The sequence below is a fragment of the Phragmites australis genome, chromosome 11 (genome assembly GCF_958298935.1).
Source record: "Phragmites australis chromosome 11, lpPhrAust1.1, whole genome shotgun sequence".
NCBI lineage: Eukaryota > Viridiplantae > Streptophyta > Magnoliopsida > Poales > Poaceae > Phragmites > Phragmites australis.
Window position 1 is genome coordinate 6184420 of NC_084931.1, and position 72089 is coordinate 6256508.

General features: G+C 42.8%; 2 protein-coding genes across 7 annotated transcripts; one reads left to right on the forward strand and one right to left on the reverse strand.

Annotated features, from left to right (window-relative positions):
* Positions 1-23480: 23480 nt before the first annotated feature.
* Positions 23481-27487, forward strand: LOC133884248 (cytochrome P450 90D2-like). The gene is made up of 7 exons (XM_062323600.1): positions 23481-23902; positions 23991-24327; positions 25140-25289; positions 25368-25625; positions 26333-26422; positions 26501-26817; positions 27062-27487. Exons 1-7 carry the CDS (start codon positions 23646-23648, stop codon positions 27147-27149), a joined length of 1497 nt encoding a protein of 498 aa, XP_062179584.1. The 5' UTR covers positions 23481-23645; the 3' UTR covers positions 27150-27487.
* A 529-nt stretch (positions 27488-28016) lies between these two features.
* Positions 28017-38153, reverse strand: LOC133884246 (casein kinase 1-like protein HD16). 6 transcript variants are annotated; one of them, XM_062323595.1, is made up of 16 exons: positions 37651-38153; positions 35895-36029; positions 35741-35814; positions 35525-35594; positions 31370-31425; positions 31208-31279; positions 31018-31112; positions 30837-30903; positions 30601-30730; positions 30286-30504; positions 29985-30118; positions 29679-29916; positions 29429-29519; positions 28851-29008; positions 28465-28653; positions 28017-28384 (listed from the first exon to the last, which is right to left on the reverse strand). In XM_062323595.1, the coding sequence occupies exons 1-16, from the start codon at positions 37738-37740 to the stop codon at positions 28325-28327; spliced, it is 1878 nt and encodes a 625-aa protein (XP_062179579.1). In that variant the 5' UTR covers positions 37741-38153; the 3' UTR covers positions 28017-28324. The 6 variants fall into 6 exon arrangements, with proteins under 6 accessions (XP_062179579.1, XP_062179580.1, XP_062179582.1 ...); XM_062323596.1 differs by having other exon boundaries at positions 29985-30130; positions 35912-36029; positions 37651-38151; XM_062323598.1 differs by having other exon boundaries at positions 29742-29916; positions 37651-38151.
* Positions 38154-72089: the final 33936 nt, after the last annotated feature.

Below are 72089 nucleotides of genomic sequence, written 5' to 3' on the forward strand. Positions count from 1 at the left end.
ATCCAATTCTTCCATTGGTAATTGTTCTTCGTGCACTCGGAGGCACTTCTTCAACTGAGAAACATGAAAGACATCATGCACATCTGACAGTTGAAGCGATAACTCCAACTGATAAGCTACTTCTCCTCTTTTATTTAGTATCTTGAAAGATCCAATGAATCTTGGTGATAACTTTCCCTTGACCTTGAATCTTCGAAGACCTTTGATATGTGGAACTTTGAGATGGACATAATCTCCAACTTCAAAAGTCAATTCTCTATGTCTGTTATCAGCATAACTTTTCTGTCTCAACTGAGCAATCCTTAGATTCTCCTGAATTATCTAGACTTTCTCCGATCTCATTCCAGAATAGAGGTGTTCTACACTTCCTTCCGTACAATTCTTCAAACAGAGAAATTTGAAGACTTGCCTAATAATTGTTGTTGTATGAGAACTCTGCATACGGTGAACTCTTATCCCAACTTTTACCATACTTCAGAGCATAAGCGGAACTGAAATTCAGCTTCGTATCCATAGACTCATGTAGCTTCCGCCAAAACTTGGAAGTAAACTAAGTTCCTCTATCCGAGACAATCTTCTTCGGCACTCCGTGCAAACACACTATTCTTGACATATACAACTCTGCTAGTCTAGCTCCCCTATACGTAGTCTTAACCAGGATGAAGTGAAATACTTTCATCAATCGATCCACTATAACCCATATCGAATCGTATCCTCCTTGTGTACGGGGTAATCCAAAAATGAAATCCATACCGATTTCATCACATTTCCATTCAGGTACTTCCAAAGGTTGTAGCAATCCTGTTGGTCTCTAATGTTCTGTTTTGACCTTTTGGCAGGGATCACACAGAGCTACATACTCTGCAATATCTCTCTTCATTCCATACCACCAATAGCGATCCTTGAGATCCTCATACATCTTTGTACTTCTAGGGTGAATGGAATACATTGAATCATGATCTTCTCTCAAAATCAGTTCTTTAATGTCCTTCTGATTAGTCACAAACAACAAGGTGCCTTGACCGTCTTCTGTAAAGCCTGGTGCTTTATCATCCTTGATTAACTACCTATTTTCCTTAAGTTTCTCATCCTCAAGTTGACCCTTGCAAATATCTTGTTCTAACGTGCAATCAACTTCCATGGTGGTTGCCTCTATATCTGCCGCAAATACAAGATTAAGCTTCTCAAACTCTTCCCATAACTCAGATTGACTATCTCGAACCATCATCGAGTTACAATAACTCTTTCGACTCAAAGCATCAGCTACTACATTAGCTTTTCCCACGTGATAATGGGTTCCCACATCATAATCCTTGATTAACTCTAGCCATCAGCGCTGACATAGGTTTAGATCCAGTTGAGTGAATATATACTTCAAACTCTTATGATATGTATATATCTCACACTGTTTCCCAATGATATAGTGTCTCCAAATCTTCAATGCATGAACCACGACTGCTAACTCTAAATCATGAGTAGGATAATGTTCCTCATGATTTCTTAACTACCTTGATGCATAGGCCACAACTTGACCTTCTTGCATGAGAACACATCCAAGTCCTTGTCGAGAAGCATCACAGTAGATATTGAAGTTCTTGTTGATGTTTGGCAGAACTAGCACTAGGACTGTAGCCAATCTCTTCTTCAACTGTTTAAAACTTTCTTGACATATCGGGCTCCATTTGAAAACCGTGTTTCTCTATAGCAATGAGGTGAGAGGTTGAGCTATCTTTGAGAATCCTTCTATGAAGCGACTATAATATCCTACTAAACTAAGAAAACTCTGGATCTCTGACACATTTGTAGACGGTAACCAATTCAACACATCCTTCACCTTGCTTGGATGTACTACTACACCACTAGCTGTTATGATATGGCCAAGTAAAGTGACTTGATCTAATCAAAAAGCACACTTGTTAAGCTTGGCATACATCTCATGTTCTCTGAGAGTCTGCAACACTGTTCTCAAATGCTCTTCATGTTTTCCTTCACTCTTGGAAAAAAACCAAAATATCATGAATGAACACCACCATAAACTTATCCAAGTAATCCATAAACACCTTGTTCATAAGATTCATGAAGTAGGCTGGTGCATTGGTCAAATCAAAAGACATGACAATATCCATATCGAGTACTGAAGGTGGTCTTGGGTACATCTTATGATCGTATCTTCAACTGATAAAATCCAGACCTTAGATCAATCTTGGAGCACACATGTGCTCCTCTCATCTAATCAAACAAATCCTTAATCTGGGGTAATGAATACTTATTCTTAATGGTCACATCATTGAGTGCTCTATAATCTACACACATTCTTCGAGTATCATCCTTCTTAGCCATAAAAAGAACTAGGGCTCCCCAAGGTGACGTACTTGGTCTAATAAAATCTTTACCTAACTGCTCTTGAATTTGCTTCTTTAACTTAGCTAGGTCATTAGCAGACATTCTATATGGCCTTCTAGCTCTGAGGCTGTACCGAGTACCAATTCAATAACAAACTCAATATATCGATTTGGTGGCGTACCTGGCAATTCATCGGGGAAGATATCGGGAAACTCACAAACCACTCTGATCTGATCAATGGGTGTATCTTCAAGTAAATTAAGAGAACATTCTTCTACTGCTGGAATAGTAGCTACGAACTCATCTTTAGTTTTATCTCCATTGGTCAAGTGGACTGCTCTTCTAGCACACTCTATTATTCCATCAAACTTAGCTAACTAATCCATTCTAAGGATGGCATCTATGCCCTTAGATTCCAAGACTATAAGATTTACTGGAAAGTCTACCCCCCCCCCTCCTATTTTGAGACTCATTCTGTGACACATATATATTGTGCTTTCAGATCTCCTCCGGGGGAGCTAATAAGCATAGGTTGTTTCATCATGACCATAGGCAAATCATGTTTTGCAACATATTGAGTAGTTATGAAGGAATGTGAAGCTCTGGAATCAAATAAAATCGATGTGGGCTGAGATTGACAAGGAACATATCGTACACCACATCCTGACCATCTTGAGCTTCTTTTGCTATGACATGGTTGACCTTCCATTGGACAAAGTTCTACTGTCTACAGTTGTTCTGAACAGGGGTCTGATTTCCATTACGTGCTTAGGGTTGGAACTGAGTAGGCTTCGAGGTGTAGGTGTTGGCCTGATTTAGTTTCTTCTTAGGACATCGATTCACATAGTATCCTAGCTCTCTACAATAGAAACATCCTTTGCCTAAGGCTGGAGTGGTTAGGTTGTTCTTGACTTGAGGAGTGGTTGGTGGGGTTGAACGAGGTGTCTGATAATTGGAGCGCTGAACAAGTGTTTGGGTTTGGATCATGTACTGATTGTTGGAGCGAAACATAGGGCCTTGTCGAGGAGATTGAGTTGCCACGTGGGGACATGTGTTGCTTCTTTGTCCTTGAAATGAAATCCTCCCTTTTTTTCTCATCCAGCAGATGGTGCTTGTGTTCAACCACTAAAGCTTTGTTCATCATGGCTTGGAAATTGGCAAACTCATGAAGAAGTAGGGCATATTCTATAGCATCATTCAGACCTTTGAGAAAATGTTCCTGCTTCTTCTCATCTGTGTCCACTTTGCCTAGTGCATACCTAGACAGCTGAGTAGACTTTTTCACGTACTCCCTTATCCTTGCTTCAAGCTCATAAATTATTTCTTCTTCATACGAACATCTCCTAATGATACATGGTGAGTGCGGAAACTGGTTTTAAACTCCATCGAAATGATAGATGATGGTTTATTAGATGCGATACAATATGCTTTCCACTAGTCCAAAGCTTGACTAGAAAGTTGGTGCGAAGCATAGAGAACCATCTCTCTATCAGTGCACTATGCACTTGTAGCTTCCTTTCTATGTCTTTTAACCAATCATCTGCATCCATAGGGTCCACTACATGACTGAAAACTGGGGGTTGAGTTCTCTTGAATTCTCCAGGTCTTGATGGTTGGTGGGGTTGAGGAGAATGAATTAGTTGTTGCTGCTGTATCTGCACCATGGTTTGAGCTAAAGCTTACAAGATCTAAGTCTTCATAGCCATCTGTCGTTCTAGGGTCATTGGAGGAGGCAGGGGTGGATTCTGGTTGTTGTTGTCCTCCTCATTGGTACTAGTGCCCCTTCTTGTAATAACCATCTTGTTGGGGTTGAAAAGATAGGAGTAGATAAGCGAGACTGGAAAGGATTTAACTAAGGAAACCCAACTATATTATATTATATAGATATTAAAGATGCATTTATGGACAAGGTGCCAAAGTATTCCACCGCTCACATCGACACTCAAACAAAAGATCTAAATCACACACTTAGCACCATAACAATTCTCACACTATCATTATTATTCTTAACGCTTACATCGACGCTCAACCTAGACAGACGATTCTACTAAAAGACTCTACTACTGGGACTCCTCTCTAGTACGAGATCCTGAGAAGGAATCGATTGATCCTTCTTCTTCTATGGCAGGGGCATTGAGGTAGATTCTCTTGCATAGTGGTGAGTTGATAGACAAGGCTTCTTCTTCAGCTTCTTCAGGTTCTTCCTGGCTGAAACGATGCTCATCCATGAGAAGTGAAGTGACAAAAGTGAGGTGTTGACGAACATCTCTCAATTCTCATAGGGTGCAGTCCGGCTCATCCTCCAAGGCCATAGTGAGTGCCACTTGCTCGCATAGCTTGGGGCTTTCTCCAAATGGGCGCTTCATGAATGGTTCATCACTTCCACGAGTTCTCTGGGCATAGTATGCATAAGGAGAGTCGACCATCTTGCTGTTGTATTGATCTCGAACACGGGAGATGGTTTGACGTGCTGCATCTCAAACGCCAGCGGTGAAGGTTGCTCTTGGGGACATTGCTGAGTGAATGCCCACAACTCGACGAACATCCAGACCTTCATCTTGGCTTCTCTCGTAGTCATAGATAGTGACTTTGACCTTCCATACTACATATCCTTAGTATTGCTTCTTAACTCCCCTGTAGACTGGCTTCTGCGTATGTCCAAGTCCAAAAAGTATTCCTCACAATAAGCGAGGAAGGTGTCCAGCGCGAAGACCATCACTCTCATAGACGTTGGGAACGGGATCCATATTGCAGAAAGTGGGATCATCAATCTCCTTTTTGGTTGGAACATGTTAAAGAAAAGGTGAATGACCTCCAGTTGACTTGCGAGTAGTGAGCAGTTGGCGAACCATCTATAAAGTAGAAGATAGGATATAAGAACTAGTCTTAAAAATAGCAAGAGGCAAGTAAGATAACTAAGGAAAAGCTTCTATAGGTTCAAACGGACTAGGGAGAACCTTAGAGACGACCATTCTATCTAGGCTTGTTGTCCAACAGTTAGTATGGCTCTGATACCACCTCTGTCACACCCAGTTTAAACGAACAAAATCAAATGCAGCTTATGTATGCCCAGGATGTTAAACCCACATAAAGACGTCACAAGTGAAGTAGAAAAAGCAATACTTTAACTTATAACCGTTCAACTCTTACATAAAGACTTAAACTAAACAACTTTATTACTTAAACGATAGCAAACTAAACGATAGCAACAGGATGAAAGCATCGATGACTAAGCAACTCCACAGGCACCAACCGGAATACACGCTCCTAGAACACCAGGTAGCCGTCTTGGAAATCTTCGAAGTCTTCCACTATGGTATATTTGCATAAATACGAGTAAAGAAACAGTAATGTAATTGAAAAAGATTGAACAACTGTTAAGTGAATGTAACTCAAACGATCTAACAACTATCAACCGAGGTTAACCACCAAGTACTCCCTGTACTATAACCAAAACCATAACCACAACTAACTAATCATAACCATAACAACATAATCGTGCGAGGATCCAAGTCTCCCATAACCGTGGGTGCGGCTATTATAACAGCTTTACACTATGTAGAGGTTGTCCAACTTTCCCCATAAATCATGATTTCCATATTGCTGTGTTCATGAAACACTTAACATACACCAGTGATGTGCCGCTAGGAGATCACTACGAAGCATGGTCCATCAATTAGGCCCTGGTACCCCAACAAATAAGAGCTAGGTGCCTAATCAATATGCTAAGCCTTACCCATATCAGTCTCGTGGTTGGTACAGTATTTCTCGGGTTGTTGCTCCACAAATCGGTCCTTATATGTGACGTTTGGGCAAAAACTATCCAACAGGGATAACTAACAAAATCTAACACCCTTGCTTGGGACGTATCCACAAGCCCACCATATGAACCACCATTATCAAACCATCTCCTTGCCTAAGTCCTAGGGTTCCATGTTACTATAGCAAGTTTATCATAAACACTGCATATGTCCACTGATCCTGTAAATGACACTTCCCAAAATCCCGACAGCATGTGATGCGCGTTTTCCTGATCTTCCGAAGGTAATATGATAAGTCGATTAGTGGAGTTTCGACGTTGATGATCCAAAAGCTCCAATCAAAACAGATTAAGAACCCTCGCAACCACTACACCACTACAAGAATTTAGTAGTAATCCATCTAAGGAAACATGAACAGCAAGGAACGAGTTCACTTGGTGGTCTAATTATCGTGCACGTGCTGTTGTAATTGGACCTTGTATGATTTGAGGATTATTAGTGGTATCGATCGAATCCGAAGGAGCCATGGGTTCATCAGCATGGCTGAGCAAATCCACCCACGAGACTTATACATCTACCACTTAGGCTTCAAGGGATGTAAAGGAAAGACTAGGGCAAAGCCTAACATAGGTGACTACCCATTAGGTTAATAGACAATACATGTAATTTGTAAAATAAAATATTTAAAAACATAGGTACAAAATGATCAAGGATACTTGCCTTCTCCTTGCTGCTGCTCAGTGTACTCTAGCTCCTGATCTTAACATTCCTTAAATTGATCCAGGGTGTTGTTATCTAATCACACAATTACCGACAAAACACATAAACAAAGTACACTAATAAAAAGTTACACTAGAAAGATAAAGCTTTGAAAAACGAATCTAACGACACAAGAATCATCGAAAAAGGAGCTAAAATGACAAAGTTGCGCTAAAAACAAGTTTAGGGTTAATTCTGAAAAAAGGACCTATTGTGAATAAAATAGAAAGAATATGTGCCTTTTGTAAAAATAGAGGGACCATTTTGTAATTATAGAAAAGTTTTGGAACTACAATGCAAAAAGACATGGGCTTTTAGGTAAAAACAGAAATTTTAGGGGTCCATTTGCAAAATTACAAATTATCATAATTACTGGAATTGTTTTTATACTAAAAACCTTTAATTATTGTGCAAACGTTGACTGGGCTGTGGACTAGGCATGATTGGGCTGGTATGTCAGCAAAACAGATGACGTGGTGGCTGCAGTGGCTTGATGGTGTGGCAAGGCTACTGACTATGTTTAGGCTTGACACATGTCGACTTATAACTAGCTGTTGAAGGGGTATCTATTGGATCTTGTGACTGTATGCTTTAGATCTAACGGCTCAGAGGTGTTGATGGCGAAAGGGGCGGTGACAGACACTGCACGGTGGCGACCTCGCTGGACTCTTGCTGGGATCGGGTTCCGACAGGCTAGGCACTCTAGCGAGTGGCAGATCACGTAGAGGGGAGCTCGAGGAACTCACCTAGGGTGTCTGTAGGGGCGGTGGAGCACCGGAGTGGCTTGGCGTTAAGCGGCAGTGGCTTCGGGTGTCAGAGCTATGAAACGAGGGCTATTCGACATCAAAAAAGAGTCAACAAGTTGGGGAAAAGGGTCAACAGGTTCTAGGGAGGGCGTAGGGGTGACTATTTATATGTAGGGAGGCTCGAGGAGGTTGGGAGAGATGCAGCTTGGGTTTAGGTGGCGGCAGCTCAAATTAGAGTCGAAATCCTAGTTTAAACTTGGATTCGTTGGAGATACGGTTGGAAAGAGATAAAGGGGGTCACAGGACATGCTTCTAGATGATTTTCCCCTCCGATTTGGGCGCGGATTTGACAGTCAACGCAATTTGAGGTCGAGTCAAAATCCGACTCAGGGTAGAAGACGACTCTGATGGTGGGATCCATGGGTCAGCGGCTCAGAGCATAGGCGGAAAGGCGGAGGGCGCTTTCGGCTGTGGACTACAACGCTAGTTGGCTCGAGCGTGGCACTGGCTCGCTCGGCTATGGCACTCGAGCTAGCTGGGCCGAGGATGAGGCCTATGCAAAGAGGAGGGGAGGGAAGGGAGGAGTGGGCCGGTTCAGCTTGGCCAAAAGGAGAGGGATGGGCCGAGTAGAGTTCAGGCTTTTCCTTTTTATTTCCTTCCCTTTTCTATTTCTTTTCCCAACTAAAGCAAAACAACTCCAAATAAAAGCCAACAAATAAATACAAACAAAAACAAATAAAACCCTAAATGTCTATTCTCAGCATGAATGCATTTCAATCAAAATATAACCTATGTCAAACTGATTTTAGTTTAGAAAATAGGTTTTAGCCTATTCTATTTGTTCAAACCCTAATTAAATTCTAGAACATTTTTGGAAATTGTAAAATTTGAAAACCAGGGTGTTACAGATCCCTGAAAACTTGAGGGAATAATAGAGGTTTACTTTATAACATAGAGGACATACATTGTGGGAAACATATAAGGAGTGCCTCTACAATCTACTGGAAAAAGATGGCACACCATGGGTGAAGAACTCAACCTTGCCGGTCGGCAAGGATGGCTTGCTAGCTGGCAACCCGGCCAAATTCACTGGATCACCGCAATTTTTGTTCATGGTGAAGCTCTCTGTTGTCTCACCTTAATTCCGCCACAACCTTAGCCGAAAGCTCTTCCCCCTTTGCATGGGAATATGTTCTCTATTTATTGGTGTCCCAGGGGGGGTCTATCCTCAGTGGTGAAGAAACTTCCTCGAATCTTAACTTGCACTCTAAGGAATCCTTCCCATATATTGCGTTGTGCAGATCTTCCTTCAGGATGAAGGTTTACCTGAATTAGGCCTCTTGGGACCTATTGTTGGCAGTAAGATGTTGCTGACCAACAAAGGAGGTTCATGGGCCTAGCAAGGTCCAGGTTCTTCTGGCCATCTCTTGATCATATTATCTTCCACTTTTTTATGCTCATTTTTTATGGTTCCTTCACGACTTCTTCAAGTGTGTCATTTTGCTCATATTTCCTGTCATTCATCACAATCATGCAAAACACACAACATAGTCCAAAATGGGGTTAATGTTGGGTGCCAAGTGGCATAAATGATCATATATAATTAATATATTCACTAAATAGATAGCTAATATTGGTGCATAACCTGGGCCCAAAGAGCTCCGTGAAGATATAAGGTTGTATTGTTCATAACAAGTGATCATGTTGTTCAAAGTATGACTTATGTAGATTAGTTTGTTTTTTTGGTCGTGCTACAAAGTGGGGGTTTGATTTAGTACATTTATCTAGTATCTTTAGGCTAGTTACCTAGTAGGTGATGCAAAATAGGGCTAGCTGGCCCTAATAGACCATAGGAATAACTTAAGCCGAAGTAAATAGATGAATGAATTGAACTTGTACTATGATTTTAAATTTTATTATATTGGTTTGAGCTCAATATTTTAATGGATATATGTAGACGTCTTCACAAATTTCCATAGAATCCAAGATCATCAAAATCAGAGTTCGAAGCGAAAAGGTATGGCCAAAATACGATTATAGTTTCTGGGGCACCATACGATGCCAAAAGAAGATGTGTAGAGCTCATCATAATCATCACCATTGGCCTCCTCTTGGTCGATGGAGACATCGGAGTTGGGCTCCTCCAAGGAGACCTCCATGGCCTCCTCCTTCTCCTCCTCTGAAGACTAGTTGAAGGGCCAACTAATTGGCAACAATGGCGGCGTGGCCATAGAGGTGTGGTGGAGCTATGAAAGAGGGAGTGGCGATGATCAAAACTACTGGGGGAAGAGGAAGCGGCAGCCAAGATTGGGGTTTTTTGTGACAATGGGGGTGGGAATGGGGTTTCTTAGGAGAGAGAGCCAGCCGATGTGGATTTCTTGGGAGAGAGATACAAAGGGAGGGACATGAATAGCATTTATTTCTCATGGATGGGAAGCAAAATCGCGAGAGATAAATCTGGCTCCTCGTATCCACCACGACTCTAGAGAATTGCGTCCAAAATTGATAACTCTCATGAGTTCAAATTGGAAGCGCGGAAGATATTTACTATATCTCACGGTTCCAACCATATAGCTTGTTTCACCTAGCTATCAACTAGGCCTATGGAAGATCACTTTTTTCACACGGTTCCAAAGAACCTGTGTGGCACAATGAGTATCATATGGGTTTTTCTGTAGTAGTATATATTTTTAGGTGAAATTAGGTGGATACCATCGTAAAAGTGTTCATATTGGAAAATACCATCGGCTGTGAGGATGACATGTGGGCCTATCTACAGTTATTACATTTTATCATTGTTCCAGAGGCTTTCTAAAACTATTATCATTACTCCGAAAAAGGGCATTATTTATTGAAGAACAAAACAAATAATAAAATAAAATGTTAAGCTTCTGCAATCTTTAGTGTCAGCTTCAAAGACAAAGAAGTGTTTCCTGAAGATGATTCCATATCCAATTTCTGAGGCCACAAGATTTTGACATATCAAGCAGCATGATAGTTTCTGTACAATTGCTGTCTATATAAGGGCAAAGTAAATGAAGCAACTGAAGCGAAAATTTGATTGAGGAACAAGACAAAAAGATGTTAAGATTGTGCATTCTTTAGTACCAGATTTACAGATAAAGAGGTTTTTCCTGAAGGTGATCTATTTTACATCCAATTTCTGAGGCCATTAGGTTTTGACATATCAATCAACATGATTATTTCTGTGTATTTGTTGTCTGTATAAGGGCAAGGTAAATGTAGAAAGTGAAGTGAAAAAGAAGGCTTGGAGTGCACATGTTCAACCTAACAATATGATGTGCATATAATCTTGTCTTCATAGCAGTGCTATTGATTGATAGGCTTGTAACTTTTTAATTTCAATGATAAATGCAAGATGAAGTAATCTCGCTAGGGGTGGGCGTGGAGCGATCCGTAGATTCACGCTAGTCAAAATAACTAGTAGTTAATTAAGTTGAACTAGAGTAGATCTATGAATATTCACATATCGCTCCATGCACGTCCTTAAATCTGGCGAACCTTTCAATGTGTTTGGTTGGTGTCTTGGTGATGTGCAAGCAAGAGGTACCATAAGCTAGCTATTACCCCAAACTACACAATTAGCCAATGGGACCTAACATTATGAATGATGATAGAATTGGTTTTTTTGTAAGATGCACCCTGCTGGGCCTGTAGAACAATAGCAATGTAATAGATGGGACCATAAACAATTGAAGTTCATTGTGTTTTTAGATTCTTGGCTATTCCTATTCTCATTTTTAATTTGTTCTTTTTTGTCTGTATTGCTTGTGGATATGTGCACACTATGTTTACTGTCTCCCTGAAGTTAGCAATGCTTCATCGTATGGAATTGGGTATCAAATAGAAGTGTGCTTTTCTCCAGTTTCTTACCTCCGTCATTTGTAGAAGATAAAGACTGATGTACTTTTGCCTCTGTTACTGAAGAAGGGTTCCTACGAAGGCAATTAAAATCAATACGGAACCATATGGGAGACCCTATTTAATGGCCATTACAAGCTTAGGGCTAGTACAGTGGATGGCAAAAGTAACAGAACAGCAACGAAAGCTTTTCTCACAACCTGAATCTCCTTGTTCCCATTTTTAATATTTTTTCTTTGAAACCTTTTGAGGTCTTCTGGCAGTGGATGGCTGGATGCACTGGACAGCTACCCTGCTTATGAATTTACTCCTCAAGAGTATTTCGACCTCCTTATATATATATGATATAGAGAGAACATGTTGCCAATTTCGGACAAACTGATTTCCATAATAATTTTCTGTTAAAAAATTGATTTGTTCTATCACATGTTAACATGGCGGTCAAATATTATTGTTTTCTGACCTAGAAACTTCCTTAATACTTGGCTTCATTGAAAAGAGGGCAAAATAACCACAAGAAAAAACCTCAAATACCTTCCCTGATATGCAAATAATGGAGAGATGGAGTGAAAGATTCAGATTATTTTCTTGTTAACATTGCTCAACTCTTGTTATAGGAGAGTAAAATTAGTTTATATCTCAAGGATTATTTGAGATCTAAGTCATCATGTACTCTATATAAACAGTTTATGAGCCTCAGTACAAATCATCCATTGTAGTATATTCATCCTCTTACATGGTATCAAACCGACACCGTTCCTGAGCCGCCGCATCCACAGCTTCTGCCGCACCACCCATGGTAAATGATCCGCTATCCATGATCTCTCCCAGGGGCTGCACAATCTGTAGATTAGTGTTGTGTTGCTGGTCCATAGATTGGAAACCACTTAGAGCTTTTCCCTAGTCATCTTCAGATGAGGCTTTCTTTACCTTTTTCGATCATAAATCGGATTGCGTCGCCCTGCCAACCAATCGATGTTCCTCACCTCTGGACTTTATTGCCTTTGCTTTGACCTCTCGGGTGCCTCCTCTCTTGTAATGGTGTCGCAACTAGACGCGGCACAGTCGTCCACATGCCCCCTCCTATGTGGCCTTTCGAGCGACCTATCTACATGTCGTCATCTTGCTGGATCATTGCCGTTGTCCCATCATCCACGAGCACGAGTGGTCACGCCATCATCATAGGTGTCGCTGCCTCTCCAATCAATGACTCTACCCTCATATTGCTTGTCCTCATCACCATGCCAGTTATCACTCTAGCTTAGCGCCTTCCCTTGACACCTCCAGGCTATCACCACATCCCAATCGAGGCCGCCGCCACCCTAGTCGAGGTCCTCGGGCAGATCAACCTGACTTTGTGCACGAGTGTGCTCATGTTGGTGCTTTGGACCTACACTGTAACACCCCACTGAAGGGATCGGTGACGTCCTAAGAGGAGGATAAATTAAGACACTTAAAACTATTTCAGCTCCAAACAACACAAGATAAACCTATATCAATTTCTATCTAAATATGATCTAGGTTTATCTAGTGTGTCTACTCTACCGATCAAAATACTTGAAACCTATCTAAGAAGGTAAATTGCAAGTAAGTAAATGCGAAAACGTAAATAAGGTAGAGAGAGCAAACTCAGCACAAGGATTTTTTCCCGTAGTATGCACCCCTAGTCCACGTTGGAGCTCCACAAACGATATGCTCCCGGTCGGCACCCGGACACGGCCTTGAGCCACCGAGTCACAAAGACAAGGCCTCCATCCGGATGAGCCACCAAGCCACCAAGGTAAGCTCTCACCACTAGCCTCTCTTCTGGTTCCTCACCGCTGTGATTACTTCGAAGCTTGAGCCACAAAGGCAAGGGTCTCCACATTCCCGCACAATCGCCTTGCTGCAACTTCACACCAAGTCGGATAGTCAACAAGCTTGCCGGCGAGTCACCAAAACTCCAAGGTGCCAGCGTACCAAGAGGTACACTGTTGGATCACTCCTTGATCCACTCTCTAGGCAGTAATCACCTAGAAACTCACTCTCTAGGCTTATAAGCACTAATCACTAACTAATCTTGTGCATGATCGCATTGGATGATCACTTTAAGCACTTTGGTGGCTTGGATGTCTTCTCAAGTGTATATGAACTTCTCTGAACTCTAGCACCCTCAAATAACTGAGTGGAGGGGTATTTATAATCTCAAACTCGCGCACTAGCCATTAACCCAACGACTCTAAAAAGCTGTTAATACCAGATAATCTGGTGAGAACAGTACTACTAACACCAGATCATCCAGTGAGTATACTCTCACAAACTAGCCTTTAGAACCCCACTCAAGCCTCTGTGAACATCAGATGCTCCGGTGTATACTGCATCTTTATCACCGGACTTTCCGGTGAGTATACCTTAGTCATCCGGGCCAACATCTTCTCTGTGTAAATTGCTCCGGTGTATTCTCCGGTGCACATCACTTTATCACTGGATCATCCAGTGTGTTATCTTCAGCCAGCCAAGCCAATGCAACCCTCTCTGGAAAATATACTCCGGTGTACAAATCTTCAGAGCACCGGACCTTTCGGTGAGGTCACTACATTCTCCCCTTTGTCAACAATGTTCCGATGCATTCCTCCGGTGAGTTCAAATCAATCACCGGACTATCCGACGGGGTCTTCTTCTTCTTCGTCTTTGCACTGTTCATTGTCCGGTGTATTGTCCAGTGCACTTCTCTTCATCACCGGACCTTCCGGCGTGTTGACCTTCGATCTTCAATAGCTGCAACCTTCTCTAGTGGAAATGCTCCGATGTCTATCCTCCTCTAAGCACTGGATCATCCGGTGAGGTCAAATACCTCTAGACACAATATACCAGTGTGTTCATCCATGTGAACACTGGGTCATCCGGCGAAGTCATTTCTCCTAGGACTTTTTCCAATTCAACCAAACTTTGTTCCGGCTTCGGTGGCTTCTTCATGTATTGCATCCATGAGACCTACTAACATATATTCTTGATAAACATATTAGTCTCATTGACTATATTATCATTAATCACTAAAATCACAATCATGGCCTAATAGGGCTATTTTTGCTACAATCTTACCCTTTTGATGATTGATGACAACACAACCAAAGCAAGTGGCAAATAATAAATGATTCCAAATGTAAATATCATAAATGATCATAAAATCTTACCACATTGCTTGGATGCATGTTCTTACCACTTAGTCCCCTTTGTTGTGGCTCCCCCTTTCTCCATTGCCACTTTCTCTCTTGATTTGACCTAAGCAAGAGCTTATCCCCCTTTGTTAACCTTCATGTATCTTGCACTTGCTACAATCTCCCCTCATTGTTCATCTTGTATTTCTTACTTTGGTCATCAAACTTCTTTTCCTTTGTCAATAATCATCCAAAAAGGACTATATGCATATGTTGAACTTGAAGAGAAAAATATTAGAGCACATGGGAGAGAGCTTCACAAATCATGATCCAATTAAAAACTATACTAATTGTAATGATATCAATTGTAGGAATCTCACTATAAAAGAATGATACCAATTGAAAGTTGTGAAAGCACATGGATCATAATTCATGAAACTCACATAATATAGTCTAAACTCCCCCTATATGTGTGCATACATATGATGAGAAAGAAACATATGCACAACTAGACAATATGTCAAGATAGGAAGTTTAAGCTATATTATGCATGGAGGTAGCTTAAATGAATAAAGATTTGACAATGATACCAATTGAAGCATTTAAGCATTGCATACCTCTAGGGACATGTTGATTGCTAAATGAGACTACAAGAGATATAACTTGCAACACATATTAGTCTCGAAATCATAACCTATACGATATACTCTTCCTAAATGTGTGCATACAAGTGCTGAATACTTATGAAATATATACACTTGTTATTGATAACAATGGGAACTTATCTTATTGATTGGATCATGGCACATAAAAGATATCAAATGTAAAACTAGTGCCATAGAAGAAACATACCACTAATAAACCATGTAGGTTGCTCTTGGCTAAGAAAGAAATACAAGCAACATACCATATGAAAACCTACACTAGGCATTGCAATAAATTAAAATAAGCACATGCGATCCTAGATAAGGCAATTGAGCTAGAAGCAAAACAAAATTAATGAATAAGAATCTAGCTACACTTACCTCTTTTACTTTTGGATGGGGATTTGGATATGTGACGATCATAATCTTCATCAATGCGTCTATCTTGTACACTTGGCTTCTTTACTTGAATCTTCACTTCATCTTGTAAGCCAAGCCTCCAAATCCCCATAGCCGTCTCGAGCTTCAAGTTCTCTTTGGAACCCAAACCGATTGGGGCCCCTTCATGTCGGTGATGACTTCTTTTGGCACCCAAATGGGTTGGTTCCACCTCCGATCCTTCTTCCCAACCATGTGTGCAACCACCTTGCTATTTTTCTTCTTCTTGATCTTGTAATGGTTGCTCTTTATCTTGTTCTTGTAGTTGAGCTTGGTGTAGAGGTTGAAGATCTTGTTGGAGAGATTTGCCATCTTCTTCTTCTCCTTGGTCTCCTTCTTCACTTGTTTGTATTGGAAGGACTTGTGGCCTTCTTGATGGTATTTAAAGCATATCATGGTTGACCCCCTCCGCAAGCTTCTTCACCATGAAAGCACCGTTATCTTAAGGAGGTTGGACATGTCCTTTGCCCTTCAATCTCGTCAAGTTCTCCTTGAGCTTCTCCACTTCTTGCTTGAGCTTATCATTCTCTTGTGCAATAAGTTCATTAAATTATTCTCCAACAACATTCTCAATACAAATCTCATTGTAAAGGGATGAGCTAGATAAAGCATATAAATCATCATAAGAAGTGGAAGTATCTATCTTAGAATTGTAATTAAAAAGAGAGGTAGATTGCTTCCAAGGGACCTTAGTTTGAGATTCAATACACTCAAATTTAGCCTTAAGCTCTTCATGCTCTTTATTTAGAAAATTGAATTTGCATAATAATTATTCATAATTAGAAACAAAAGTAGCATAAATGTCATTAAGTGCATTGAATTTTTTAAGCTCTTTTGATTGTTTCTTAAGGGCTTATTATTGCTCATTGATCAAATGAAGGAGTTCATCATAGGAGGAAGAATTTTCATTGGATTCATCATCACTTACATCGATATCCATACCTTTGACCATCAGACAATTGTGAGATGGCTTGCGAGATGACTTATGTAATGATGATTTTGAGGAAGAGCTTCTCTTAGAGGAGTGGTTGGTGATACTCTCATCACTTGAGCTTGAATCTTCATCATCACTCACTCATCTTCCTATGCTTGCGAATGCTTTGGCTCTTCTTCTTGTCTCCCTCTTGTTCTTGGTCTTTTTCTTCTCCTTCTTAATATGATCAATTGTTTTGACCAAGTCCTTCATGCAGATTGGGTGATCAATCTTGGTATTGATCTTCTTGATATTGTTCTCCACTTGTGAGATGAGCTTGATGATTTCGGGATCCATCTCTTCATCGTTTGAAGTGTTTTGCTCATCCATAGCTCTCTTCATCTTCATCTTCATCATCTTCACTTGAGCTTAACTCTTGCTCTTGTCTCCTCATCCTTGCTTTCGTGTGTTGACATTGAGCTTGCTTGCTTGTGAGAGTAAGGTTCTTAGTGTCGGATGAGGAAGAAACTTCTACCCCCCATGTTCATTGTCATCTCATGGGCGGCGATATTGCCGAGCACTTGACTTGGAGTTATCTTCTTGATGTCACTGTTATCGTAGATGATGGAGATGATAAACTTGTACTTCAGAAGAAGAGCTTGAAGTATTCTTCTCATCACTTGATTATCTTCAATTGACGTCAAACCTAACCCATTGATCTCATTGACAAGAATATTCAAACGTGAGTACATATCATTAGCACTTTCACGGGGTAGTTGCTTGATACCATTAAGCTTAGTAACAAGCACATGATATTTCTCTTGCCCACATCATTTATGCTTTCATGTATTTCAATGAGACTATTCCAAATATTATGTGCATTGATGAGAGAATAAACATGATTGAATGCATCAACACATATAGATAATAAAATGATACTCTTTGCCAATATATCTAATTACCTCTCCTTGTTGGTGATGCGAGGTTTCATCCCTTCCTTGGTGACTCTCCAAACATCTAAGCTTCTAGCTTGCAAATAAAAAGATATTAGAATTTTTCAACGCGAGAAATTTGTGCCATCGAAAAATGAAGCACTATGAGAATCCATCCCAACCCCGGACGTCACAACTCTAGGATTTTAAGCCTATCAAGAGCACGAGGCTCTAATGCCAATTGAAGGGATCGGTGACATCCTAAGAGGGGGGTGAATTAGGACACTTAAAACTATTTCAGCTCCAAACAACACAAGATAAACCTATATCAATTTCTATCTAAATGTGCTTTAGGTTTATCTAGTGTGTCTACTCTACCAATCAAAGTGCTTGCAACCTATCTAAGAAGGTAAATTGCAAGTAAGTAAATACAGAAACATAAATAAGGTAGAGAGAGTAAACTCGGCACAAGGATTTTTTTTTCCTGTGGTATTGATGGTATGAAAGCTACCCCTAGTCCACGTTGAAGCTTCACAAACGATATGCTCCTGGTCGGCACCCGATCACTGCCTTTGAGCCATCAAGTCACAAAGACAAGGCTTCCATCCGGATGAGCCACCAATCCACCAAGGCAAGGTCTCACCATTAGTCTCTCTTCTGGTTCCTCACCGACGTGATCACTTTGGAGCTCGAGCCACAAAGGCAAGGATCTCCGCGTCTCCGCACAATCACCTTGTCTTTGCTCCACAACAAGTCAGAGGGTAAACAAGCTTACCAGCGAGTCACCAAGACTCCAAGGTGCCAGTGTACCAAGAGGTAACTGTTGGATCACTCCTTGATCCACTCTCTAGGCAGCAATCACCTAGCAACTCACTCTCTAGGCCCATAAGCACTAATCAGTCACTAATCGTGTGCTTAATCGCCTTGGATGATAACTTTAAGCACTTTGGTAGCTTGGATATCTTCTCAAGTGTACATGAACTTCTCTGGACTCCAGCACCCTCAAATGATTGAGTGGAGGGATATTTATAGCCTTAAACTCGCGTACTAGACGTTAACCCAACAACTCTAAAAAAGTTGTTAACACTAGATGATCATGTGAGAACAGTAGTACTAACACCGGATCATCCAGTGAGTACACTCTCACAAACTAGCTGTTGGAACCCCACTCAACCCTCTGTGAACACCGGATGCTCCGGTGTATACTCCATCTTTATCATCGAACTTTTCGGTAAGTATACCTTAGCCATCCAAGCCAACATCTTCTTTGTATAAATTGCTCTAGTGTATTCTCTGGTGCACATCACTTCATCACCGAACCATCCGGTGTGTTATCTTCAGCCAGCCGAGCCAATGCAACCCTCTCTGTAAAATATGCTCCGGTGTACAAATCTTCAGAGCATCGAACCTTCCGGTGAGGTCACTGCATTCTCCCCTTTGTCAACAATGCTCCGGTGCATTCCTTCGGTGAGTTCAAATCAATCACCGTACTATCCGGCTTCTTCTTCGTCGTCTTTGCACTGTTCATTGTTCGGTGTAGTATCCAGTGCACTTCTCTTTATCACCGGACCTTCCGGCGTGTTAACATTCGATCTTCAACAGCTGCAATATTCTCTGGTGGAAATGCTCCGGTGTGTATCCTTCTCTAAGCATCGAATCATCTGGTGAGGTCAAATGCCTCTGGACACAATGCACCGGTGTGTTCAATCATGTGAACACCAGACCATTCGGTGAAGTTATTTCTCTTGGGACTTTTTCCAATTCAACCAAACTTTGTCCCAGCTTCGGTAGCTTCTTCATGTATTGCATCCATGAGACCTACTAACATGTATTCTTGACAAACATGTTAGTCCCAATGACTATGTTGTCATTAATCACCAAAATCACAATCATGGTCTAATATGGCCATTTTTGCTACACCCACCTTCAAAATTCTCTTACAGCCTAGCCCACATGTAAGGTGGGCCCACATACGTATAGCACCTCTCTTATACCTTTGTCATCGCTTCGTGTAAAAGGAATAACACGGGAGTGCTATGTTTGGAGCGCGAAGGATTATAAGTTAGCCTAACCTATCTAAACTACCAATATAGTATTAAATCCACCACACCGAAACATTTGGGTCACACAAGCCGAAACTAGAAACATTAGTAGTCTGGGGTATTTCATCCCCCCTTCAGGGCTGACGCCCTCGTTAGCTTACTGCATAAGCAATAGAAAAATACACATGATCTCCCCTCAGTTCCACGACCATGCCATGTCCCCTTCATGGGCCGACACGCATGCACTCGTGCAGTGAGAATTAGCTTTGATACCATCTGTAACACACCGTCTCCAAACTTTCCTTACAGCCCAGCCCACCTATGGGGCAGGCTCGCATACGCATAGCATCTTTCTTATACTTTTGTCCTCGTTTCATGTAAAAGGGTTAACCCATAGGTGCTATGTTTGGAGAGTAAATGCGTATAAGCTGACCCTAACCTATCTTACCACACTGGAACACTTAGGCCGCATGGGCTAAAACTAGAAACATTAATGGGTCAGGGTATTACATACACCCTCCATAACTACGACCGCGGTCACCTTGCTATTGGCTATCTCGGCACTAAAAGGGCTATCATTTACTTGAGCAAACTCACCGGCTTGCAGTCCAGTCTAAGCATATGTGTTGCTCATGCTATGACTACGGGAGAATGTTATAATATATATAAGGATCCAAAATTATCTGACTATTATGGTAAGGTAGGATTAATTTTCATCTTATCTCTTAGATTTCTTGAAATTCAAGCCATTATATACTCTATATAAATAGCTCATAAAGCTCAATACAAATCATCTATTATACTATATTCATCCTCTTACACCTGTGATAGGAGAAGTATGTCACAAAGAGTTGAAAATAATAAAAAAGTTCCTAGTAACCAGTGCAAGATTCCCTGTTAACCTAGAGTCCCGGATAAGTTAGGTTATTGAATAGGAAGTAACCCCACTGTCCCACTAAGCAGGTGCATCTTAGCATCAAATGCTGGCTAATGCAAAAGCTGCAGTGACTAGTGATTTCATCATTTGGTGCCTCAGAATAGAATCATATCCAAAGCTCCTTTAGGTCTGCCAGACCTAACCATGGTTCTTTGACCACTCTGTCTAATCATATCCTTGATGCAAAGCAAGAACAGAACCATGCAAGCTGCAAGGAGCAAATAGGACACATCAGCCTCTGCCTTAGCCTGCGTGTAATCATACTGATAGCCCCTTAAACAAGTGATTCTATTAGTCGCTTTAATGGCATGGGCTTTTGGTTTGGGTATCTGGCTACATCATTGCTTGGAACCACCATACTGTGAATACACTATTAAGAGTGCATTTGACTTTAAAGCCATGTAGGGTTGGATCATTATCCCATCAACGGCGTTATAAAGGATTTGTTTGATAGAGCTATTTTTTATTTAAATTTTTTGAGAAAGTATTATACGAGGAAAGTGATTATGTAACAAAAATGGTTCTCTAGAATAAACTCTACAGAGAAAGCGATTTTATGGAAGAAGTGAATTAGGGAGAAATTAGTTTTTTAGCTCCCAACATTTAGTTTATTTTAAAAAATTATTCCCGCAGAATCGCTATAAAAGTTAAAAATTACAAACTAACATTTAACTGAACTCTCACTGATTTCACTCTGAAAGCTAGTATAAGAGCTCTGCCAAATAGACTCGGATATACAACATGTTTTTCTCTATTTGGCTTTTGCGTTGAACAAGAGAATGGAAGGATAATTGTGTGATGTATGCATGTTCTTATTGGGTGACTTGCCTTTGCATAGTGCTGGCATCTTTTTGTTGTTTGTTCCTGTGTTGCAAGTGCTGTTTCTATTCCAGTGGAAACTTCAGTGTCAAGATTTATTACAGGTGTATACAAGAGAGAATATGTATTATTTGCTTTTTTGAGCTTGAGGAAAGAAGGAATTTTTTGTTTGCTTATGACTACACCTACAGCATTCGCAACGTGGTTGTTGTTTTACTCGATAACATCCATTTCTAATCTAATGGTTGTGGTCTGATCTTAGTGTTCATAGCTTTTATGCGACATATGCAATTTTCTTATTAACTCTCATTAGTTTGTACTTTTTTCCAAAGGAAACTTGTAGTATCTGCACTTTCTTTTTCCTGTGGAGCACCCAAAGTTTATTAGGGATGCTTCTCATTAGTTTTCTTAGTGAATTCATTATCAGACAAATATTAGGATCATCATAGACTATTTACTTATATATGCAATGTCCTTATTAACTCCAAGATGAAGAATCTTTACATAAAAAGTCTAGATTTATTTTGGTGAGCTGTCACAGAATCGCTGCAGATATGGCATTATATTCCTCTTCCTTCGTCTGAACTGCACTGCACTGTATCATTTGTACTTGTGTGCAAGTGCAACGTACACCCATTTCGGAGTGCTTTGTCACGTGCGGTTAGATACACATCACACATCTCATTGGGTCAACCACGCGTGCGCCTAAAGCTTGAATACTTGGAATCCAACTAAAGGCCGTGCAAATTTCGCTTTCTACTCAAGTGACACCCAAATTAATTTTTATTTCTGAACTCATTAGGAGATATTTTGGTGCGCGCTCCCATCTATGGGGCCCGTATCTGGGGTGTATCTCGCCATAAGAGACCACAAAGGTGGTCAAAAAAATTCAGAAGAAATTTTTTAGATGCTCCATTTCCTGTTTTTCCATGTATCTTGGTAGATCGACTTGTGCTAAATTTGTCAGCATCTCTGGCAGAAGCAACCATCGTTGAGCGGATATTTTCTCGAGATTATGTCAGGAGCTTTGGCTTGCACTAAAAAGAAGGTGGCCATCTGGATTTGGGCCCAAGCAAGGTGAGGTGCTCGACACGACGCCTACCAACCAAACAAGGGTTCGGTCCCATGCTTGGTTCCTCCCACATTTTAAGTACTCCCTCCCGTTATAAAATTTAATTTTAACATCAATAAGTTTTAAAATATTTAGTTTCAAAATATAAAAATAATATGTATAGATTTATCTTTAAAATATTTTATAATATTATAAATTTATTAAATTAAATCAATATATTTTAGTTAAAAATAGTGATCAAAGTATGAATCCAAGACTACGTTATATAAAAACATAAAGTTTTTTTTTTTACTAAAGGAAGTAGCATTAATGATAGTGCTAGTGTGCTACAACACGGCTGTCAACTAATCATGGATTATGCGGCGCACACAATTTAATGGTTAACCTAGAACTCGTGGAAGGCATGATTGCAACCAAAAGAAAAGCTAGGTTCCATCTCCTTCTTGCTAGGACGGCCAAATTAAAACAAATGAATTGTGTTCATCTCTAACGACCCAATCATCACGTCATAGGATCAACATGGCTTCTAGCTAGACTAACTGCTAGAAACGATCGAAAACATGGTATTATATGTTTTCTTTATGACTTATAGAGTTGTAATAGAAAGTTTTCGAGTAGATCCGATGACATTGACACCAGACTCACACATTTGAGGACTAGATCATTCTAATTGTCATTTTTTCCTGAAACAGATTCTTCCCACGGTTTGAAAACATGGTATTATGTTAGTTCCCTTTACTTTCTCACCCCATGAATTTATTGATCATCCGAAATTCAAGTAGAATGTTCATATATTGCACCATACACTCGACTCTGTTTCTTCGTCATTGGATCTTTCAAGGGCTCAAACCCCCCTACTATGATAGCTCACTTAGGAACCCTTGAGCCCCTCCTTTTAAAATCTTGACGGGTAATTGAAGAGCTAAGTAGCATAGGTGGGCAGCGGCACGAAACGGCCAGCCTTCCTAAAATTTTGTGTTAGATCCGTCACTGCCTGTAAATAACTTTATTTAGACTAGTTGGCTCATTCATTTGAAACACTTTTCACTTACTTTAGCGATTTTTTTTCAAAAAAAAGAAGCACTTACTACAGCACTACATATACAGGAGTACAGGACGTGCCTCACGCTGGTGGTCACAAACTCAACCATCTCTCCTCTCAAATCGACACAGCCAGACGCCGCCGATCGATCGGATCCACGTCAAGCACCTAGCACGCGATGGGGCCGAGCGCCGGTTCTTGGTCGGCGTGTGTCGCCTCTGCCGCGGCGGCGCTGCTCGTCGCCGCCGTCATCGTTCGGCTCCTCTCCGCCGTGAGGTCATCAGGAGATAGGCGGCGGGCAACGGCGAGCGGTACGGCCGAAGCACGGTTCCCTGCCGGCTCGCTGGGGTGGCCGCTCCTCGGCGAGACGCCGGCGTTCATCTTCGCAGCGTACTCCCCCCGCCCGGAGTCGTTCGTCGAGAAGCGCCGCCTCCTGTGAGTAAGCCATAGCTAGCATGCAGTTAAAGCTCTCCATTTTTCTCGCACCATCATATACGGGAAGAATTGATTATGAATTTCTCAGGTATGGGAAGGTGTTCAAGTCACACCTGTGGGGGTCACCGGCGGTGGTGAGCTCGGACCCGGAGGTGAGCCGCGCTGTGCTGCAGGCCGACGCGTCGGCGTTCGTGCCGTGGTACCCGCGGTCTCTGATGGAGCTAATGGGGGAGTCTTCCATCCTGGTGCTCGGCGGCGGCCTCCAGCGCCGGGTGCACGGCCTCGCGGGGGCCTTCTTCAAGTCGCCGCAGCTCAAGGCGCAGGTCACCGCTGACATGCAGCGCCGCGTCGGCAGCGCCATGGACGCGTGGCGGCGCCGCGGCGGCAGCGGCGCGCCCGTGCGCGTGCAGGACGAGGCCAAATCGGTACGTGACGCGACACGATCGAGCAGCATCCCTCTAACAATTATTAGTGTCGTTCGAGTACTTGTGTCCATTCTGCATGCACGTAGATGTAGTTGCGTTTTCCTAGGTCGCTTGCACACGTGTGCTGTTCGTGCACACGTGCGCGCCCATGTCGCTATTATAGGGGAGGTCCCTGGAATAGACGGGCGCCGTGCGCGTGGATGTGAGGTCAGTGTTGATGCTTTTGGCAGTTTGGGGGTTAGCATTTGTCCATTTCTACATGGGCAATATTGCCAATTTCAAAGGTCACCAGCAAGTTGAAACCACGTCATCCTCACAGTACGTGTTGTTTTCTAATTTGTGCTTCTCTGTATCACTAAGCTATGTCATTCCGGGTTCAGTGACGTAGACCAAGATGAGGGGTTACAACTTACAAATTTAAGGTGCCCGGCTATATCACACATTTTGTCTTTGATTTACGCCATATCATGATCAAATGGGATAATTATTATCATAATGCCACGTGGAATCCTAACTATGAAAAGTCCCATATATAACGATTCTTGTCTGGAAGTCATGTGCTTCCAAGCCATGGTTTTGAGGTATGGTCCTATGCTATCATACGGCACTATCCTAGTATAACGATCCTCTCAGCACCAAAATTATCTTGCCTAACAATTTTAAGACCGCATCTTACAGACTTGGTTTTGTTTTCCCTTAAATTGGTTTATATTTGTTGATTGAGCTACTGCTATGAACGTACGATTGAAATGTTAGTTTGCTGTGCTGCTGATGACCCAGTTTTATAATTATCCTTGTCATGTGCTTCACAGATTGTGTTCGAAATTTTGGTGAGGGCGCTGATAGGGCTAGAAGCAGGCCAGGAAATGCAGTTCCTCAAGCAACAATTTCGAGAATTCATTACCGGTTTGATATCACTTCCAATTAAGCTTCCAGGGACTCAGCTCTACAGATCCCTCAAGGTAAATGCTAAATACCACCACTATCTTTTCCGCCTTTAATTTCTTAATGAACTGAAATGAGATTACTGATGTACCAAGGCTAAGAAAAGGATGACAAAATTGATACAAAAGATCATCCAAGAGAAGAGGAACAAGAGGAGCAGCATCGAAAGCGGGATGTGTCCGCGTGACTTGATCGACGTGCTGTTGAGCAACGGCAGCGACGAACTCACCGATGAGCTCATATCTGACAACATGATCGACTTCATGATCCCCGCGGAGGACTCCGTGCCGGTGCTTATCACGCTCGCCGTCAAGTACCTCAGCGAATGCCCCCTGGCGCTGCAACAGCTGGAGGTATATATCCATTCTCAATTCTGTCACAAACTCATAACATCTCTCTTCAGATAATTAAATACAACAGTCGTTGATCAATATTTAGGTCAGTAACTCCTGTTGTGTTGATCTTGGTAAATCTTATATATATCCAATATCTATTAAGCCAAGCCAAACTGTTGTTGCTTCTTAAGGATTTGCCTCATGGATTTGAGATATATAGTTGTTAACGTAGTACATCATGACTATAAGCTCCCACATAGAGATGGGCGAGGAGTGATACGTAGATCCATTTTAGTTCAACTCAATCAACTAAATAATTATTTGACTATATCAAAATGACTAGTTAATTAATTAAGTTATACTAATGTGGATCCACGGATATTCATAAGAGCTCCACGCCCATCCCTACTCTAGCCGTCCTCAACATATTATTAACCATGAGGCCCAACCATTTGTTGCCTTGCTAGCAAGCTTAATTATGAGGTGCTACCATGATTTTAATCAGTTAGCAAATTCTGATTTGCCGGCAAACCATGGCATTTGATGAAGATATGCCCACCTAAACACACTTAAGGCCTGTTTGGATAAGGAGACTTGAATTAACCGTAAAAAAATCTAAATCAGTTCTCCTGATCCACACGACCACACCCGGCTCCTTACGAGTACATTCATTTGAGACCTACATAGTTGATGTGAAAAAATTCATGATCGACGGTGACATGCAGGAGGAGAACATGGAGCTGAAGAGGCGGAAATCGGAGGCGGGAGAAGCCCTGAAATGGACAGACTACATGTCACTCACCTTCACGCAGCACGTAAGAACATACACATGTACTAGCATAACAGTTGCGGTTGAATGTGTGTGTATATATATATCGTCCATGGATATGCAGGTGATCACGGAGACGCTGCGGATGGGCAACATCATCAACGGGATCATGCGGAAGGCGGTGCGGGACGTGGAGGTGAGGGGCCACCTCATCCCCAAGGGCTGGCGCGTCCTTGTCTACTTCCGCGCCGTCCACCTCGACGCCGACGTCCACGACGATCCCCACGCCTTCAACCCCTGGAGATGGAAGGAGAGGACGGACCTGACCATGAGCAGCGGCGGCTTCACCCCCTTCGGCGGCGGACAGAGGCTGTGCCCGGGGCTGGACCTGGCCAGGCTCGAGGCGTCCATCTTTCTGCACCATCTCATCACCAGCTTCAGGTACATATATAATACCTATGGATGTATGCATGGACCAGTCTAAAGCTGGCCCTGTTGCAATACGTGAATTCAAGCATAGATGTTGCACGTGTGAACGAAACGTAGCTGTCCTAGGGCTGGTGCGCATCATATGAATTTTGCATGTTAGCATGTGATCGATGTACCTGTTCTGCGGCTCCGGTTCTTCTTCTTGCGTGTGCTGAATGTTGACACTCTCCAATCTATGTGCACGCGTGCGCTGCAGGTGGGTGGCTGAGGAGGACACCGTCGTCAACTTCCCCACGGTGCGGCTCAAGCGAGGGATGCCAATCGTCGTCACGCCCAGAACCTGAAACAACTTGCCCGGCTGGAAAGCCCCCATCGTTGTCGTCGCCGCCGCCTCATCCGTCCAGGAGTTTGATTGACTACAATAGTTTTATTTTTCAAAGCAGAAAAAGAAAATAATGTAACGCGATTAAAGAGAGGGGAGACATACATTTAAGGTAGGGGGACAAAATAGGTATAGCAAAGAAACCTTGGTGCCCAGTTGACTACTTACATGATTTTAGTGTTACACTTGCGGCTCCACGCCTGACGCCTCGCTATGTGACCAATCCGTTTGGACCAGGCAGTGAAGACTGAATAGTGGCGCCAGAATGCAAATGATAATGAACAGTAACAATGAGCAGTGGATGGATATGCGCGCAAGCCAGCAGTGCTCTTCTCTGTTCTTCAAGCATTTTGTGTTTTGAGGTCAGACTTATTTTCTGTTACGTGATTACTCGGGTTGCGTCACATCTCTTTTTGCCAGCTATATCGTCCCAGTTTCCCAGCACCATTCCTTCAAATTCATGGAGAAACCGACCTCTGAACGCTCTTCGGGTAACGTCACACAAAGTAAAAGAACACATGCTGGTCATGTAGGTACAGATCAGGTGAGCAAACAGACAAAAGCAGATCCCCTCACTCCGACCTTTACAAACAGAATTGCACATGAAAAGGGAGCTGGATTACATAACGAGTAAAGAATAACGTGATAGTAGTCGGCCGCATACACAGGAAGCTGAATTGCAGAAAAGTAACGACATAACAACACTAGAGTTATATGCATCTAACATGGAAATCACTGTCATAAGATCCATGCAATACAGATGCCCCCATTATGCCATTGCACGGTGAGTCCAAGCTCTTTCAACCGAACCCAGCCCAAGACATCTAACTGAGGTCTGAGAAGCCCAAACACTGAGCACCATGCATTGATGGGTAATCAAGTTTACAACTTACAACACATCGATTTTAACAATCTATGGACACACGGGTACAATAACTGAGCACAACATACATTTCTTACAACCACACTAGGGCAACTACCGACGGAAAAGAAGCAGGCTTGCGCATCTATCAGATTGGTTAACTATAGGTGACAAAATTAGAAATGTTACCACCCTTCAAAATTCTCCATCTAATCATAATCCAGCAGTCCATATAAATAAACTCTACAAAGAGCACCAGCCAAACAGAACGGACGTCATGACACCGTTCTTCCATAGCAAATGGAGGCTAAGTACATATTTTTCGCCCATTTCTCCTGCAAAGATATCAATCAGTAGGTGCAATTGGTGACTCCATCCAAATAGGTTAGAGAAAAGAGGAAGACTATCAAGTCACCTTCACATGCTGACTGGGGAAAGCAGATGTTCGGAGGGTTTCCTGTGTTTCATCAGCAGGCTTTCTTTTGGGGATGCTCAAGATAAATGCCGCCTGATCCCATGTAGCTGCTGTCGCAGTGATGCGATATCCATTATCCCAACGCCGATGGATACCCTCACTTGGATACAAGAAGTCAAGCTCCACAACCTACAACAGAAAATGTTCAAAATAAGCACCAAACTAGAACCATGTAGTTTTCAGCATGCTTTGTTGAACTCTCAATGTTCATTTCAAGATTCAGCAATGGCAAAGCATGTCGATGTGAGCCAATTTTTTTAGGCTAGTAGACCACTCGAACAGGAGGCCAATCTTAAAACATACAAGATGTGAGCATGTCAACATACCTGAGCAGTAAAGCCAGCATTCCGGGACATGACCACCGCCCACCGGCTTCCTGCAGTGGCCATAGCAGTAACATAGAAACCCTCCTTCCACTTTTTGTTTATCCACTTGAAGGGAAATGAGTCGCTTACTTTGTAGGATTGCTGGGCATATTGTGTTCCTGGAGAGCTCAAAGTCAGTTCCAATATACAGAACATATACAAGTGCAATAACACAAATTTACTGAACCTCCAACTTTGAAAGTTTGCAATTGCTGCTTAGCGAAAAACTTCAAATTTGCACATCCAGGCAAGATTAATCTAGTCCAGCATATCTCACTATACATAACCTAGTGAAAATGAAAAGTAGGGTTATTTAGGGACAATCTGTCAGGGTGCCCTATCACACCAATGTTACACAATTTCATTTTGTACACAGATTTATTCCTGTAAAACAAGTTGCAAACCATATCGAGTATCGGGTGAAGCTCTAAGGTTCCAGAGAAACTTGAGTACCAGGGCATACCAAAAAAAGCCCTGGTACTGTGCATGCAAGAGAGTATTGTTCATTTGTTCTTGAGCCCAGGCACCAATTGTATTACCTCTCGACATGACAACCAGTGAACTGCCATTGTTTGCACCTGCTAGCGCAGTGATATAGTAGTTTTTCTCCCACTGCTCCATTATCCATTCCTGAAAGCAACACACACAAAAATCAAAATTAATGGCAAAAAGTCAATTGCAAGTCAGCATAATATCGATACACTTAAGTCCTACAAGACTACAACACCAAGTGTGAAGGGTATGAGAATGCTAGAATACAAAAAGAAACGAGCCAGTATAATTGCTTACCTTGTAAAGAAAATATTGAGAAAGTTCATATACTTGAGAAGTAAAGCCAGTATAATTGCTTACCTTGTAAAGAAAATATTGAGAAAGTTCATATACTTGAGAAGTAAAGCCAGTGCCAGCATCCATTATCAAAGCCCACAGATTTGAACAAGAGGCAACGGAGCTTATAAACAAGCCATCCTCATTTCCTTTTGAAATGTGCTGTGCTAACCTACAATCTGCAACATTATAGTGATACCTGCAAATGAAACGTGATTAGAATGAAGTATTTTCTTTCCAACTAAAACATGCACATGCAATTCAGACCTCTGCTTCATAGGCCGCCTGGCATTGTAAACACTAATCCATTGGGTCGCAGGCATGCCCATCCTAATCTTCTTCTTAGGTTGCTCATCATCATCATCATCCTCCATCATAAGGCGGCCTCTCTTCTGACCGACCTGATATATAAGCTGGTAAAATATCAACAAATTAGTAAATAGTAGATTCCATACAAACTAAATACCACTCCCAAATAAGTGATGGCACCCAAGCACTTCCTACAAGCAATAGCTTGAAGCAATCTTAAGTTAACAAGAAGCAACATGGTTGGAAAGAAATATAGTACCTTCTGAGCACCATCAGTGTTGATTGGCCTTATGTCCGGATTTGGACCAACAATGCCATCAAAAAGAGAAATGCACTTTGCATAATTTGGTTCTTCGTCAAACTTTAAGTTCACAACATACTCAATAAATTGTCGGAAAGGTTGAGGGCAAAAGCAACACAAAGATTCTGGTGAAGTTGCCATCTTTTTCTTGCAAACAAGGAAACCTTTATTCTCCCCCTAAAATTAAATTGTAGAAAACTCTAGTAAGGAGAAAGAAAAAAAGAAAAGCACTGCAATAAGTAGAGAACATTTCAAGCTCCAAACAAACTTCACCTGATATCCTTGCCAAGGAAGGCGACCACGCAGAAGAAAAATAAGTGTGTAGGCGAGGGATTCAAGGTCATCCCTCCTGCTTCCAGTTCTTCCCAAGTGGGCATGCACACTAGCATAGCGAACAGTTCCCCTGTACAGTTAAACAAGTCAAGTATGACAACAAAATGTCAGTTTAGAAATATGAAAGGCTAAGGACATTACAAGTTAGGACCTAGTAAAGTATTTCTCTTGGAAACCTAAAAACATCGGGCCTCTGGTCATAGTCAACATGCTCTCCTGTACCAGTGTCTTTCCATCTAGTAGCTGTGTTGAAAAATCAATGTCAAGACAAATGAAACAACATATATATTTGTTGGTCCACTGAGCCCAATATGACACTAGAATGCTCCTCTGAAATGAAATATCAAATAAAATTACCTAAACCAAGGTCAACCAGAAAAAGTTTCTTCTCTTCCAGGGTGCCTGGAGGTCCAAGCAAAAAGTTTTCAGGTTTTACATCGCCATGGACATACCTATCATAAACAAGAGATTTTAGTTATGCTTTTAAACGCAGTATGCAAAATACTATTAGTCTCCTTTGGCAAGAGGTATGATAGATAGTAGATACCCTTTCGAATGCATCTTCTCCAGTATCGAAATCGCTTCTATAGCAATGCAAGCCACCATTTCAACAGACATACTGTAAAAGAAACAAATTGGAATCAATTAATAACTTGAGAAAACTAGAGGAGAACATTCAAGAATAAATGGAGCAGCATTGGATACTTACGAGTGGGAGTTATTATTCCAAACATCCCAGAGGCTTGGTCCCAACATATCCATAATCTGCATAGAAGTTATGTTGCATGAGAAACATATGCCATCAGCGAACAGGCTTTTTTAAGTAATAAAGTGCCAAGCCTTCAACTTTTCTCCATCTGTGATTAATAATATATCAAACAAGCTGAAAAATATGGAAATATATCAGCGATGAGATCAACTAAAAGTTAGCTTACACAACCAAATTTGATATGCTAATTATATATAAAATAAAGAGCCAAACTTGTACTGTTTTACACTTGTGCGAGTAAGAGTGGATAACTAGTCTTAGCGAACACAGCACTGGTGCACTGGTATGAGATACAACATGATAGAGAAGTTTACAAGACCACATATTTGCTATTACATATCGCAAGTTTGATAAGGAAACAAGTTTCTCCTAATTGCTTCCTACAAAGGCATTAACAATGCAATGCCCTTTATTTCATAGCTTTTGGAGTCAATATATGTAAAATGTCCATTCAATAGAGTCATACTTGTTCATTTTATTTTTTCTTGGTGGATAAAGTTAATGATCACAATGTATCAATACACCATTAAACCTTCACTACCCTTCAAAAAAATATGCAGGTATTTATATGTCGGATGAGTAGCTTATGATGTTTCATATTGTCCAGATGATTCAGGTGCGGACATGTGTTACTTCTAACTAGATCACCCCACATTACATAATTTAGCTCTTGTAATTCTGGAACATTTTAGAAAAAAATATATATTGCAAAAGAAATAATCAAGTTCCAGAAATTATTTTGGGTTATCAATATTACAGCACCACAGTTAGTAAAGCTGAGAACTGTGAAAATAATGTTTAAGCAGTTAATAGTTCTGTGAGTTCATGTCTTAGACAATTTGCCCATTTGTAAGCTAGTCAAATCCCATTTATCAGATCACTGACATATTGTCTTAGAAAATAAAAAATAATAGGTTGCTTGTCTGGCTTATGGAAAGACATAATGTGGCATGTGCAGAAATAAGAGTAATTCACTGTCTGTCCCAAATCTATATCTGGAAGTTCAGATGGGCCCAACAGAGTAGTAAGCGTGGCTACTAGCTGACAATCTTTGATATATTTGATCAGATTTCATATTTGTCTCTATACTTCAAGTTTTGTCCATCAGGTACCCTCTGCAACCTCCCTTGGTATGATGGTAAACTCCAACCAATGATATATGCTCCTGTGTATTGTTTTTCACTTGTTTGCATGGGATCTCTTGTTCTTGTTATATACTTACATTTTTTTTAGTAAGCGCTGGCTTGGATAATGGCAGGTTAATTCTAATGGTAATCAGAACCGGAAGTATCTCGAAATATGTTAAGACACATTGACACAGCCTATTTTGGACTCTGGGCAGTATATTACTTGTGTGTGGGTTCCCTCTGCCTGCTTATCATCTGGAATCTCCATTAATTCCATCACATCCCCATAAACCAAACATCCCAATTCAACAAGTGTACCAACTCATGATGTCAACATGCTTCGTAAGTGTGAACTAATGGGTATCATGGCACTCCAACTAGCCGCAGAAACCTCAGGGCGCCAGGACTCCTAGGTGATGATTAGAATAAGTTTTATATCAGCCTAATCAACACAGATAGCACACGTATGTCACATATAAAAAAAATAGGGAAAAGTGAATTGATATTGGCTACTAGTCCACTCAGTCGACTACGTTACTCAAGCCCAACAGCCTATCTAAGCACCACCTTCACACATCCTGTCCCTTGAATCCTAACACCACCAGGCAACCACTTCCAAGCCCTCCATTGTCTCCACAACTTCTGCTGTCTCATTCTCTCTACTACATCCCTCCCGTGCCTCCTCTCTCTCCACCTCATGGCGGCTTCTGCTGCCGCTGCTCCACCTCATCCTCAAGCTACAATCAGCAACGGCCGTAGCAATGGTGGGGCTATGGAAGTGGAAGGAGGCAATGGCACGCTTCAAACAGTAGTTGAAACAATGGCAGAGGCAACAGAAACCATCTCTGTTTGTTTCTTTTTCTCTATCTCAAACCAGTCAAGGTGAGGGTCCATGTCGTCCACCTCCGGCCGCTGGGACGCAAACTTGTCCTGTTATTAGGGCATAGGAGGGCAGAGCATGGTGCTTAGATGGGGTGTTAGGCCTGAGCATAGTTATTGAGACCGGACCGGAGATCGAACCGGCAAGGTCACTGGTTCGACGGTCCAACCACGGTTCACTGGTTGAACCACCGGTTCTATATAATATATATATATATATATATATATATATATATATATAATGTTATATTATTTTAACCCCAAAAATTACCATTATTTCTGTCATTAGTATCCATTTATACTGAAGTAATAAGAATCAGCAATCTTCCTAATCCCCAAATGCAGAAATACAAGGTCTAAAACGATCCCAAACATCACAAATTGTACAGATCATGCCTAGAGTGAATGGAAAAGTAAATCTGTTTGATCCTTCATAAAGAAAGCAAGCAGTGCTTACAGGACGAGTTCAAGAAATTTGAGAGGAAAATCAAGCAATCTAAAGAACTCAAAGTCTCAGATCTAAAAGGAGGATGAAAAGAAGATGCAAGAATAAAAAAACACAAGATCCATGAATACACAGTTTTTTGGACATTACAGAGCTACACTCCTTGATTGCTGGATGGATGGTGCAGTGCAGCAATCAAAGATGAAGCTACCGTTGTTGCGGAGACCCTCGCCGCGAAGCCATTGCAAGACCTGGCTGCAACCGAGACATGGACGGGTGGACCCCGTTTGATGACAAAAGCTAAAAAGAAGGCACGTAGAGGAATGGATGAAGCTCGACCATGGAGTCTCCCTAGATTTTGGTTGGAATCGTTGGGAGGCAAAATAGTACTATGAGAGCAAGAGATTCAGGGAGAGAGAGGCGGCAGCTGTAGGAAGACAGAGAGCTAGGGTGCAGGACATCAATTGCGCAGTGGCTGCTTGGACCGTGCCTGCCCAAGGCCCAAGCCCAGGCGTTGTGTCTTCTGTAAACAAGAAACGCTCGGTTCATTAAAAACCACCCGGTTTGCTAGTTTCCCTAAAAACCAACCGGTTCAAAACGGTTTTTAGCGGTCCGATTGCGCGAGCGGTCTTTAAAGTGAACCGAGCCGCTGTAATCTCTGGATCCGGTTTTTAATGGTCCAACTACCGCTTCGGTCCAGTCCTAATAACTATGGGCCTGAGTGACGTAGTGAGCTGACCGAGTAGAGAATTGGCCCATATTTCTTATACTTTCCCTTTTTTCTCTGATAAATGTTTTGGGTAGGCTAATGTAAGTCATCGTCTAATCATCGCCTAGGTGCATAGGCATCCCGGCCGCCAGACTTGATTGAATCAAATGTTAACTATTTGACAAAGTTGAGTTTTGTGTCCCTATTGAATTTCGAGTAACATCTAGGACCAACAGTGAGATTTACTCTGGAAAGTGAAGGGCTATTAACTTATTATTTAATTCACAGAGGTAATATATTTTATCCAATCAATAGTGAGTCTGAGAGTATGCAGCATGGCAGTGAAGCATATTCAGGGGCTACAGGCAGCACTAGGTGGTGTCAAGCAAAGAACTAAGTAATTGATTAGTTTCATTGAAAGAAAATGCTATTCTGTTTTTGAGCCATTGTGCTAAAGGGCAAAGTTTTTCTTTCTATAGGCCTACCAGTGCCCGAAAAGGAAAAAATATCACTAATTTTGCCTTTTGTATGCTTATGCCATGGACAGAGCAGTTTTCGTAAATGCTCTCATCAATGATGAGGTGCATACCTTCCATGGAGAAAAACAACGCATATTTTAAGTTTTTAACCGATCAAGACACCAACTCACTATGTTTCTAATGATTCGACTAGTGAAGATACCTTACCTACACCTACTAATGTCATTAATGCCAGTGCCAGTTTGAATGATAGTACAGATTTGGAAAACCGAGGCAGGAGCCAGCGGGTTTAATTGGATTAAACATAAATGAAAGGAAAATTTAAGCGAAAATGGCTTATACATCATAAAGGTGCTGAGTAAAAGAGGGAACATATTAAAGGGTTGGTTAGCAAGTGTGGGTGTGCATGCACTATATATAATAATATGACAGGGAAAAGATTGCATGCTTCATTACCATGATATAATACTCTCCCTGCTTCCCTTTGTAGTGTACTCTTGGCACACCATGAATTCCACTAAGAGTGCTGCAGGATGGATATGTTGCACAAACACAAAAAAAAAAATTAACATGTAAATTCCAGTCGCAATCATACCATAAACAGAAAAAAAAAGGCCAAAGAGAAAAGTGTAGAAATTAGCACAAGAAAAATAGGAAAACTTGGTCACTTACTTGTAAACTTGCCACTCATAAGGAGCGCCGTAATTGCAACCTTTGCTGGTTCGATGTTCAAATTTTATTGCAACCTAGTATGAAGAAAAGGATGAATACTGATGCAACTATGATAGTATCAACCTTTTAAATTACAAATAAATATCACACAGACCTCCAAAGCATTTGCACCTGGTGTCCTGTCACTAAGACTAGGAGAGGAAATACGGCGACCGACATGTACTTGCCCGAAGCCTCCCTTTCCAAGCTTTCTATCAAGCATGTAGGTAGGAGAATTGCCAATTTGAACCTGTTACAACCCACCGGAAAATGATATATGAGTCATACCACCAACAGTCCAACACATCATATATGGTTCCCAACTTTCCATGATACACTCCTACATCCTATCTTGCAAGCTGAACCAGTGTTATTGCTGCAAGGGCTCAAATAAGATGTATAGCAGCTACACGTAAGGAGTGAATAAAGATCAGTCAGTGGTTAATGCAGTTATAGGCCCTCTTACATGTAGACACAGAAAGATCTAACTCAATGTCATAAAAAAAAAATTCAGGTTCTTGCAATGATAAAATTTACCCCTTTTCCACATGTATCTTATGCCTATTAGGACTTAGTCACAACACAACAAATGAAGCAAACAGGGTATACCACACAAGTAAGCAACCAATTAGGGAAATCAAATGCAGAAGATTCAAAAAGAATGTCATAATCTTCAGCAGCTGGATCAAGAAACTCTCATCCCAAGTCAGGAGAAACACTATCAATTAATCCAATTTTTTGATCTCTAGGAACTCAGAATGGTCAGTACTGTTACTTTCTAAACTGTCATATAAGTAACAATTTTCAAAAAAAAAATATATGATAGAAGTCCTGTGCGACAGCCTTACAAAGCGGTCGTCCTAGTCAATTATTTCAATAACTTCCGAGAAGCATTGAGTGGAATGTGGATACAACAATTTCAAAATGTTATGCATCTATTTATGTGTTCCATCATATGACAAGCTAACATGTGTTCCTCAATGTCATTACATGAAATTTATCATTTCTAGGATGCTACAGATAACGCATGAGGTGTACAACACGTGAAACTTTGCAGCATGGAGGCATTCATGTGTTCCTTTCTGAAACATTAAACAAAGGGTAGTATGAAATATGTATATGATTAAATTTCCACTGTCAGGTATGCTACTATTTTTATTGAAAATCACAATTATCTGATACTTTGTCCAACAAATTGGATACATGGATGTCAACCTAAACATAACAGCAGTACTACAGAAGTTTTGGATCACCAAGCAGTAATTGCAGATTTGCAACTCTAAGAAGTAGCGCAGCATATTCTGACCGATCAATGCTGGAAGGGTTTACAATTTTAAAACTGTGATTCTGTATTTACTATTGCATTAATCAGCTCCATCATTCCATATATCAAATACAACTTTATAGCTCACACGGCTACTTCTTGGAAAATATGATGGGTAATTTTTCATTTGCTCGTTCGCACTGCTCCAAACACAGACAAGCGACAAACGACATTCCTAAATTCGTAGCACCAACAGAGCTTCCTAAATTCCAAAATGGCACGCTCATGTCACATTCCATACTTGAGCGACTTCTGACACTCAACAACAAAGCTGATCATCCACGCCAATATGCCATCCTAGACCTGAGAACAAGTCAAATTCATCTCTATTCGAATTCTCTCTTTTAGCATGGCAACTTAACCAGACACCTCCATCCCCAACCCCTGCGGCACCCATCCACGCAATGCAAGCACACCACCCCAAGCATAAATCAACCAATCCGCACCGCGACGCGCTGCAACCAGCGCCTAACCGCGCGCGCCGGGGCTCTAAATGCCGCCCAATTTCGGAATACGCGGGAGTTAACGGAAGAGAGGGGATCCACACCGTCTCGGGGAGCGGCGTGGTGCTGCCGTCGTCGCCCGGGGCGGCGCCCGCCTTTTCGGCGCTCCGGACGACGCTGTCGACGTCATCCATCCCCGCGCGGCGGCGACCCTCTTCCCACTCCCCCTGCCGCTCCTGCTCCGGCGGCCTCCGCGCCCGTCCGCAGGCTTCTTCTCAGACGTCCGCTGCTTTGGTTGCTGCTGCGGCGGCGGGGTGCTCCCCCGCAGGGACTCCGGGCGGTTAGGGCTAGGGCTCGAAGATGAGCCGATGAGGACGAGTCGGCGGTGGTGATATGGTCGGCGGCAGGGAGAGAGAGAGAGAGAGGGGGAGAGAGAGAGAACAAACGGGAAAGCAAAAGCAGAGGAGAGGGGAGGGGCTGGAAGATTCTGGACGGGCCAACGAGCTCGTGTGGATCTCTCTCGCCTCCTACCACGGACGATTCCTCCCTCCGTCTCGTCGCCAGCGTAGAGGCTTGGCTCCGCCTCTGAAGAAGAGATGCGTAGTTTAAGGGTTTGCGCCTTCAGTGGTCGGCGACAGAGTGCCGCGATGACCTTTGGTGATTTAACCGTCGTGGGTCCCAGAATGGCTGAACGGATTTTCGCTGATCATGTGACACATGTGTTTGTATCTTCCTCCTCACGTGCCTCGGTGTAGCCATCTTCATTTTAGCATCCACCAAATGCAAGTTGCAGTATCTAAACGCATACATATGTCACTATACTTACACACTGATAATAAGTAATATAAAATTATCATATATGACTGTCCTCTATATATATACCAATCTCTTAGAATTTTGTAGATTCTTGAAGCATATAACTCTATCCGGGAAAAGGGTCCCTAGACGTATGAATATTGCCTGTAGATTTCAGAATATCCGTTAAACAAGAAAGATTATCTCTAAGTTTAAAGATAATCGAATCATACTCGAAAAGAAGTATAGATATTACACGGTAGCCCTCGTATATATACGGAGTCAAGGACCCCGCAGAAGGGGAGTTCAAGTTCAAGAGGAACACAACCCAATTTGACAACCACAATCGTGATCTACATTGGCAACTCACCAGGCAGCACACAAGAAGCCTTCGACTAGATTCAGATCCAATCTAAACTAGCCACGACCCCCTTATAATATGTCTGAAGATCAATAACATAACACATGACATATGGGTATTATCCTCTGAAAGACTCGAACCTGTATAAAATCCCTATCTTTCGATGCATAATTTGGCAAGAGGAAGTATCCCCTATTCTAATTACATATTCGTAAAATCGATGGTTTCCTATTCATTGACAGTTAGCGCTGATTGTGGGGATCATGACCAACAACGCTGAATATTCGTCACACAATATATCACCGACTCCACCTAAGCCTACACCAAGTCTACGCTGAATTATATTTTTGATGTATTGCTAATGCTCAAAAGCTTGGGGCTAGGGAAACCCTTCTATCCTCAAGCAGAGAATATCTGCTATATCTTTTGCAAAATGACTTTATGGTTACAAACAACGCAGTCGAGGATGAAGGCTTGCTCGTGAGTCTTCAAGTAGCTCCTGCACTCAGCAACCATCGCCTCTTCATGAATTGAGATTCATAGCTGGTGGCAAAGCGAGTTAGTAAGGAGTATTAAACCTCATATAAGACCATGACATCTTACCTTGCGGAGGTGAGCAAGCTAAAAAAAATCATCGGACCCGAGAAAGACAAATGTCTCGTCAATAGTCTTGCTCGACTAGACACCTCACGATCTTCAGGACATCCCGGGATCTTTTAAGAAAGACTCTCAAGCTATCCGTGACATCTAAAGATGACATGTCGCACCGCTGCTCGATTAGCTAGCCACTGCCGTGGAGCTCATCGCCAAGAGTGCGAGGGTGCCATGGGTGACTCTTGGAGCTGAGAGGAGCACGAGGACGCGCATCTGAGCTCGCCATCACCGCCATTAACTTTGTCGACGATGCCGCCAGGAGTTCCACGCTGTCGGTCACCCTTCCTTCCCCTATACACCAGTGAGCCTCCCCAGCCCCTCCTGCTTCCCCTAGGTAGTGTGTCATCGTCCCTGTGTCCTGCCCGCAAGATTTTTCCCTACCGCACCAGCCAATTAACTGCCACCGGTGCTCCTCCCTCTATCTATGTGAGACAGCTGTCGTGCCGAGTAGCCCAAGAGCACTAGGCTCCTTTTCCTTGCAGGTAGACTGTGCCAAGTATAGCGGAGGCACTGTCCATTTCTCTATCATTGTTGTCCCCATCTCTGGCCCCCATCTAAGCGTGCTTCAGCCGCCGCCTGTAAATGAGGAATAGCAAAATGGACTCCCCATCACGTGTAGATCCTTAACCACCTAGTCTCGACCAAACCCGCCTATGTTTAGCCAACTCTGGCAATGCGCTGCCATAATTCCTCACTGTCGCCCCTTCTTTGCTCTGCTAATGAGTTGGCCTACTAGCGCATCCTAGTGTCCAAGGCCATTCCCTAGTGGGCCAGCCTAGCTGCCCTAGCCCATTAGTTCAATGCACTATTTAGTGAGTCCACCATTATTGTTCAGTGGGACCTACCTGTGGCCCCCACCCATAAATAGTAGCATTTTGTAATTTCTTGATTTAATTTTAGATTAAATCTTTTGGGAGTCATAACTTCTCCGTTCTGATTCTGATAGTGCTTCCTTCGCCTAAATTCACCGAGATCTATCTTTCTATTGCAGTGTGATATCCATTATGATTTGTTTGGTATTCTATTTAGTGTTATTTGATTCTTCTCTAGAATAGGTCATCGTTAATCGTAATCGCGTTTACAAAACCAGAGGAATAAGAGAATCCTAACTTCGACCAAGGGCTAGAAGAAGACTTTAGAGAAGGTAAATCATATTTCCTTGATCATTTTGAACCCATATTTTCAATAATCTAATTGATCAACTTAAAACTTGACTTATTACCACATGTGCTATGTATTGTGCTATTTCAACTGTTTACAGTAGTTAAATCCTATCAAATAATTGTCATGTCTTAAATGTCATTATCCTGAATCCATGTCACCTTAGATTTCCTATCGTTATCTATATTAACGTCAGATGACGCCTTGATATGTAACATGCATAGGATTGAATACATCTTTTCGAAGATATCGCTTATGAAATACATCTCTTTGGAGATATCACTTTATTGATTATCAATTCAACTCATATGTCATGAGTCTTTTATGATTGTGGAATCCTTGATAATCATGTGGAATATGGCGGGTGGTGTGCAAAATGGGTGAAAACTGATTTGGCCGGGGCATATAGGGTAATCCTTCGGTGAGGATGCTCTTAGGGGCTTGAGTTACCTATATGGTATTCATTGCTAGCTTGAACATGCATGCCCCAGCCATATAAGTACCAAATCATGGCGCCATCATGCTAAGCCACTCAAGTGCAAACATGCATTTTGTTATGAGTAAGACTTAACTTTTCTATCTCCCGACCAAGCTAAATATTTTTACTAGGAGGACAGGGGAGCAACGAGAACCCAAGCGTATGTCAGGTGCTTCATGGGATGTTCATTGAACCAGACTCTTTACGAAGGTCCAAGTGATACCATGTCATCCCTTACGTAGGCCTGGAGCACTTGGGGTGTCTTGTAGTATAGTCCAGCAACGAAAGGTGATTGAAGTGTCTCGGCATGATTCATTCCTCTACTTGCAACAATTGGAGGCTGCATGTGGCTTTGGGTCGTTATTCCACTTGCATATCGCGTGATTACAGTGTACAACCTCTGCAGAGCGTAAATCTATTAGAATAGCCATGTCTATGATCATAGACATGCAAAGCAATAACCTCATTTGGTTAGACTCAGGGGCGCGTGTATCTTTGATGAGTGAGTGTGTGGACTAAATGTCCGTATGATAAGGTTGTTGGCTTGATCCACCAGTAGCTAATTGGTACTAAAGGTACACTAGACACATTAATAGGGATTGTAGAGTGAGGTGTAGCTCCCCTCAGGATTGAAAACCCTCAGATATACCTTATTACTTTGTTAAAACTATTTTAAAGCTAACAATAGAGAATAGAACTAGATATTTGCATGAAACTACTTTACACTTAAAACTAAACCATAAAACCTTGTCCTTGAGTCATCATCCTTTATGCATCTATCAAATCCCTTGCAATAGTATATGACTTGCTGAGTACCTTCCATACTCATTTTTGCTATCATTCAAATGACGAGATGATTGCCGACATCGTAGAAGATGAAGGCATGGATGAGGAGTAGATTTAGCGGTCACGTTCTCACCCTAGTTGTATGTGGCTTTGGGTTATTACTCAGTTGTGCTTTTGTTGGCTGGTTGGCCAGATTTATAATGTACCCTATGGTTTAAGACATTTTGTACTCTTGTAACCTTAATTTATTATATACGATGTATGACTGTGATACTACAAATGTTGTACTATGTGTATCAGCTACTTGATCAAGAGACTGATAAAGGAGACATATGATATCCCGGGAAAGGGTCTTACATCTCTCACTCATGTCGAACCTAGGACTGACCCTCTTAAGCTCCTTGAATAGTAAGGAAGTCATCCTACCCTAACTGGAGGAGAAAACAAGCACTAAGCATGTCAGGTTGTCAGTATCTTCTTGGTATCGAGTTCCCAAGAAGTCCTAGGTTTTCATTTACATTCTTTTTTTTTGTTTTTTACTAACCAAAGAATAAGTTTCTATTCCTAAGCATATGATATAGAAGAAAACCTAAGCGGACTCGATGATTCTCCGACTGGTCACCATAGTGGTTCTGAGTACTACTCGAAGCTATGACCTTATGTGTCAAGGTCCTATGGCATTTTATATTCACCTTATGTTGGTGAAAGATGACCTGGAGGAACATGCGCTGGAGGAGCTGAGGATAGGAACATCGTCTGAGATGTCATATTCGGGATCTTACTCGTCCTCCCGATCCTCGTACTCCACCCATTCAATTAAACTAGGGATGAGTTCCCCCTTGTCTGTCTCACCAGTTGGTTCCATCGAAATGGCTGAGGACAAATCAACATCTGATTCTCCAACATCGTGTTCAACTATTTCATCACCCTCCCCCTCCTCCATATCACTTGCACCCTGAATCTCCCCAAATCGCTCATTGTATCTCTATTGCACAAGTAACATAGGTGACCAACTTCTATCAATTACATCCTATAGGTATCTCCTTCAAACCTAGGTTTCACTAAACGGGTACATATCCTAGTAAACACCATCAGTTCTACGGTTGTCCAGAATGCTAGTGCAACTATCTCTAAAACATAGGTCTAACAATTACTCTACATTACACTAAAAAGCTAGATCTAATAACACTAGGTCTAATACACTAAAAGCTAGATCTGATTGCTAACCTATATCTAGACTTAAATCTGATGACTAACCTAACTGATTTGTAAATAAAATTTAAAGATCAGAATATTTACCTTCGTCGGAGATAGATTCTAGCAAAGACTTCACCGCTTTCTTCTCTCTCCCCTCCCCTCCCCTCCCCTCCCCTTTCTCTCCTCCCCTCGACAATCCTCTCCTTCTTCTCTCTTCCTCTCTCTGCTTGCTAGTGTGAGAGTGGAGACCCAGCATGGCCCTATATAAAGAAAAAGTTATCAACCGCTGAAAGCATAATAGCTTTTCTAGTGTGTCCTCATGTGTAGATGCTCCTGTCACCTGTTAGAAAGACGTTATCTATTGCCCTTCCAACAAGTGACATGAGGATATGGCTACCACCGTAGAACTCTATTTATTTTTTTAGCCATTCAATCATGGGGTCTACCACCTGTTGTCCTTTCAACGGATGACAAAAGCTTATTATTGTATTTTTTTTTTCAAATGGACACTTATTTTTCTAAAATTTTAAAAATGAAATATTAAAATAAAAGGAATTATAAGTGAATAAATATGCAGTACTGTGAGACAGTAGTTTTGCTAATATATTGGCGGGTTTTTTTTTAATTTTGCTGCCTACGATCGGCAACAATTTGTGCGTGCGTGGACTTTTTTATTTTTATATTTTTAAATCCGAAATTGTAAATACATACATTCATTTTGAAAAATTTTCATCTATATACTCCTATCCCCTTCCCACGGGCGACATATTTATAAAAAATAAAAATGCAGCGTTCAGCTCTCAAAAAAATCGCGGCGGTGCCCTTCGCGGCTTCCTGCTCGCGCTCGCACATCTCCATGCGTCTTGGGCTGAATCCTCCTCGGCTGCACCTATTTGTTTCCATTCGTGGGCTTTGTTTTCCTTTTCAGCCCAATTCATTACTTTGTTTGCTTTTTTTGCTCTGGGAGCGGGTTGTGTTGTGTAGACCCGGTTAGGGTGGCCCAGTTTTTTTTTAATTGTATTTGTCTTCTATTTCTTTTGGGTTCACCAATCATAATTGCTTTTGCTAACTCACGGTGTCTAGTTTTTCTTTCTTTGTCTGTTTATGTAGCTATAGGTCAAACAACCTCTGTGGCTTAAGGAGTAACTACTTTTCATGGAGGAGTCATGTAATAAATTATTGCAGTTTCTGGTTTTTAAGAGTATGTATAATGAAGTGTTAAGAGAATATGCTTATGAAAAAAATTGGATTTTTTAACTACATTGTCATATATGCTTAGCGAAGGGCAATATACTTACTTAGTCACCGCTGCTTATATTAATACTAACAAAATAGTTAATCATATTTAAACAATTACAATATTTGTTTCCATTAAAAATTACAATCTTTATGTATGTACTTAATACTCTCTTTTATTAAACACTAATAATAAATATCTAACATTAAAAATATCAAAAATCAAGCCTTTGTTGGTGTTCAATAGTGAAGGGATTTATTTGTTTGTCTGTCTATTTTTGTCATTCGTTTTGTTTCGGTTTACCAATCATTCGATCGGTTTTATATACAATAAATTTTTACCAATCTTTTATATGTGTAGGAATTCACTAATACTGGGCAATTGTCTGTTAGCTCACTAAACCTCATACTCTTGTGCTTGATAGCAATCTGTCTCATTATGTATATATGTTCTCTTAGTTAACCCCATCACTCCCTACTGCGCGTCTGCACGCGTCCCCGGAGGTTGTCCATAGCCGACCGATCTCCCCACCTCCCCGGGCATCGCCCCAGCTCGCCGCCACTCCCTGCCCCTGTCCTCGCCTCCCCGGTCGCCGCCCAAATTCATCATATTGGTGTCCGGATCCGCCCAGCCTAAGGACGAAGGAGCAAGGAAGAAGGCCAAGCGACGTCTCCCCTAGCTTCTCCGACCGGATCCTATCAATTTCCTTATGGATTTTGCATGCCACCACCTTCTTCCCCAAGTCCGGTGACCATTTTCCGCCCCTCACCGTTGACACGCCGCCGATGCACGCCTTCTAATAATTAATTCTTGTAACTTTTCAATTTTTATTTCTTGATGATTGTTTATTTATTGTTTTATTGTTTTAGGAGGAGCTTGATTCAACAATAATTGACTGAGCAATTATGCTTCAAGAGAGATGCTCAGCCGGAAGTGAAAGCTTAGATAATCATTATATTCTTTATGCCTGTAATGCTATTTAGGACCTGTTATTATACTGTGACACTTGATAGTTTGATGTTATGCACTGTTATAGTTTGAGACTGTACTACTGTTATGTTTATGTTATGTGCTGGTTGCTGCTGCTGGTAATGCTATAGTTTGAGACTGTTATTATGCTGCGACACTTGACAGTTTGATGTTATGCGTTGCTATAGTTTGAGACTATACTACTGTTATGTGCTGGTTGCTGCTACTTGTAATCTTCTACTGCATGATGCAATGCTTGCAGGAGAAACGAAATCGAAATCATCTAAGCACACATTGATCACAAGTCAAATTAAGAACTCGATCCCCGGAGCTTCGATCCGTTTGTTAATTAGAATCTCCCAAAATTTGGAAGAACTATATCCCCTGCTAAGTTTCTGAAGAAATTGCTGCCTTTTTGACCCACTCCACGTAATATTCGGTGAATGTATCTGCAGATGCATGGGTCAAATGGTGTGGTCGGTTACCATTTGTCAAAAAGTGGAGCGCAAACAACAGAACCTGCTGGGCCAAGTTGTTGATTGCACCGCAAATCGGGCTGGCCATGCGGAATTTCACTATAAAAAAACTCAAAAGTGATAGATTAATTATAATAGGTAATGAGTATAGTACATTTCATCTCGAATGCGTCACTAATAACTAATGATGAGTAACAAGTAAGAACCTATCATTAATGAGATCATAAGTGATGGTCATAACTATAATCCGTCATTTATTACTGACAAACATTTTTTCCATTTTTTGACAAAAAAAAATCAAAAAATATTTTTTTCATCTGAACCATTCCAACGTAGGGTTATCATCACTTGTCACGTATCACAGACGATTTTCATACTATTTTAATACTTTGCTTTCCAACGGAATCGAACCCATGATCTAGCCTTGCGCGTGTAGCGCCCTTACAACCTCACTCTCACGTGCATTCTAAAGGAAGCCAGAGATGTTATCCTTTTAACTTTTTTACCAAAGGCCCGTCACCAATAACTTCATTGGTGATGGGTCGTAATAGTGACCCGTTCTAGCAAAAATAGTATAATTAGATCATGATTGTGATTTTAATGATTAATAATAATATAGTCAATATAACTAATATGTTTGTCAAGAATATATGTTAATAGGTCTCATGGATGCAATATATGAAGAAACCACCACAGTTAGGACAAAGTTGGACTAAATTAGAGAAGTCCTAAGAAAATTTGCCTTACTAGATGGTCCGGTGCTCTAGGTGTTGAACTCACCGGAGCATATTTGGCAAAGGGAGAGAGAGGCCTAAAAACCTCACCGGAAGGTCCAGTGATCAGCAAGTGTGCTCACCAGAGGAATTCTTCCAGAGAAGGGTGTCGTGCTGAAAAATAAAGGCTAAGCCTCACCGGATAGTCCGGTGATCAAAGTATGGCAACACCGTACTGTTTCTGTCCAGAAGGCTGAATGGAACAATCCATCGAAAAGTTCGATGATCAAAAGAAGATACACACTAGAGTATTTCCACCAGTGAAGGTTGCAGTCGTGGAAGATCGAAGATCAACACGTCGTAAGGTCCGGTGATGAAGCAAGGCTACCCCGGACAATACACCGAACAATGAACAGTGCAAAGAGACAACAAAATTCAAGGCATCGGATAGTTCAGTGATGAAGTGATGTGCACCGGATGATAACATCAGATCAATTTACACAGAGAGGATGCAGTTGGCTCGAATGGCTCAGGATAACTTACCGGATAGTCCGGTGATGGAGATGAAGTAAACATCAGAGTGTCTGGTATTCACATAGGCTTGAGTTGTGTTCCAACGACTAGTTTGTGAGAGTGATCTCACCAGATGATCTCGGATCATCTGGTGTTAATAACTTTTCTGAGTCGTTAGGTTAACGCCTAGTGCGCATATTTGAGGCTATAAATACCCTTCACTCAGTCATTCGAAGGGGTGGCATCCTGGTGGAGTATAGAGGAAGCTTATACACACTTAAGAAGACATCCAAACCACCAACGTACTTAATATGATTATCCAAGGCGATTAAGCACAAGATTAGTGAGTGATTATTCCTATAGAGAGTGTTGCTATGTGATGGTCACCTAGAGAATGGATTAAGGAGTGATCCAACCTTGTACCAAGTGGTACGCTGGCACCTTAGAGTCTTGGTCGAGTCGGTAAGCTTGTTGACCCTCCGACTTGGTGTGGAGCAGCGATGAGAAACGTGTACGGGGACATGAAGATCCTTAGCTTGGTGGCTCAAGCTCCAAAGTGATCACGGCGGCAAGGAACCGGAAGAGAGGCTAGTGGTGAGACCTTGCCTTGGTTTCTTGGTGGCTCATTCGGGTGGAGGCCTTATCTTTCTGATTTGGTGGCTAAAGAGCTGTGACCGGGTGCTGACCAGGAGCATATCCTTTATGGAGCTCCAATGTGAACTAGGAGTGACATTTATGCTATCGATACCATAGGATAAAAATTCCTTATGCCGAGTTTTCTCTCTCTACTTTATTTACGTTTTCACATTTACATTCTTGCAATTTAGCTTTTTATATAGGTTGCAAGTGCTTTGATTAATAGAGTAGACACACTAGATAAACTTAGAGCACATGTAGATAGAAATTGATATAACTTTATCTTATGTAGTTTTTAGAGCCGAATAGATTCTAAGTGTCCTAATTCACTGCCCTCTTAGGACGTCACCGATCCCTTCACCTGTCACCAATGACAGATTTTCATTTTGACAAATAAAATTGGTGACGAGGAGTACTTTTAGTAAAAATAGTATATCTTTTGCATACAGACTCTGATTTTAATGTTTTTTTGACTTTATAGACATCTAAATAAAAAGTTATATCTGTTCCTCCCTGATGTTGTCGGGTTCGAAGAATTTTTTGAGGCCAAAAATGCCTTGGAAGATTGAGTTCTCACTCTAGAAGTTTTTGCACCATTTTTGGAACGCGTGTTTGTGTCCATAGCCACCACCCTTTACATCAAACTTGATCAGAATTGTACAATAATTTCTATTCTCGTGCTGCTGAGGTGAAGAAAAAAAAGAGAAATAATTTTTATTAGCCTACTATACATATATATGAGTATATGTATATGCACTTTTGCATTGAGAAAAATGTTGTGTATATATATGTTGTGTAGATGTATCTACATAAACGTAAATATATGTATGAATACCTAGGGTTATATATACACATAATACATGAAATGATAGCTCTATGTATTGATCAAGTCATTGGTGACGAATCATAACTTGACTCATCACTAATGACTACTAGCAAGGATGACCCATCACTGATGCATTAGTCGTTTGTGACGGGTCTGTGACCCGTCACCAATGACTGATTAGGATGACCTGTCACTTATGAGTCGTAATAGATGACGGGTCGTAGTTACGATCCGTCACCTATAACTGATCTAGGATGATCCATCACTTATAATACTTATGATAAGTCATAAGTGACGGATCACAAGTATAACCCATCATTTTTATCATTAGTAACGAATCATGTTATGTTCTATCACTCATTTCGTATCTACTTTGTGTGATTTTTACGTAGTGTTTATGACTAACTAACATAGGCTGGACTGAGTAAAAACTGCACAAGAATCTTTGAAATTGCACAGTCCTGCATGCTACCTACGCCAGAGAAGATTTTTCCCACAAAGTTCTTTTTGGTGTTCCTTTCCATCCTTTTGAATTGTTAAGGTTCCTTTAGATTCATGGTAGATATTTTCAGTAAATTTTACAAGTTGTAGAATATAAGTTGTCTGGTCAATGCCGCATTTTGGGGCCTAAAGCACCACTTTTTTGTGACGGAATGTAGTAGCATATACGGACCCAATCCGAGGTAACTTTTTGATAGGATCTCTCCCTTTACAACATATATATAACTATATCAGAGGCTACGTTCGAGGCCACTGACATGCAAAACTAATGACTACGCACAGTTGTTGAAGGAGCGGCACGAGACAGCGAAGAAGCAGGGCTGTTCCTATGCCCATGCCACAAGGGCAACCGCTCAGGCCCCCAATGCCTAGGGGCCTACCCTGGTACACATATCATCAATCAATACTATATATTAAAGCTCCAAGAATTGAAGCGATTTCAGGAGTTTAAGTACTGTAGCTACTGTTTATATAGGCGCTATGTATGCATGTAGCTACTGTTAGTTTATATAGGCGCTATGTATGCATGTAGCTACTGTTTATATGGCCCTATGTATGTATATATGTATACATATGGATACGGATATGTATACATATATATGTGTACATATACATATATGTATGTATATATGTACACGTATATTTATATGTATAATATATTTTTTTGGAAAATTTCAGAAAAATAGCGAAAGGTATAATAGTTATATTGATAAATCAGCTGAAATAATCTAAAATGCACAGAAAAATATCTAAAACTCAAAAAAATATGAAACAATTTTTGTTAGGTTTGTATTACTATCGTCTACATATTAAAATTATGTGCATACATAAAAATAATATTGTTTTCCCCATAATTAAATGAATGTGTTAAATATTAATAAATTTATAAATAAATATTGAGATGTCCAAAATTGATGAACCTAATTTTTTTAGTCTTATTTTGTCATGTTCTGTGAAAAAAAAGGACGCGGCGTAAGCGCGCCAATCCACCTAGTATATATTTAAAATGTAACATTTTGCCATTTTTTAAATGGGTGGTTCCATAATTTGTTACTGTATCTAAGTGACAATTGGGCCCCTGTGCCACATAACAAATAAAGTGCAATCATATGTGTGGAAAATTATTTAGGGCTCCAGTTATAGATGAGACATTCCAATTAGTAAACTTAATCAATAGAATCGGTTAGCTATCCAAGGCGAACATCTTTGATGGTTCCTCTTCCCATGCCACAATATTATTAGCTTTACAACTGAAATAAGGGTGATGTTGTACATCATGCAAAAAAAATGAACTCTTTTACACTTGACGAAGCACAGCTCTCCGATCTCCATCAAACAACCCTTCTCCCTTCTTCATCTAGTAGGCCCACACTATTCTTCTTCAACCCTATGCCGACATGACTCGATCCCCCGCCCCACCCACCACCTCTGTTCATGGTGTCACCGCTTGCTGCCTCCACATCGCTAACATAGAATTGCCAAGTGGTTTATTTGCCTCCTCTCCACTTCTTCTACCCACCACCGGTCCTCCGCCACACGATCGGCGGCGCCACATGTACCTCGTCGTCCTGATCACTGCCACTGTTGCATCAGCATGCACCCTCCCTCTCACCATCCCTGTAAACTTGAGGACGCTAAAACCGCACTTTTCTAGACCCTAAACCACAATAGTAACCTTGTTGTTGTTGCATCGAGTGTAAGGAGGCATGTTTACACTCGATTGATCAATAGGAAAAAGTTTTTAATTAAAGTATATTATTATGTATCTACGTTAGCATAAGGGCTTCTCTCTTTGTCTTGTCCTAGGGACTTCGAAATCTTAGGAATGGCTCCGCGAGGGGGTGCCTGGGCAAGAGTGAGGAAGACATGGATGTTAATTAAATCTTCCTCCATATATGCTAGTGTCACCTGTGTTTAAGTCCTAGAGATGCCACAATACATCTTTGAGCACGTTTGAAATTAACCTGAGAATTCGATAGCGATTTTGCAAGAATAATACAGGGAAACAATTTAATTCCTGATCAAGTGAATTCAAATTGAATCTATAGGATCGAGAATGGCAACTAAAGAAGATGAATATGAGCCTTACCAACTTCTTGGATGGTCGTTTTCTAGTCTTTCACCCAACGCACCTGAAAATAACATGCAGAAGCAAAAACTTAAGAAACATACGTTGCATCAAAAGATCCTCTAAAAAAGCATAGCTCTCATAGATGGAATTGAACACTAGTTTACATTGAAAACCAATCCATGCTTCATCGCACACAAAAAGCTTACAATTTGAGAAAGAAATACTTAAATCCAAGGAGATAGTCACCGGGTGAAGAAACTCGTCAAGTTGATGATTTAGAGGCAAGAAAATTCCAAACAAATTCCAAATGTGAATTTTATGCCTTTAGCAACAAGAAGAACCACTTTAACATGATGAAAAATTTCAGCTCTTATGAAACAAGGGAGCCAATAGAGGAAAACTAGAAGGAGATAAACACAAACATAAGAGGAAACATTAACTTCATTAATTGCAAAGGAGAACCATATTTTCACAGATTACAAATTATTTTGCATATAAAAAACTCACCTATTACATAGACTAAGCACTCATCTCTCTCTCCTGAAATCTTACCACATAACTCTCAAATGGTTGGCTCAAAGGGCTTAACCATCTCCCCTCTATTTATAGCCTAGGTTCTTTATCCCCTAATTTCCTAGATTGTTCCCAAAATATCTCTATCTTTCAATACACTTCTACCTATCACATAGGGCATTTTTCACCCATCTTTTCCTCATCCATCGAACTGTCGTGGCCCCTTCATAACTTAGCTTTGTCTTGACGCAAGCTTCGCGATAATGCCATATACACTTCATACTTTCCCACAGTTTTGGTGGACTCGCATGAAGCGAGAAATCACTCGATATGTTGCTGAGTGTGATGTCTGCCAAAGGGTGAAGGCCGAGCATCTCAAGCCAGCCAGTACGCTTCAACCTTTACCTATTCCCTCCTGGAAGTGGTAGGAGATCGACATGGATTTCATTACTGGATTGCCGAAGACCTCGCATGGCAAGGACTCGATTTGGGTAATTGTGGATCGGTTGACAAAGTCCGCTCACTTCTTGCCCATCAAGACCACATTTTCGGCCAAGCAATATGTAGAGCTATACCTCACTCGGATTGTTTGGCTCCACAGGATTCCGAAGAAGATCATTTCTGATCGAGGCACTCACTTCACCTCTCATTTCTGGAGGAGCCTTCATGAGGCTGTGGAGACCAAGCTCTTCCATAGCACCGCGTATCATCCTCAAACCAACGGTCAAATTGAGAGGGTGAATAAGATTCTGGAGGACATGCTCCGGGCTTGTGTTCCCACTTATGGGAAGAGGTGGGACATTTGCTTGCCATTTGACGAGTTCTCATGTAACAATAGCTTCCAAATGAGCATTGAAATGTCGCCATTTGATCTATATGGCCGACGATGCCGAACGCCGTTGAATTGATTCGAATCTGGCGAAAGGGCTTTTCTAGGCCCGAATTTGGTCAAAGAGGCTGAAGAGCATGTTCTAGCTATTCGAAAGTGTCTTCTCACAGCAGAAGAGCTATGCGGATCGCCGCCACCGAGACCTCGAGTTCGCAATTGGAGATTATGTGTATCTCAAGGTTTCGCCTCTCAAAGGCATCTGACATTTCCAAGTTCGAGGCAAGCTAGCGCCTCGCTATGTGGGGCCTTTTCAAATTGTTGGTTGGCGTGGAGAGATAGCCTATCAATTGGATTTGCCGCCGTCTCTCTCCACCGTGCATGATGTGTTTCACGTCTCGCAGTTGAAGAAGTGCCTTCGAGTCCCAACTGAGGTAACCGAAGTTGCAAACCCAGAGTTGCAGCCGGATATTACATATTGTGAGCGATCGATTCGAATATTGGACGTAGCAGAACACAAAACTCGGTGTTATTCCATAAAGTTCATCAAAGTCCAATGGAGCAACCATTCGGAAGCCGAAGCGACATCGGAGCATGAGGATAAAATCCGCTCCGAGTATCCCGAACTCTTTGAGGATTAGTAAATACCATTGTAACATGTGTACATTTGGAACCTCTCGCATGTATATATTCATCAGCATGTTGAATGGAAATCAAGTCTCAAAGGAGTTATGTTTGGAGGATGACCCAACCCGAAGCAAGTGGAACCTGTTTTTGCTCTCTACTGGCTCGCGGTCTGACCGCAATTGATTTGCTGGTCTAATCTTTGGTGGGCGGTCTGACCGCCACAAGACCTGCGGTCCCATCGTCAGAGCCCAAAACTCTCTGTATAGATTTCGGTCTAACCGACAAACCCGCGGTCCAACAGTGTCGTAGTCTGACTGGTCCTAGCATCGGTCTGATCGCCAGGGCACAGTGGGGTCTGTTGGCCATCTTTTCATTCTGACGATGAGTTTCTGTGAAATTCTTCTCCGTCATGGAAGGATACTTCCCGCCTTGTCGCCGTCAACTTCACCTTAACTTTACTGAATCTCGTGACGAGATTCTTCTTAAGAGGGGAGGTTTGTCACGTCCCAAAATTAGTAATTACATAATTAAGCATAAATATGCTTCTAGAGCATTATGTTTAATTTTGTTAATTTTGTTTTGTAACTCTAGAGCAATTCGTTTAAAGTCATTCGGATGAGAGAAAGAAATCCGGGAGAGAAAAGAATAAAAATTCGTAGCTAAAACGGACTTTTCTCTAACATGTGGGACCCACACATGGTCCCACACCCCTCTCCCTCACGTGCAGCCCACCTGCTCCCTCTCTCACTCCCTCAGCTCACTCTCCCCCACCGTGCAGCACACAGGAGCAGTAGCTCCTCCCTCCTCCCTCACACTCACTCTCTCTTTCTCCTTAAAATCCCACCTCTAGAGCAAGATTCGAGGTGAGTATGTAGTACCATCGCGATCATGAGCTCCTAAGCTACGCACCCATCCAATTCCTTTTCATTTTCTCGAAGGATTTGGGCCAGATTTGATGTCTTTTGGTGTTTAGGGTTGAAACATGAGGAACACCGGCGTTCATCCTCCTCTCGAGCGATTTCCCTCTGTTTCCTCCTTCACCCGGTTGTCAACAACCTCAGCAAAGACTCTTGGGTGAGTCCCCTAGGCTTACATGTCAACAATCCGTGTTTTGGTTGGATAGATTTCAAATTTAGAGCTAAGGTTGTGAAGGTCTAGTGTTCTTAAGTATTGAAGGCAATAGCCAAGTTTTGGTTGATTTCGGCTTATACGTGTGGTCCTATGCGGTAGAGGAGGTCAAGAAGGTGCTCTAGGTCTAAATCCCCACCCCAAAAGCCACCGGAATCGTCCCCGTGAGCTCACCTAGTGCCCTCGGGCGCTCCTAGCGGTCTGACCGCGTTTTCCAGTGGTCTGACCGTCGTTCCAGGGGTCCAACCGTCGTTCCAGGGGTCCGACTGCCAGAACCCAAACCTCTCTACACGCCGGCAGTTTGATCGTGACTCCCGGTGGTCTGATCGCCCCTTTTGGTGGTCTGACCGCGGTCAACTCAGCAGAACCGTTTCCAGCACAGCTTACTATTGGCTAAAACTTGTAAAATTCATAATAAATTCTCTGTAGCTCCAAAAATTATGATACCAATTTTTTTGGTTTCATAATAACCTATTCTACCTAATAAAAATATCCCCATCCATTAAATAATTAATTAAATTTATGAGATTAATTAATTAGATTAAAGCTTTATTAATTAACCGTTAATTCATCTTAAGCCCAAAATAGGTGAAACCAATTTTGCTAGTCTTCCTATGACTTTTTCTATCTAAGAAAAATGTTTTGATGCATTATAAGGCATAGTTTTATGGTATTTCATCATATGCATTTTTGTGGCATACATATTTGCACTTTATTTATACTCATCATTGTATGCATTCTTCCTTAGTGAATGAAGAACCGAAGCGTGACGCGGGTGTGAGCGAAGGTGGCAGTGAGTTCCTGCATTTCTGTGAATTCTATGCGGGGAGTGTCAGGCAAACCCAAGAGCGGCAAGGCAAGCAACTAAGCATATTGCACATTTGTTCAATTGAATGAAGTCTAACATTTGTAAACTATGCTTATGTATGTTTGCATGTGTTGAGTCAAGATCAGGTACAAGTGGGTAGATCCTATGTTGAATGCATTACTTCTACCTTGAATTGTTGTTCATCCTTTCCTTATCGCCTTGAGTATGTTGTTGGTGTCTAGATTACAAGTTAAATCGAAATGCTTAGCAATGCATAGGTCATTCGGTAGAAGTCGAGTGGTGAATTGTTTCATCCTTTGCGAGCATAGGCATAATTTACTTTCGTAATGATCACAATGTTGGATATGGGTTGATGATGGTTGGATGAGTCGTGAGTATGAGACGAGATGTGGGTGGTGCTAGGGGTGTTATCTACTCTGGAGGAAAGTCCTGGGGGAAGGTCGGGAGAGGAACCCGGACACCGTAGATCGCTTGCGTTGTTTAAGCACCGATCATCGGTGTAGTCGGCTTTAGCACTTACCTTACTCACCACATGCCGATCTAATGGTAAGGAGAGCTGAATACCTCCGTAGTTGTGATCATTTGGGCGTGAACATCGATGGTGTGAGAGGGTGGGCTTGTAAGAGGTGCTAGTTTGCTCCAGGAGTAGTTCTAGTACCTCCACATCGAGCGATGCATGATCCAAATGGTCGTGGCTTGTTGGGAAAGGTTGACATGAGTACCCCCTTGTATGAATCTGTGTGGTCATGTAAGCCGTATGGTCCTCAAGTCATGTGGGTCCAGGAGTATCCTCCGGCAGGGTGTAAAAATATTTTGAAATGCCGCACTCTCGGTCATGAGCATGCTTCTGTCCATCTGTATCGGTCGTAGAGTTTTCGCTTGTGGTTAATGGTTGGATATGTGGGAGATGGTTGAGTTGGTCTTTGTTACATGTATGTTCATAATGGTTCCAGTTATTTATGTTCAGTTGGTTATGACAGGGTAGAGTTATGTTGTTGTTGGTTAAGTTAATTGCTCACATCTATGTGTCTAAGTTGCTTACCCCTTATGTTTAACTTAACCATATGGCTTTTCCTTGCTAATGATTTAATGCATAATCCTTAGAGTCAAGATATGTATATGTGCTCTTTATGGTTTAAGTCTTGCGAGTACTTTCATGCTCATGCCTGCGTTTTCAGGTGCTGCTGGTGAGGAAGAGCTGGTGTTTGGCTACTTTGTGCCTTCCGTTCAGGGTGGCGGGTAAGAGTAGTTCATCCTACTCTCGGAGGTTGTGCTTTGGGGTGGAGCCTAAGGGCACATGGCTCCACTCTCTTTTGGTTGTATAGGTTTAAGTTTTCGCTGCGCAGATGTTGTTACCTTTTGATGTAAATTGTTCGAAATGGTTGCATGTTAAAGACTTATAATATAATATTAATTACTCGCTCTTTCTTAAGCTTTGTTGTGATGTATATGTTGGAAATACATGTGTTTCAATTTTGGGCACAAAACACGTGCCGTGCCTACCGGGATGATATTCTGTTTAAGCATCGAGGTTGTGGTTATGAATTATGATTCTCCTGGTGATTAATTAGAATATTATTTGGATGGTTTCTCACATTTATTATGGATTTTTCAAACTTTAGGGTGGTGGGTGCGGTGAACACAGTCTTCCTTAGCCCACTGTAGGTAACTCTCTCAAAACCCAACCTTAGAGCTAATTCTGCCTTATCCGCACATATCTTGGTCTTGGTCAAGATGAAATCTTATTTGTCCTTGCCTTCTGAGCACTTCTCCACAAGAGAAAGGATATACTTATTCTTAGCCATGATCTTTTGAACTTGCCCTCTAACATAGCTGAGTTTGTCCTTAAGGACGATGTAGGTGGAATAATTTGGCTGCACATCCTTAGAACTTTCAGCACTCTCCAATCTAGATTCTAGCTTCTTAATTCGCTCGATTTTCACTTCAACAGCCTTTGTGAGAAAAGGGCAATTCCTCCAAGCACCTAAGACATTAGGTCTAGACTCCTCAAGGAGCTTCTTCTTAGTAGTCTCAAGTCGATTGACAACTTGAGCATGCAAAGTCTGAAGCTCGGCAAGCTCACTCATGACCACAAGATGACTATCACATTCCTCATCCTTGGCCCTAAAACTAAGCAACTCAAGCTCAGATAAAGAATATTCTAGCCTAAACTTGAGTTTCCTAACCTCACGAACCGCTTTCTTGAGTAATCTATCTTGACTAATAAGAGCTTTATTCAAGGTATCAACTTGAGCAGAAAGCTGATCATAGGAAGGTAATATCTCAGAAGGATCAAGCTCAGGGTGCTGTCATTGTTGTCCGCCATGAAGTTTTCACATCCCAACATTCTAATAACGTGATTAAGCATGCATAATAATTGTGACATGATGTTTATACGTATTCGATTGGTAATTTGAGTTTTAAATGTGTTCAAAATACTTGGAGTTGGCCTAGAGATCTTTAGGAAGACCCTAAATACTTTGGAGAGAAGGAGAAAAGAAAGAAGAATGAAAAGAGGGAAAAGTTAGAAAATTTTAGTAGAAGAACCCTTCTCGCGGTCTGATCGGGTCTCATCGAGGTCTGACCACCAGGGAGTAGCCACGTGGGTTTGCCACATTGTTTTTCCGTGGTCTGAACGACACCCCTCGTGGTTTGACAACCAGAGCATAGCAGAGGCGCCCCTTAAGTGGTCGATCGGTCTCTCTCTCTCCCTCCTTGTCTCATTTCACTCTCACTATCTCCCTCCCCAAACCCTAGAGAGAAGGTGAGATCTGCTCGATGCATACGACGATCGGAGATCAACGGTGGAAACTCTCACGAGCTCCCCGGAGGACTTCCCCGAGCTTCTTAACCCTTTCCTCCCAGCCGAAGGGGTTTCCTCGCTGTTTCTTCCTCCGCGAGTTCATTCACCCTCCGGGTGTCCAATCGGTAGATCAAAGCCTCTCTAGAGGATTTCGATCCAATACAAAGTTCCTCTATGCCGAGGTAAATATCCTTCTACCATTTTCTTGTCATTTTCAATCCCTAGGCGATCGCCATTTCGATCTTCCCCGTGAGACCCTAGTGAATACTTAGTATAGATCTTATTTTTGGGGTTTTATGTGTTCGGACCATGCCTGTTGTCCAAATAATCAGAGGATATGTAGCCTTAGTCCTATGGAGTATTTTTGTGCTCTTCATCGTTGAAGGTTTCGCCAGAGTCCTCATCGGCGACCCTGTGAAGGTGCTGTTGGCATGGTATGATGGTCCGACTGCCACTAGTGTCGGTCTGACCACTAATATGTTAGGTCATAATATCTGAATTTAGAAGTCAGACCGCTGTTATGGCTGGTCTGACCGTTGGTCGGCGTTCTGATCGCCACCATGCCTTCCGTCTAATTGCCAGTGCCCTAAACTCTCTGCACGCTTGGGGTCTGACTGCCACTTGCACGTCGGTCTGATCGCCAGCCATTCAAGGCTATGTGTACATAGGTTACCTTGTCCGGGGTTTCAAACTTTGAAACCCTTATCTTTTGGTAGTCTTTTGCAAATGTTCTCAAAACACAACACTCTATTATTATCCAAGCATGCATCATTTACACATTTTTCCATCGTTCATTTGTTTATGCAATGTGTTCATACACCGTGCTGACGCTTGCCGTGCATCCCTATGACACGTAAGAAAAATAAAGGAGAAGTAAGGTGATGGGGAGCTGGAGGTGTCTAGGACACGCTTGTGGTAACTCCGATGTCATAGGAGCATGTGCAAGTGGGTAGTTTCAGGTATGAGAAAGGTTATCTCGGGGGTGAAGAGGATAGTCTCGGGTCGTACGGGTAAAGGTGTACCCTCTTATAGGGTGTAAGAATAATTTGAATTGCTGCACTCTCGATCATGAGCATACTTATATCCATCCGTGTCGGTCGTAAAGTTTCCTAATTTGGGGATATGATATATGTTTGGTTGTTGAGGATTAGTGATTATATGAGATGGTTCCTTTTACATTATGTGCAGGTTGATGTTGTAGGATAGATGTGCTTTGAGTTAAGTATAGATGCTGACACATAGATGTTAGGTTGCTTATGTTTATAAATTTACTTCTTGTGGGCTACTCCTTGCTAATGACTTAAATACATAATCCTTGGAGTTGGGTTGTTATATGTACCCATTATGGGTTAAGTCTTGCCAGTATCTTCATACTCATACTGCTCTTTCAGGTTCTGCTAGTGAAGAGGAGCTCGTATTTGGACACTTCATGCTCGCCAATGTAGGTGGCAGGAATGAGTTGTGAAAACTACTCGTGTGGCGTGCTTTTGGGTGGAGCCTAAGGGCATATGGCTTAACCTAGCTTTTGGTGTTAATAGGTGTTATCATCCGCTGCGTAGTTTCTAGTTTTGGTTAACAGGTGATCTGTTCCTTACCCTCCTAGCTTCCTTTTGTTTTAAATTTTGTAAATGGTTAAGTGCTTAAGAACTTGTAATATAATTTAATTACTTGCTCTTTCTTAAGCTTTGTTGTGATGTTATATGTTGAAAAGGAACGTGTTCCAATCTTGGGCACGAAACACATGCCGAGACTACTGGAATTGAATTCTGGTTAATCGTTATGGATGTGATTATATTATAGATCATTCCTGATGATTAATTAGAATACAATTTGGACGGTTCCTCATAGCGTGGTATCAGAGTTTGATTTAATGAAGTAACCTAAAAACTCTTAAGACGTGGGTTAGTAAAGGGTGTCAACATCACTAAGTAACCCACTAAAGTTTCTTTTTACCTCTTCATGCTAATATGTATAAACTTACTATATTATGCCTCTAAGTATAATGAATATTTGATTACTGCATTGAGTGTTTATTTCCGCATGGTGATGTCTTTATGGATTTTGTTGCATCGACAAAAAAGGTAAGGGATGCATTCGGATGGCGGTAAATATTGGGGGCTCAACCAGTATGAGGCAGGGGCCTGGTATGTCACGTACGATGATGGTAAGGGAAGTGAATACATTAGCAATAACGTATGAACATCCACCATACAATGGTAGTTATGGTTGTATACTCATGTGGCGATTATATGGGGTGTCATATAAGGTAACGGTAGGGGAAGTGAATACGTTGGTAACAACGTATGAAATGTTGCTTGTGCACCTTCACGCTACTTTTTCTTTCTCACGATGCACAAGCACCATTCACGTGAGAAAGAAGAAGTAGCGTGAAGGTTGATGATTGGTAATCGTGGTATGTATGGGTGCCTATGATCTTGGTGTTTGTTGCGGAGTGATGCGCCTGAGGAAGAAACACGTAGATAAGGATCCATCGTGTGTGGAATGGGGTGGAAAGGCCACTGCTGCTGGCGCCAGACTTCTAGCAGTCTAACTGCCAGGTAGGCAGCGGTTTGACCGCCATATTGCCTGCGGTCTGAACGCCAACGGTGGTCTGACCGCCAGCGGTGGTCTGACTATTGGCATTTGCACAGGAAATGTTGCGAGGGTGAGCTAGGTCATGTTTTTGCCATGCTTTACTAAACCTTTTGATCATGCATACTCATTACTATAATGTGATGCTCTAGTGTGCATCGTTTGTCTTGGTTCGGCCGTTTCCATTTCCAGCTAAAGTTTGGATTTAATCTTCTGTCTTCTCTCATTTTTGCCATCTCTAGCAGGATGAGAACCTGCCAAAGTCTCAGAGATCTTCCCGAGGGTTCCAATGAGAACAATTCTATGTCTCCTCTGCCACTAAGCATGGCGGATGTTCTCATGCAAATAGAACAGAACCGTCAAGCTCAGACAGAATTCCTCGAAGCTCTCATGCGTAACACGGCCCTTCACGGAGGAGGTGGAGCCGGACGTTGGGATGACTTCTCAGATTTACTTAGGACTCTGTCGCCCACCTTCATGCAAGCTAAGGATCCTCTCGATGCCAGCCACCAGCTCTGAATCATCGAGCAGAAGCTCGCACTACTCTGGTGCAAGGACCATGAGAAGGCTCTCTTCGCCGCCCATCAGCTTTAGAGTGCTACTGGAGCATGGTGGTCCAACTTTCTAGCCATGCACACCACCAACCACAGGTTGTCTTGGGCGGAGTTCCGTCAAGCCTTCTGTGATTATGACATCCCCAAGGGGTTGATGGAGATCAAGAGGTGGGAGTTTCTGGACCTCAAGTAGGGAGGCAAGTCTGTCTTGGAGTACGTGTAGGTGTTCAACCACCTTGCATAATATGCATCGGATGAGGTCAACACTAATGAGAAGAAGCAATTTTAGTTTTTGAATGGCCTCTCCTCAAAGATGCAAGACCGGCTGTCGGCTCACGAGTTCACTGACTTCAACAAGTTGGTGAGCACCTCCCTCACGGTCAAGTTCAAGATGAGGGGCCACCAGGAGGAGAAGTGCAAGAGGGACGGGCGGGATCTCTCAATGTACATGGATGGAGAGCCAACCTCCTCCATCTCACATATTGGCCTCAACCGCTCCACGACCAATGTGGATAGTGTGGTGTCCATCTTTCTTCGCTCTGCAAGGATAACCTCCAAGACCTACCATATCTCAGGGGAGTGTGATAGGTGGCCCTGATGACCCAAGTTACAATTGTGGCCGTGTCGATCATTATGCATGGGATTGCCCTTTCCTGAAGCCAGAAGCCATGGTGATTGCTCCAAGGCCTTCACAGTCAGCTCAACCCTTTCCCCAAGTTTCCAAGATAGCACACGTTCCAAGCGTGGCTGAGTGAACTACACCACCTCCGAGCAAGCTCATGAGGATGCCAATGTATTGATGGGTATGTTACTGGTAAATTCTTCCCCTGCAATTGTGCTTTTTGATTCCAGGGCATCTCATTCATTCATCAAGGAAGGGTATGTTTTGAGTCACAATATTGCCACCAAAACCCTGCCTTCTTCATTCTGTATCGATGCACCTAGTGCTAAGTTGCAAGCTGATCGGTTCGTCCCATCAGCCAAGCTTCTCATTGAGGGACTTCAGTTTTCTGTAAATTTGATCCTCTGTGACACTAGAGGAGTAGATGTCATATTAGGAATGAATTGGTTAACCCAATATGGTGCTCGAATTGATTGCGCCAATAGGGTGGTTTCTCTCAAGAACCCAAGTGGTGTGCGGATTTTCCTTCACCTTGGAGATGATGGTCTCCACTTGTATGCCTTGAAGGTTGCCATAGCCACGGATCTCTGGAATATTCCTGTGATCTGTGAATTTTCTGATGTCTTCCCAGAAGAACTGCCCGGAATGCCACCCTACTGAGCAGTAGAGTTCTTTATTGATCTTTTGCCCGGTATAGCCCCGATTTCAAAGAGGTCGTCTAAGATGCCTCCAAATGAGTTAGAGGAGTTGAAGATGCAGATTCAGGAGTTGCTCTCAAAGGGTTTCATTCGCCCAAGCTCCTCAACCTAGGGATGCCCGGCACTCTTTGTGAAGAAGCAGGACCAAACTCTTCGGATGTGTGTTGATTACCGTCCGTTGAATGAAGTCACTGCCAAGAACAAGTATCTGATTCCTTGGATTGATATTCTATTCGATCAACTGACTGGTGCACGAGTTTTCTCCAAGATTGACTTGAGGTTGGGCTATCACCAGATAAAGGTCCGATCGAAGGATATTCTAAAGATAGCTTTCTTTATCCGTGATGGGCTTTATGAATTTACCGTCATGTCCTTCGTCCTTACCAATGCACAGATATTCTTCATGTACTTGATGAACATAGTCTTTATGGATGAACTCGACAAATTTGTCATGGTTTTCATCGATGATCTCATATACTCTAGGACTAAGGAAGAGCATGCGAAGCACCTTCGTGTTGTTCTTGGCTGACTTTGAGATCACCAACTCTATGCCAAGTTTAGCAAGTGTTAGTTCTGGCTCAATGAATTCACTTTTCTGGGTCTTGTTCTATCCAAGAACGGTGTTGTTGATCCAAGCAAAGTGCGAGAAGTCCTCAATTGGGTTCAACCCAAGAATATCATCGACATCTGAGTTCTCTCAGATTTGTGGGTTATTACCGCTGATTCATCGAGAACTTCTCCAAGATTGCCAAGCCAATGACTGAGCTATTGAAGCAAGGAAGTTTATTCAAGTGGTCGAGTGAATGTGGGTCAGCTTTCCAAACTTTAAAGAAACTTCTCATGACCGCACCCATTCTTGCTCAACCCGAAGTGGACAAGGGTTTTGACGTCTGTTGCAATGCTTCCCGCATAAGCCTCGGATGTGTCCTCATGCAAGAAGGCCAAGTTGTTGCTAGTGCCTCACGCCAGTTGAAGCGCCATGAGGAGAACTACCCCAGCCATGACTTAGAGCTTGCGACAGTTGTGCACACTTTGAAGATTTAGTGCCACTATCTGCTAGAAAATCTATGTCGTATCTATACGGACCACGGAAGTCTCAAATACATCTTCACTCAAGCTGATCTAAACATGAGACAGAGAAGATAGCTTGAGTTAATCAAAGACTATGTGCTAGAAATTCATTATCATCCTAGTAAGGTGAATGTGGTTGCCGATGCATTGAGTCGAAAGGCTCGATGCAATTATCTTATGGACAAGCCCGGAGATGCCACACTTCGTGATGAATTCCAAAGTCTTGGACTCGAAATGGTCCTGAGGAATTTCTTGCAAACTTGGAGATCAAATCGACCCTCCTGGATGAGATCAAGGAAGCGTAAAAGGATGACAAGGGCATGGCCTGAATCTGAGAGAAAATGAAGGAAGGCAAGGACACATGTTTTTCTGAAGATGATCAGGGTGTCCTATGGGTTGAGAAGAGACTAGTTGTTCTGAAGGATGAGGATTTTGGATGAAGTTCATGGTTCTTAGCTATCCATTCATCTGGGAAGTACTAAGATATACCAAGACCTCAAGCCCAGATTCCGGTGGAGTCGCATAAAGTGAGAAATCGCTCGATATGTTGTTGAGTGTGATGTTTGCTGAAAGTAAAAGCCGAGCACCTCAAGTCGGCCAGTACGCTCCAACCTTTGCCCATTCCCTCATGGAAGTGGGAGGAGATTGGTATGGACTTCATTACCTATTTGTCAAAGACCTCTCAAGGGTATAATTCGATTTGGGTCATCGTGGACTGTCTCACAAAGTCAGCACATTTTCTCTCGATGAAGACTCGATACAATGTCAAGGACTATGCCGAGTTGTATCTCACTTGGATTGTTTGCCTTCATGGGATTCTGAAGAAGATCATCTCCGATCGAGGTACTCAGTTCACTTGTCATTTCTTAAGGAGCCTTAATGAAGTCATTGGAACCGAGCTCTTCCATAGCACCACTTACCACCCTCAGACCGATGGTCAAACCAAGAGGATGAATCAGATTTTAGAAGATATGTTGTGGGCTTGTGTTCTCACCTATGGGAAGAAGTGGCAGATTTGCTTACAGTTTGGGGAGTTCTCCTACAAAAATAGTTACAAGTCGAGTATTAAAACGTCGCAGTTTGAGGCTCTCTATGGCTGAACACTGCTGAATTGGTTTGAATTCGGTAAAAGGGCTTTTCTAGGACCTGATTTGATCAAAGAGGTAGAAGAGCATGTTCTGGCTATTCGCAAATGTCTCCTCACGGCTCAATCCTGACAGAAGTGCTATGCAGACCGCCACCGATGAGAACTTGTGTTTGATATTGGGGACTTCGTATATCTCAAGGTATCACCTCTCAAAGGGGTTTGACACTTTCAAGTCCGAGGGAAGTTGGTACCTCGTTATATAGGGTCTTTCCAAATTATTGCTCGGTGTGGAGAGGTGACCTACCAATTGGACTTACCTTCGTCCCTCTCCACCGTTTACAATGTGTTTCATATCTCGCAGTTGAAGAAATGCATTCAAGTTCCAACTGAAGCCAGAGATGCTGCAAATCAAGAATTGCAAACGGATCTCTCATATTACGAGTGACCAATTAAAATCTTGGATGAAGTGGAATGCAAGACCCAATGTGTTGGAGGGTGAACTCCTCAAGCGGGGATCCGGAGGGACCCCCTTTGAGATTTGGCCGGGGGGATGATTCTGAGTCCGCCTTGTACATGAAATAAATGGGAGTAAATGAGATGCAGGTGGAGTGGATGATCGGATGCAGGAGGAAGTAAATGCTCAGGGGATTTTTAGACAGGTTCGGGCCGCACTGAGTGTAATACCCTACTCCTGTGTGTATGCTATAAATGCTCTGAGAATGTCTCTCTGAGGATCTGCTGTGTTACAAGAACGATTGTCTAAGTCTAGACCTTCGTGCTTCTTCCGTCGTCGTCGTCCGGGTTAGTCCGACATGTTCCGGTGTTCTCCAGACTCGTCCTCTTCTCCGGGGAGCCCGCCCCTCTTTTATACCTGGTCGAGGCGGGTGGCGTGCTCAGAAAGGATCGGTGCAAGTTCCAAGGCACCATAAATGAAAAGCAACTATCATGGGCTGCATCTTGAGGTGATAGGGAGAGTTGAAAACACGCCCCCGTCCGGTCTTCGTCGTCATCATTCCGCTTTCCAGCGGGCGCAGTAGGGAGGGCCCACCGGGCAGCCACCGAGCAGCCCCGCGTGCCCGCCTAGTCAGAGCGAGTCTGACACAGAAGGGCGGCAGGCGTTACGCCTCGAGCCTTGCGACGTTATGCCAAGGCGTGCCGGATGATGCGCGATGGGACCCGTGCATTAAATGTCCCCACGCCTCCCTGCCAGACCGTGGCAGGGACTGACAGCAGGCGTGGGGGGGTGGTTGGAAGTGACAGGCCACACGTCCTCTTAAATGCAGCATCGGGCCTCTCACCAATTGATACCTCACCGCTGAGCCCCTGTGGGGACCACCGGCGAAGGACTTCTCAGGCCCTCGGGGAACTGTGAGTGCTCGGGGACTACTGTTCACAGCCCCGAGCACTCTCTCCCAGATATGCCCTCTCTTGGTCCTCGGGGAACTCGGGTGCTTGGGGACCACTGTTCACGGTCCCGAGCACCCTCTCCCGGAACTTGACTGCTCGAGTCCTCGGGGAACTCGGGTGCTCGGAGACCACTGTTCATGGCCCCGAGCACCCTCTCTCGGAACTGACTTCTCTTATCATCGGGGAACTCGGGTGCTCGGGGACCACTGTTCATGGCCCCGAGCACCCTCTCTCGAAACTTAGCCTTCTCGGGTCATCGGGGAACTCGGGTACTCGGGGACCACTATTTATGGCCCCGAGCATCCTCTCCCGGAACTTGATCTTCTCGGACCTCGGGGAGATAATCCCCGAGGGAGGGTGCCACATGGCACTCTGCTGTCCTGGCCTCGGAACTCGGGGACCCCTGGTTCCCACGTCACCGACACAATGGTATTCCATAAAATTCATAAAGGTGCAGTGGAGAAACCACACCAAAGATGAGGCAACTTAGGAACATGAGGATAAAATCCGCTCCGAATATCCTGAACTTTTGAAGAACATGGAAATATCGTTGTAGTTTTGCATATTGGAGCATTTTACATGTCTATAATCATCACCATGTTGAATGGAAAGTTTGTTCCCAAAGGATTGCACTTAGAAACCTTTTGAACTGGGAGAACATACTCGTAGTAGTCTAGCCGCTGTTGGTCTGCCAGTCTGACTGCCGGAGTCGTTTAGAGTTCAAAACTCTTTGTATAGATTTCGGTCCAACCACTATTTTCGCAGTCTAACCGAGTCGCGGTCTGACCGAGCCTAGTTGCGGTTTGACTGCCAGGTTTTGTGAAGGGCTAATAGTTGTCTTTCCATTCCGTCGATGGATTTCGACAAAGTTCGTTTCCATTTATGGAAAAATCTTTCCTGTTCCACCACCGTCACTTTCTCCCTTTTTTAGTTTGCTAAATCTCGAGATGAGATTCTTTTTAATGGAGGAGGTTTGTCACATCCCAAGACGCTAATTATGTGATTAAGCATGCATAATCATTGTGACATGATGTTTATACTTATTCGTTTGATAATTTGAGTTTTAAATGTGTTCAAAAAACTTGGAATTGGCCTAGAGCTCTTTAGGAAGACCCTAAATACTTTGGTATGAAGGAGAAAAGAAAGAAGAATGTAAAGAGGGGAAGTTAGAAAATTTTAGCAGAAGAACCCTTCTCACAGTCTGACCGGGTCTCACTGTGGTCTGACCGCAAGGGAGCATCCATGTGGGCTCGCCATGTGGGTATTCTGCGGTCTGAACGACGCTCCTCGTGGCTTGACCGCCAGAGCATAGCAGAGCCGCCCCTTAAGTGGTCAATCAGTCTCTCTCTTTCCCTCTCTCATTTCACTCTCTCACTCTCTCTCTCCCCAAACCCTAGAGAGAGAAGGTGAGATAATGCTCGACGCATTTGATGACTGAAGATCGATAGTGGGAACTCTCACGAGCTCCCTGAAGGACTTCCCTGAGCTTCTCCCCTTTTCCTCCTTGCCGGAGGGGTTTCCTCGCTGTTTCTTCCTCCGCGAGTTCATTTACTCTCTGAGAGTCCAATCGGTGGATCAAAGCTTCCCTGGAGGATCCTGATCCAATACAAAGTTCCTCTACATCAAGTTAAACATCCCCCTACCATTTTTCCATCGTTTCCTAGCCCTAGGCGATCTCTGTTTTGATTTTCGTCGTAAAACCCTGGTGAATACTAGGTATAAATCTCATTTTTAGGGTTTTATTTGTTTGGACCATGCATGTCATCCAAACAATCATAGAATACGCTGCCTTAGTCCTATGGAGTATTTTGGTGTCCTTTGTCATCGAAGGTTTCGCCGGAGTCCTCACCGGCAACAACGCGAAGGTGCTACTGGTAGGGTCTGGTGGTCTGACCGCCACTAGGACCGATCGGACCGCTAATAGGTCGGTTCAAAATATCTAAATTTAGGAGTCAGACCACCATTAGGGCTAGTCTGACCGCCACCATGCCTTCGGTCTGACCGCTAGGGCCCTAAACTCTCTGCACGCTTGCGGTCTGACTGCCACTTGCACGTCGGTCTGACTACCAGCCATTCAAGGCTATGTGTACTTAAGTTACCCTGTTCGGGGCTTCAAACTTTGAAACCCTAATCTTTTGACGATCTTTTGCAAATGTTTTCGAAATACGATGCTCTATTATTATCCAAGCATGCATCATTTACACATTTTTGCATCGTTCTTTGCTTATGCAATGCGTTCTTGATCCGTTTAGAGAGCGTTGCAACGATGGTCCAAGCGAGTGAAGGCGACGCCGAGCTACCATAGTTTTGTGAGTGCTGTGCGGGCCGTATCAGGCAACCGCCAGAGCAGCAAGGCAAGCATCAAATCATATTGCAGCCTTTTGATTGAATTGAATGGAGTCTGAATTGATAAATCATTGCTTATGCATGTTTGTATGTTTAGCGAGTCGTTGTTGAGCTTATATGGGTAGAACCTATGTTGACTGCAGTACTTCTACCTTGAAGTTGTTTATTATCTATATCCTTGTTGCCTCGGTAACATTGTTGATGTCTAACTTAAGAGTTGATCAAAATGCTTAGCAATGCATAGGTCCTCGGTAGAAGTCGAGCGATGATTCAACCATTGTCGTGATCTTAGGGCTTACTTATTTTCACAATTACAATGATAATGATGTGGGATCTATGAGATGTGAGATGATGCGAGATGTGGGCAGTGTTAGGGGTAGGTCGCACTAGTAGAAAAATAATTTGTATAGACGGTTCAGAAACCCCGTGTGGGACACTTTTGTAACACCCAAAACTTCAAAATTTGCAGTAATTTAAAATTTTGCTAGAAATTAAATAAGTGGATTTCATTTTAGCTCTATAGGAAATTAACTTCTAAATTTAATTTGGAATAGGTTGAATGTTTGTCGCATTCATGCCGTTGTAATTGCAATAAGGTTTTATTGTGTGGGAAATTCTTTTTGCTAAAATTTTCGCTAGAGTTCGCTCGGTTAAAATCTCTTTTGGAATAAGTGTGAAAACCTAAAGCAAGGAAGAAAAGAAAAGGATTTCTCTAATGGAAAACCTTCCTGGGCCGTCTTCCCCGCGCCGGCCCAACCCGCCTCTTTCCCCCTCCCTTTTCTCTCCCGCCGTGGGCCGCGCCCCTCCTTTTTCCGCGCCGGCCCGCAGGCCGAGCCGGCCTACCGCGCCCACCGAGCCGCTCGCCTCTGCCCGCCTCGCTGCCAAGTGGGCCCAGCTCTGAGCCGAGCCACCCTCCCGCCCGAGCCGCCGAGCCGCCGGCTCGCCTTCTTCCTCATTCCGTCGCCGGACACCGACGCCCCCAAATCGCCGCGACCGTTTCAAATCGAAGCCTCCCCGTGCTTTAACTCTCCAATCAAACCACACCACCGTGATCGCCGCCCCCTATTTCCTCCATTTGAGCCGTTTCCCCCTTGAATACCCACTCGTTTGCATGGAAACCGAAGTTTTTAAGTGCTTTCAAGCCGCCGGCCGACTCTCCTCGAATCCGGCCGTTCCACTCCTCCTCTCGGGTATTTAAGAGCTCTATCGGCATCCTTGTTCGGTTCCGCACCCGAATACCCCATCTCCCCTCTCTCTTGTGCACGGATTCGAGCCGCCGCCGTCACCTCCATTGCCGCCGGTAAGGAGCTCGGTCGCCACTCTCTTTCTCCTCAACCGAACCGTGATTAAGCTCGTTCTTCGCTATTTTGGTGCCGTCGGACCTCTAGGAGCTCACCCCGGCGCTTCTTGGAGCTTCACCCGCCGTCGAACGCCTTTCCCGCCAAGCCGCTTCACCTCCGCCCGCCGTTCTCCGTCGCCGGCCATCTTCGGACCTCCTCCGCCGCCGTCAAGCCCGCAGTAAGTTTCCCCGCGAGCTCCTCGTTGCTTTGCGCCTAGTCCCGAAGCAAACCGTGGCCGGATGCGCCTTTTGCGCATCGCCGGCGAGCCCGCCACCGTCCCCGTCGTCGCCGGCCGCCGCTCCCACTGTTGAAACCGCCGGTGCCACCCCCTTTTGATTTTCGGCCGTCGGATCTCGGTTCTTCGGCCCGGATTAGACCGGCCAATTCTTATACCCCTTCGGTCCACCATGGACCGGTGGACCGATGCCCTTTCAGTGGTCCACAAGCCCGTGGACCAATTCCATGTCATTTCCAATTAAGAAATAATTCAGTAATTGTTTTATTGCGTCATAATCCAATTTCCAGTATAAAATTATTTCGGTTTACTCTCTGGAAAACATGTAAAACTTGCAGTTTAGTCCCTACATCTTCAAAAGCTTATAACTTTTTGCTCGTAGCTCCGATTTTGGCGATTTTTGCGTCAAATCGTTTGTAGCGTCGTGTAGAATCTTTTTGTAGAGTTTTTGAATAGTTTCAGTACTGTTTGGTGTGCTGTTCTTAGAGTTTTGTTTGGTTTGTGTTTTTCCGGTCCGTCGTTTAGGAGCTGAGCAGTTCGGCAACCTCCAAGACCAAGTTTTCGAGGACTTTGAGCAGCAATCCGGTGAAGGCAAGTGCCCTTGAGCATTTCTATACCAGTTCTAGGACTTGCAGGTGTAGTCTTTATCCTTCAATATGCATGCTGTCCAAAATGATATCCCATGCTAGGGTTTACTAGTTTTGTCTCAATATTTTCCTTGTCGCCGTTGATGTATCGGGTTAAGAAGATGGGTAGATCATGCTAGCGCTGTCCGGGTGGGAAAATGGTTAATATTGACTAATGAACCCTGTAACACTGTCCCGGTGGAAAAATGATAATTCTTTGTAGCAACATGGTATAGGTCTTCCCCAACAGAATGGATGGATTGTGGTGGTGCCTATGGCAAGTTTGTGTATGTATCTGTTTGGGGTCCTAAGGACCGGTTCTTGGGCATGTAACCAAGTTATATCCGTACAACCATGAGGCCTATATGGGTACGGCCTGGCCAAATAATTAGCGACCACCGGTTCTGTGGGCATCACTGGTCGAGTATGTGGCACAAGAGGGGGCTTCTGCAGCGACTCGGTCGGCTGTTAGCGGTGAAACCTTAGTGGGTGCCTACAAATCGGCGGGAGTTTTGTAAAGGCCTTGTAGTGAGACCCCGACTCCTTACCCCGGAAGTATGGAGTAACAAGGGAATCACGACTCGTGGATCTGTGCAAACTCTGCAGAGTATCAAACTGGTCGATCAGCCGTGCTCACGGTCAAGAGCGAGCTTGGACTTCTTCAAGATTAGTTGGATCTGGGTTTTGGTATGGTTGGTCGGGTAGCCAGGTAATGGGATTATCTGGTGAGCTTTGGGGTAACCGGGTATGGGATACCCGGTGAGTCAAATCCCTTTTGTTATAACAAGTGTCTTCACACCTAGTAAATAGGATGCCTGTTGTTAGGAGTATAGGTTAAGGCATCGTTTTAGTTGCTTAGTGCTAATAACCCCTGTCAAGCCTTTTTCTTGTGTAAAGCCTCATACCCTACTTTCCCCCTGCACTTGCGGAGTACAACGTTTTGTACTCACCCTTGTTATTCTCCCTTGCATTCTTTCGCCAATCAGAAGCTGTCTTTGAAGCTGGTACCTTCGACCTCGATGACTTCGATCCCGAGCTGCTGTTCTAGGCTGTGGAGCCCCCGGTTGACATCTTCGCCTGTGGAAGCTGGAGCCGCTGACGCTGAAGACCCCTCTTGTCTCCCGCTGTGTTTTCTTTCAGACCCTCGGGTCATTTTGTATAAGGTTAAGTACGATATATCTTTTGCACTGTGATGATAACACTAATGATGTAAGCGCATGTATGGAAATTGTTCCTGGCATACATGTGTTGTGCCCGGTTTTGTTTCCTTTAAAACTGGGTGTTACAGAAGTGGTATCAGAGCCGTGTTGACCGTAGGACGCAGCCTAGGTAGACTGGACACGCTAAGGACTTATGTTTGTACAAAATTTACCTTCACAAAATTGTTTTCCTCCAGTTATTTCTTTCTCAGTCTGCTGCTTTTTATAAAATGGTTACTAATTTCTGACTTTTCCAAAATTTTAGATGGCCCGTACGAAGATCACCCCACGCAAGCGCGTGCTGGTTCCCGACGTGGAGGTTCCTGCGGGTGCAGTCTGGAGGTACCAACCCCCAGCTGAGTTCTACTCCGACGGACAGCTGGCAGGGTACTTCGCCCGCACGTTGTGGTATCTGCTGCAGGGTCTTGGCTACCACGACGCTCCACTCTTCAAAGGCGTCAGAGTTCCGCTTGGAGACCGTGGTTACTCCTGGACAGTGGAGGTAACAATGTTCGAGAAGCCCTCCGCCGACGACCTTCGCCGAGTCCGCCGAGTCCACACAGCCACCGCCCCCAGAGCTACGTTCGAAGCAGGGATCGAGGACGCTGCTCGCCAGGCTCTGGCTGTTCTCTGCCGGGAGAACAGACAGGACCTCCGCCTCACCCA

Coding starts and splice junctions, on each gene's coding strand:
- LOC133884248 (XM_062323600.1), top strand. CDS start 23,646: ATGGGGCCGAGCGCCGGTTCTTGGTCGGCGTGTGTCGCCTCTGCCGCG. Junction 24,328..25,139: donor TGCAGGACGAGGCCAAATCG/GTACGTGACGCG, acceptor TGTGCTTCACAG/ATTGTGTTCGAAATTTTGGT. Junction 25,626..26,332: donor TGGCGCTGCAACAGCTGGAG/GTATATATCCAT, acceptor GGTGACATGCAG/GAGGAGAACATGGAGCTGAA.
- LOC133884246 (XM_062323594.1), bottom strand. CDS start 37,740: ATGGATGACGTCGACAGCGTCGTCCGGAGCGCCGAAAAGGCGGGCGCC. Junction 31,113..31,207: donor GAGAAGATGCATTCGAAAGG/GTATCTACTATC, acceptor TGTTTATGATAG/GTATGTCCATGGCGATGTAA. Junction 30,505..30,600: donor TTCCTTGGCAAGGATATCAG/GTGAAGTTTGTT, acceptor ATTTAATTTTAG/GGGGAGAATAAAGGTTTCCT.